Here is a 72089-nt window from a genome sequence, read left to right on the forward strand (position 1 = left end):
AGCATCATCCTTGGAGACAGTCTCTTTTGCCATGAAAGGGATCTGTTTGTTGTAAAGAGTTATGTGGCACTGAGAGCTACATGTATCAAACTTAGCTGCATTAATTAGCTGGTGCTGTGCTTGTAAACTGATCATAATAATGCTTATCACAATCTTAGTACCATTATCTCTGCTTTGCAGATAATGGAACTGAGCCACAGAATGGCAAAGCTCAAGCTCAGTGTAGGGCTCTTGAGCTGCCCATCCTGCTCTTACTCTTCCTTTGCCACTGAAAGAATAAGCAGCGTGGAGCAGGAAGTGTCCAAGCAAACTCTGGATGGGTTTGTCTGTGAATGAGAAAAGCTTTTTGGGAAGCTGGAATGATTGTCTGGAGTGCCAGGTCATGTCTTCTGGAACACAGGACTCACATGTCAGAGGCTCTTTTGCCACCTTAAGTAGTAAACTCCCCCTCGCTTGTCAGTTTACCATTTCCACTGGCCTTTATGGCTTTTTGACAATGATTTGGTGACTTGGTTACCAGTTGAGTGTCTCAGTGGATTTGCTATAAACAAAGCTTCTCACTTAGTCAAGACACATTCTTTAGCATTCAGCCTCCAAAAAGGTCACGTTCTGAGACTTCCCACAGTTAACAGATCAATTTTCAGATCAGTTAAAGGGTATTGCACCATCACACTAGTGATGACATCCTCTGAGATGATTCTTCCCATTCACAGTGTTTCACAGAAGCAGAGAAATGTAACAGCTTCATGCAGTGGAATGGAGCAGAGCAATTGATCTAAAAGTTTCAGGCACTCAGTTGAGTTTTCATTTCTTTGTTGCATTACGACTCAACCAATACCAAACAAAATCCAGATCTTACTTTTTAAATTGGCTGGATCATTAATTTTTATTATTATTAAAATGTTATATTATTATTAATTTTAATTACTTCTTGTAGAATTCACTTAAACACCAAATGCAAGAGGTGGCTGTGGTCCATGTACATTTCTTCAGAGATTTTCATGGGCTCCCTCTGATAGTCAGGTTTGAGAAAGCTGACACCTTTGTGTTTTCTTCTGCTGAGCTGTAGCTGGTGTTGTATTGATCACTCAAAATCAATTCAACCATCCCGGGCAAAAGTACTATTTGCTAGCTCTTAAAATGACAGTTTCTCCCTTCTGGTGTAGCTTCCAGTAATGTAATTGGAGCAAATAGTCTGCAGCAAACCATCATTTCGATCTAAGCTGGCTGAACAGAGCATTGTGGTCATAAAAATGCTTGAAATTATGATACCAATGGCATTCATGTAGTATTTCCTACAAGCTATTCCAGAAAGTATGACACTGTAGTTCCCTTTTATGAAAATCCCTCAGGAATACAATAATGTGATTACCTTCCAAGGGATTCATAGAGTTGTTCTCCTCCATAACCCACCACAGCTCCAAGTACTCAATCCTCCAGGACAGACTGTGCTCAAGACTCCAGATTGATTATGCTGTTAATGACGCAGGAAGCTCTGCTGTTGTTTGTTTATTCTAAGATTAGCTAAAATTAGAAGTTGACCTTATGTTCCTGAATTAATTTAAATATAAAAATTCAAGTTACTGATTCTGATTATTTATTTTCTGGAAATATGATCTTGAAAGCCAGAGCTCCTTGAGCTGTGAGTCATTTCTGAAGTGATTTTGAAATGAAAGGTGTCTGGCCCAATTGATACATAGGAGCAATAAACCCTAAGCAATCTCCAAGGCAGTGCCCTTACATGTATACTGGGCATCTACAGATATGTAAGATTTTGAAAGATCAAGAAAATGTCAAATCCTTGTTTTAAATGCTTGCAAACATCTGGATAAATTCAGTAAATAGACCTCAAACTGCTGACTGCTTGGATATACCAAAAGCACATGAAGTTGAAGAGTTACTCTTTGCATCTCTGGATGGTCTTGATATCTTAAAAAAAAAAAAAAAAAAGAGAGAATAAGAAGAGCAGGGAATACTGAATCTTTTACAGCAATAGGCTGGTAAGATACATTATTGATGCTTCAGAAAGTGTGTAAGGCTTAAAGTGCTGAACTTGAAATACTAGGAAAGGATCTGTTTTCACAGCTTTTTTCTTAATATCAGTTTTGTTTTTTTCTCAGTGGGCTCCAAAACAAAATGTACCTAAATACATCAGTCAATAGTCAGTTCTGAAAATGTAAGCTGATTTGAGAGTATTCGGATACATCTTCCTGGAAATCCTTTGGGAAAAAAGAATGTAGTTGGAATGCCCACTCTCTACATCTAATCCTGGGGGTGGGTATGGTATTATTTTGGCACAGGTGAAATCAGTGGATATGAATGTAGAGAAGATATGGCAACAGTGGTACTTTCTATGTTTGCAATACCATTCATTTCAGGCTTTCTGAGACCTTCATAAAGATTTTAGTCCAGACACCAACTGGCCAGGAGATGGTGTTAGTGATGTACTATAAACAGGCACATGTGGCACAGAAAGGCAAAGTGACTCATGAAATCTGGTGAAGACATCTCACCCTCCTCTGAATGGTGCCCATCTTTTGGACCCTTCCTTGGCCTGTTCTGATTATTTTCATTGTCTATAATAATTATTATTTAGTGTTGCTATTTCAATATGGCAAGCAAGTAAAATAGGAGAGCAAACATAATTTTCTTGTATCTTTGTCAATACATTCGTTAACTAATAATGTGGATAATTTATGAACAGATAAGTAAAAATAGAATAGATCGAAGCCTACATCACTCAGGAATAGCAGATTTGAATAAGTTCAATCATCCAGACCTTTTCAGCTTCTCTTGCAAGCCTTAATCTTGTGGCTTGTAACAAGTAGTTTGGAAAGATGCTCCTCTCTAGGACAACAAATGCTGTATGTTTCTTTCCTTCTGCACCTCCTGTCAGGAGCCAACTCAGCTGAGCTTGCCAGCCTTTCAGTCAGCGTGTGAATTCCTGTACCAGTTCATTTCTCCACTTCCCAGTCTTCATTTTCCTCATGTGATTGCAACTCTTATGATCTGCCCAATATGCCACTAAACTCACAATGTCTGAAGGTGTTACTATGTAATGTCACCTTCTGGTATTCTCACCTTCCCACCCCTTTCCATGTTTCCTGTCCCACCACCTCTCTGTGCACTACCCCTTCCACTGAGCTCAGCAAACACTGCTGCTCCATCAATCTCCTTCATTTCATGACTTTGCCCATGCTACTTAAATATGCTTGTGTGTGAAATTTTGGTTGTAAATATTTCCTTCCAACAGTCCTTTGCTTTGTGCAGGGTTTCCATGGTGGTTTCCTGCTGGCTTTTCACGTCTGCTCCTCTCACCAGCAGTATGACATTGGCCAGAAATGGCTCTGCAGGCAGGAGCTGGTGTTGGGCAGACAGTGATGGTCAGCTAACATGACTCCTTGGCAGCAGGCTGCTGCTGTGATCTCAGGTTATACATCCCTGGGTTTGCACTTTTTAAAGCTATTTCAATCATGCCTATCCAAAGAGAAGGAAAGAAAGGCTCTTGTGCTTCCTGCTTTGCTGCACAGTCACAGCCAGCCTGGACCCTTTAGTCTCAGTCTAACCAGTCTCTCTTGAAGTGAGGAGGCCAGGTACAGCCTGGCACCAGGAGCTCAAAGAATGAAGAGGGAAACTGTACCTTGGTATTTCATTTCTCTGCCTTCCTCAGGGAGGATTCTGCATCTCACTGTGCAAAGGGAACTGCCCCTGCCTTCCCTGAGGTGTGGACTGCCCTTTCCTCTCATTTTGCACACAGGAGGGGCAGTTCCTCTGATTCTCTTATCTCTTATTTGCCTGTCCATGCCAAAGTTGGGGGCATCCTGACTAGTGGGCAGTGTAGCTCAGGTGAAGGGACAAGCCCTGGTATTTGTATCTAAATGCTGTATATAGCCATCTTATCTGCAATGGATATTATCTTTTAGATGTAACATACTGGACAGAGTGTCCTGGATGGCTTGGGAAAAGAGCCATTGGGATTAAAGGTCACTGAGATCAATCATGCTGATGAGTTATTTAACTGCTTGACAATTGTGAGTTTTCTGCTTGGCAAATATGCTTTTTATAAATTTTAAATTATGTGATATTCTCTGCAAGACTTCCTGTTTATGAAAAAATATCTTAGGTCTAGGGAGCTTGGCACCTAAATACCTGTTAAAATTGATCTAAGAGATTTTAGATGACTAACTCATATTTTTAAAAAAAGTTAGTTAGGAATCTAAGTCTAGTTATTTTCAGGATTGCAAAACTGATGGACTTTTCTCCACTATTATTAGCACTGGAAAAGTGTCTTCCTCTATATTTGCCAAATAGAGCTATTGAATTTTGAGTGTCATGCACTAAAGCCTTTTAAAAATTAACTCCTATCTTTCACCAAGTACTTTTTCCAATGACTCTACTTTGTCTGAAGTGACACTTCACAACAAGGCTGCTGAGGCCACCATGTATTCTTCAGATTGGTCTTTATCCTGCAAGTACAGGAGCCTCCAGCACTGCTCAGGGCAGCTTAGAGTTATTCCCTGAGAATATTGGCAGAGAGGGCCATTTGGAAGAGCAGTGCTCACTCCGAAAAGGGTCTGTTGCCATTAAGTTACTTAAAAATGAAAACTGGTAAGGAGATAATGTTCCATCCTATCAGGAAAGTATATTTTTAGGATATATCTGTATTTCCACAGAATTCATTATTTCCATTTTTAAACCAAATTCTATAGAGAATGAATGTGGAAATATTGCAGTGCTCTTCAGGATTGAAGGTCTGGTATTTGATCAGTTGTGCTTAAAAATCTTCTTGTTTGGGAAAGCACTTCTTGTTTGGGAAAGTTTTCTCTGTCACAGAATTCTCTGAAGCAGAAACCTTTTCTCCCAAGAGTAATATAGACTAAAATTTTTACTTAGGGAAAACTCACTTATTTAGTGCGTTTCTTTTTAAAGACTGGTCTTTAAGAAATTGAAAATGCCTGAGTGTGTGCGTAAAATTGTGTTTGAATACAAAGGACTTGTTAATACAAAGTGAATACAAAATTGGAAATTTGTGTATGAGAATGTAAAAAAGCAGAAAATAGGCAAACGTGGTCAGGGTAAACACATATATGGAATCCTAAGGAAAACAGCAGTAGAATTCAGGAAATATTTAATCAGTGGTTTGACCATACCTTTGGCTCAAGCTTGGTAAATATGTGACTACTCAAGGTAAGGATGCCAGAGCAAGAACATTTTTAACAGGTCACTGACTGTTATTTTAAGTGGACTCCTAGCTTCATGGCTCTCTTAGATATAAAGTTAAGAAATTCTTTGTGTGGAATGGCATCCTGTTCTGTTGAAATATTTTATGTTTACCAGGGTGACAAATCTTTTGATTGCGATTTAATTTAATACAATTTAATTGCTACTAGTAGGACACCTGTCAGGAGTTTACTATTCTCACTCTTGCTGGAATTCCTGTTGCTGTAGTGATGATGTTTTCCAAACATTGTTTTGGAAAAAGAAATTTAGGGTTATCATTAATATATAATTATGCTAATGAATTACGATAGCTTCAGTTTGCCTTCCTGTAACACTGTGGGCATAGCTACAATAAGATAAGAGCCTTTAGTAACATTTACATTAATTATATTAATTAGAGAGTTGTTAGGGTAGTATTACTACTTTATAGCCCTTGTACTCACTATTTTGATAGCCCATGTGCAAGGGCATTGCTTCCTTTAATTTTGGTGAATAAGGACTATCACAGTTACCTGGGAAGAGGACTGTGAGTGCACCTGTGGCTGTGCAGCAGAGCACCCCATGTCCAGTCATCCAAAATGACCAGTTCCAGGGCATGGCAGCCTTTACTTTCTTCTGCAGACGTGATGAGTGTGAAATATATTTCTGAGAAACTGGAAGAAATTCAATAAATAAAAAATAATTTGCATGTATTGGCCAGAGACATTAAACTGCATAAGACCCCAAGTAAGACTGTGTTTGTGATTTGCAATTGTAACTTTTCTCATTTTTCTTTTTTTCCAGTTTATCTTTTAGTGCTCATACTTATTGAACTTGAGAGTGTTAACTGCATCTATTTAGACAGAAATTAAAATGAAGAGTTCTCTTCTTTTTCTATTATATTGATAAGTTCTTTTGGTCACTGTGATGGAGGGTACACATCTACATGCAGAATACATTATAATTTTGGAAGATGGAATTAATCCATTTTTTATTCATTTCCCTCTTACTGATAGTGTTAAAAAGACTGCAGGATTAGCACCAACAATACAGTTGATTGAATGGCCTTGGTGGGACTTCAATCACAGTTAAAACAGATTCTGTTGCAGGAAAGGCCAAGGAAAGGAAATTGCAGAGCCTGGTTTAGTGAAGGATTTAAGAGTGATACACGTATGCATGAAGGACTAGGGTGCCAAAGCAAGCTGGAGAATTCTGGAGTGGTCTGGTAAGCTCCAAGACAGAACTGAATTCAACAGCTGTGTGCAGATCCTGATAGCTCAAAAAATGCCATTTTTAAAATTATACAAAAGAAGTGTGGCTTCCTTTAATCATTATAGCAGGCTCTGAGAGGCAGAGGTAAAGGAGGAAGGAGCAGGCTGATCAGTCCAGGCATTAATTAGGGCCAAGGTCTCTTTTGGAAGTTAATGAGTTTCTAAATAGCTAACGAGCAGCTGATAGGGATCGGAAGAATACTCAGCCTCTGCATCCTGCTTTTATTTCTGCCCTAAAATGAGAGATACCTTTAGGAGGTACAGACAGAAGACTTTTGTGGTCAAAAGTCTTCTATATCTGCTTCTCAGGTGAAAATCCTTTTCTTACACAATGCAAGGGAAAATTTAAACCTTTTTTAGTCTCCTGAGATCCAGAACAATTTACAAGAGTATTTCTTGAGCTTTACTGCACTGCTCAGGATAGGACCTGAGTGATTTTAACTGTTCTGGTCTCTCTGACCCTGCCTTGTCTGTGCTTCTGAAAGTGTCTGACATAACTGCTCTTGTTTGCCCTTCTCCCTCATCCTTGTAAGGCTGATGGCTTTTGCCATCTTCCTGACCCTGCCGGGTAGGCATTGCACTGACACAGCTCTTGCACAGCATTCATTTGATTTTGAAAAACATTGAAAGGCAAAAGAAATGAGAAAAAACCAAATAAGATGGGAAGGCAAGTGAGCACAAAGCAGGGGGGGATCTGCTCTTAGGGCAGACCAGAGAGGGGGTTCAGGCACTTCTTCAGTGTGTGCATGGCTGTGCAGGCACGCTGTCCTGAGCAGAGGCAGAGGTGCAGCCTGGTGTGTGTGTGTGTTGAGCTGTGAGTGTGATCACCCTTAGCTAAGCACTCCCCTGGGATACAGGAATCAGCCATGCTGAGACAGAGGGGATTTACTCACTCCAGTTCCCAGCTTAGAAGGGTCTGGCCTTTCTGAACCACTGGCACAGCAGATCTGACTTCAGCAATTTTCCCCCCCACCCCATAAGATTCTCTGCTACTCATGTCTTAATAGGTATTTAATAACATGCATGAGTTAAGTAGAATATTATTTTATCTGTCCTAAGATTCCCTTTTATTTTCACCACCTTACCACTTGGTGGATCTGCATCAGGAAAGACCAGTGCATTTCTTTGCAGTTTGAAATACTTGTCATTCTTGTGGTGGCTCTTTTCTGAGTCACAGCTTTTCTAACCAATATAGCAGTAACATTAATATAGCAACAAGTAATTAAAAAAAAAACTGGAATCTATTTGGCTCACACTACAATTGAGTATGATTCCATAGCTGTAATTAACTAGGCAGTGTCTGGAAGTGGGTTGCGTCCACCACCTGCCTCTCCTGTGCTAAATTTCTACTCCCTGTGTTGTTCTTGCAAAGAGCAATGAAAAGCAAGGCTTGGAACAGAGACATTTCTTGATTGAATGCCATGGAGGCCAGGAATCCTCCTGTGATGTGTTGGAATGTCTTGTGCTGTTCTTGAAACGACCCACAGTGGTAGCTTAAGTCCTAGGATCTTAACACTGAGGGCATTCAGCCCTTCCAAAATAAATTGCCTGCTACCTGCTACCTACTTTTTGAAAAAAATTAATTCTCTCCCACATGTAAAACAGGTAGCTGCTAATTCACCTAAAGGTTATAGTCTGCTTTAATGTGATGACAGTTTTTCTTAGATGTAATGGCCTAAAGATAGGATTTCACTTACGCCATGCTCATCCTTCTCTGCTAACTGTTTTTGGTTAATAATCAGGACTCATGTTAGTAGACCGTACACATCACAGCCAACACCTGTATAAACTGGTTATCTGAACAGGATGTAGATGTGTGTATGGGCAGAATATAAATTTCTATATAATTCCCTTTAAATTGGCATATGAAAGGGAATTGCCAATGAGTCATGTGCTATTTGCAGATTAGTGCTATCCAGAACCTGGTGCCAAGGAAACTGACTTATTCTCTGTTATTACTTTGCTATTCATTACATTGTGCAATACATCAATTGCAAACATAAATACATTGTGTAGTCCATGGATAGGAATAAATCTTGGTATGTTCAAGTACGTACAGGCCAGGTGCTAGCCCTGCACAGGGAATCACATACATTGTGCAGTTTCCTTGGATTTTTCATATTCTATTCATAGTACTTTGATGTTTTGAGGTTTTTGGGTTTTGTTTGTTTTCTTTTTCATTTGGCTGCTTCATTTTTGATCCTAACTTTGAAGAAATGACTTGAACAAAATATTTTGGACTTTTTTCTGAAACTCACAGTGCTCACTGAGGGTCTCTCATGTATTTTCAGCCTCTGGGTACCTTTGACTGTTCCAGAAACTTTTGGGAGGACGTAATTTCCCCTTGACTTTCCCACCAAGGTTCTTTAGCTAAGGTAGGTTTGTTTGTATTGGTTTTTGTATTGGTTAAATTTTGTAAGATATGGAAGACAGACTCTGTCATATTACCTAGAACATATTTCTGTTTCTTACATCTCCTTGTGTTCAGCCTGCAAGAAATTGGGGAACTTTGGGGTAGTCCAAAGCCCCTTTCCAGATCTGTGTGTCCAGTTTAGGAAGGACTGGTGCTTTTCCTTGGATCTCTCCTGATTTCTGCAATGGTTTCTGTAAAACAGCTTTCTGATCACACTGGAGACTGCTCCAAATCCACTCCCACTGCTGGTTCCATTGGTGGTGGTGGGATCAGTCATTCAGCAGCAGATTCTGCCAGCTGAGCCCTTGCACTGATGGTGAACTTTGGCTTCATGTTAATTTAGGACAGTGAAAGACATCATTCCATGCAACACTTTTTTTCCCCTACAACCTCTAGAGGCCCTGGGCACAGGCCAGCTGTGTGACCACAGACATGGAATATCACCCTGTGCTTTTGGCTGCCCTTCAGCTTCTGCCTTATATTTTTAGCTTTCAGTCCTCTTACCAGGAAAATTGTCTCTTCTTACAATATTTGTAGCACACTGGGCGGATTAGAGTTCTGCTCACTCCTCCTCTGGTCTCTAGTAAAAAGCGAATATTCAAAAATTACTCCTTAATTTTGATTAAGGAAGAATTGTACTTCCTAACACTGCATGACAAAACCTCCTTGTTTAAAGGACTTTGTTTGAACTGGCATCTAAACTTGCATGTCTCTGTCACACAGCAGGTGCTTCAGATCACTAATCTCCTGCAGTACAAGCTGGTATTTATTCCTGTCCACTGTCAGATCCTTTTACTTGGCATAGCAAAGCATACCATGCACCCCACAAATTGTGCTGGTGAGCATATTTAATTGTACATCAGCAGGTTACCTATAATTAACTCCATCACAGTGAGAGCCTTGGATATCCTCATATGGAGGATTAATGTCTTCTCCAAGGACAGAAGCAACCCTGCAGGGAAGATGGAGCTGCAAGGCTCTGCTGGCAGAGATTTGAGCTGGTTAAAGCCTTTGATGATCACTCTGAAGTTGTTTATATTTCAAAGTCCAGGCTTGGACTTCCTTGAGCTGTAGCACTGGGTAACTACAAATATCTCAGGGTTTCCTATCACTCCTGTGCATCTAGATAAACTCTTCATTGATTTGCTCCAATACCAGACTGTCAGGGTGGTCAGCTGGGATGGGGTTTGGCATGATTAGAAGTCAATGGTTTGTCTATGTTTGGAATAGTCAACTTAAATTTTATATTCAGTGCAGAGAAACTGGTCCTTCAAAGCCTGTTATGAGTGATGCATCTGGATGCTTGAGGCATTTGCTCTGGGATCAGAAGGTCTGTGCCCTAGAAATGAATGTTTCTTCCTAGTGTGAGAGACAGATACAAACATCAAGCTTACCTGGGTGAAGCTCACCCAGTGTGTTGGTCCTTCAGTCCAGTTCAACTTTTCCTCAGCCTCTCAGTAACTCCTCAGTATTAGCAGGACTCAGCAGGACTTAGGACAATTTTTCTAGGCACAGACAAAGCAGATGAAAGAGCAAGGTGTGGCAAATCATTTATATCACTGAGACCTGTAAGTCTACTCCAGTTTTGTGTTAATAATGCTTTTTTAAAAAAACTCCATGTTATCACCCCTTCTGACTGTACCAGAGCACCACCTGTTACCTTGCAGACCTTGTAGGTCTCAGAGATGCCCAGGGAGGCAGAATCACAGCTCCTCTCAGGCTACAGCTGGGCCTACAGTTGTGGTCACAAGGTATGCAATACTGCCCCAGATGGTTAACTCCTCTGCATTAAGAACCCACAATGGTTTTCTGTGTTGCTATTTCAGACTTTCCCACTTGATTAGCACCATGTCTGTTTTCACTCATCTGAGTATCTACTAGATATATCAGCAACTGGATTTTCCTAGGTAATATGTAATTATCTAATTTCTTATAGGGATAGATTTAAGAAGACTAAATAATTAATCTTCTGATTTGGAGTGAGCTGTGTCTATCCTCCTATCTTGTCTTTTATTGCCATTGCATTTTCAATGGAAATTCAAATTATTCTTTTCAAAACGAATATCCAGGTGTTGAAATGGAAATTTCAAAGGCATGTTATGAACACTAAGATATGCAGATGTAAAAATGTGAGAAGTCCTCATAGCTTTCATTCTGCCTTGTTTCCTCTCCATGGAAAGTGCTGGTTTGAAGTATGGCACAGCAGCAGCCACCAGCTCATCCCAGTTGCTGTGGAGAGGTGTCTGCTGCAGTGCATTGCTGTTACACTGGTGCTGAGTGGCTGTAGGTTTTTGTTACCCCTTCTGCTGGAAAGCCAAAATGTGTGTGTCTGTGTGAGCCTGCAATTAGGACAGCTGAAACCACACATGCATAATGTGCTGGAAGTGGATTTCCAGCCTTGCACCATGGCTCCTGTGAGTAATGCATATGTCACAGGCTTCTTCAGCATCACTGAAATTCCTCTCCTGAGAGGGAACCATTCAGCTCAATAAGTGTTTGAGGGTCAGGACTTTAATTTGTATTAATATAATCTATTAGTGCTTTTCTGCCTCAAACTGCCCTGCATGTCCAAACTTATTGGAAATTTTGCTTTGTGTGTGTACAATGATGTCCATGTAAAGAGAACAGAGAAAAGTTTGTCTGTGATCACAGACTTGTCCACAGATTTCAAAGAGAGAAAACTGAAAATCTTTTCTATTCAGAAATATTACTGCAGAGACCTTGGGAGATGCATTTAGGTGCATGGACTCCTAGCTCAGACAAAATCTCTCAAGGTGCATTATACCAGGGCAGATGTTGCAGAGCATATGACAAAGATCCTGGCATGGAGAGGAGAATGAAGGCAGGATGCTGCCTTTGGACTGCATCTCTCCTGAAACACAATGATATTGTTGATATCAAGCTATTGCTATTGAACCGTGAGCTCATCCTCTTTCTCCATAAGTGTTGCAGAATTTCTGAGCTGACATCTTCATTTTTCAGCAAGTGATTGGGACAAAATTGCTCTTATTTTTAGATTTAAATGAGAGATGATTAACAAGAAAAGTTCCCCATAAAGATTAACTTTATGCTATAATTCTATCCATTCTTTCATGCAAAAATATCCAACCAGCTCTAGTGCAAGACACTACTAAAAACTGTTTAAAACACTTTTGATTTGGTTGGCTTCTACATCTGACTGTACCATATTAAGGTTAATGTATTAAATTAGTCTTAAAGCTCATATTGGTTACAGTGAAATAGCCAAGATATTTCAGCATGAAGATATGAAAGGTGGAAGCTTTCCAAAGTCACCTGAGTGGGTGCATTGTATGAAACTCTCCAACATTGTTGAAATCCATTCCGGTACAACCCCTCTGATTTTCATTAACCTTGAATTGTTGCCAGTAAAAGTTAAAATGTATTAAATACATGATGAAAACATCCTTCACTATATTGCTGCAATGGTCCTGCTGCAGAATTTGTCTTTGGCACATTTGGTGCTCTGGAACTTCATGGCATTTGTTCTTGCATGCTTTTTCCTTGGTACCTTTGTTGCTTTCAGGTTTTCTGTCATGAGGATTTTGTCTAGGTAGCTACAACATACCCTTGTGGCTTTAGAATCAAGAATAAAAAGATATGTTGTCTTAATGAAATTATTTTAAAAGCATTATCATGAAGTCTGAAACAAATTCATGCTGCCTAAGCTTATTGAGCATGAACTTGAACTGGCATTAGAGAATAATTCAGGTTGGAAGGGACCCACAGAGGCCATCTAGCCCAGCTTCCAAAAGACTGGCAATATAGTAATCCACTGTGTTAGAAAGATGGAACTGGATGAAAAATGCTTGGATGGGACTGTAAAAAGAGCTGTTTTAATGGAAAACATGTCAACATATGGGACACATTACTTTTCATTGACAGGTGTTATCAAACCTGTTATTAATTGAGCAATCCAGCCTTGCTTGTTTCTTGCTGTTAAGGCTGCAGAGGTGATGACATAGGTGTGTGTTAATCAAGTGTCAGTGGATCACATACTTCTCTCTCTTGCAGGACTTAACATTCATCAGTCTAAGAGCATCTCAAAATAACAGCTAATTATCCTACCCAACATCCTACCAGGTTGGTAAGTATTCTGCCATTTTACAGATAAAGATAAGTATAAAAACACCAAAAATTTCTGACTTGGAAAAATAAAAAATTGTGTAAAGAACATTTTTCCTCCACTTGTGGTAAAGCACCTGTATAGAATTTATGGGCTACTGTGTTACTCAGCCCAGCAGCATTTGGGTCCCTCTACAGGAGAAGCTACCAGGTGACATCAGTCATCAAACTCAACTTACATCACACAGAGTAGATGGTACCATGCCAGTGTCCCATGCAGAGATGTCACTGCTGGCTTCAGTAAATTAACAAGATCATATTAATATATTTATAGTTTGGGGATGGCTTCTTCATGTATGTAAACAGGGATGTTTTGCTTCCAAATCAGCTTCAGGTATAATGTAGCCTTAAAGCATGATCTGATAATCAAAATGTGAAAACCTAGAGGCATGAGTAGCTTAACAAGATCTAATTAGAATTTTATGACCACATGGACAATAGGGGAAATACAGTCTTACTCAGCACTCTGTGATTAAAATGATTGACTGGAATGGACATTTAGAAGCCTTGTTATGGAATATATTTATCTTGACAATCATAGTGGAAGAGCAGTTGTTGTGCATTGAAAGAAGTTGCTGCAAGTCATTTCAGCCGTTGGTTCATGTCCAGTCCCATTCCAAGATGGGACCTCTTGACTATTTTAGCATGAATGCTTGAGAAACAATTGGATACTTTGGGAATTAGGCTAGGTGATGATTTATATAGGAATGGTCAATAAACGCTTTCTACCCACCAAGAGCATGTGAAGCTTATGCAATGATCTCCAAGCTTCTGACCCAGGATAACCCATGTTATCTGTCCATCCCATTTGAGTGTTGTAAGAACAGCTGTATGCCCTTATATATTCTGGTATCACAGTCATGGGAGCTGTAACTGCCTCAGAAAGACAGATAAAATAGCAGAGGACAGAGATCATCCCTGGCACCTCTCCTGGGTACCTCCTCTCTATGGATGAATCATTCTTTATCCAGGCAGATTTTATGTATGTCCTTTCTCATGACCACATACATATGTGGCTGGATTGGCAGGCCATGGTAATGCACTGGTTATTTTATTTTTTGCATAAAAGAAAATACAGCGAGAGGTTCCTTACAGTGCTCAGGATACTTGCAGGTTGAAAAATAAATGCTTCTCAGGTGTCTTAGAATGGAGCAATAGGTTTAAACCAGAGCAACCAACTTCTTTCTGAATTACTGTCTGTTTTACAGTTATCTTTTTATGTGTTCCTTCTTTACTATTTTTTAATTGAACATGAGAAATCCCTGATTAAAAATAACTCTGTGGAATGATGTTTGAATGTATCTATCAGTTAAAACAATACAATTAGGATGTTGTAGATGACAGTTCTGGAATAACCAGTATAAAGAACACTTAAAAAATTAAGATATGAAGGTGAGAAGATGATACATAAATGCTTCATCGCATTTCCCAGATTTTTTTCGTACTAATAGATCCTGTAGTTTGTAAGCAGAGGTCTAACTGAGCATATAGATATAAAATGGCAGTTTGCCAATAGTAGGCAAGGAAAGAAGCCATCCTATATGGCAGCACACTGGTTTCCAAACTGTAGGTGGTAGAAACCACTTTGGAAACCTATTTCATTAAAGAAAGAATGATGCTCCTGTCAAACACAATTACAGTGTTCTCAAGCATGACTGAATTGGAGGTACCTTGTAGCAATATTTCAGGAAAACACCTTGATCAAGAAAAGAATGCTTTGGTGATTAATCCCATTGACATTACTGTTGCCTAAACGGCTCTGACAAATGCAATGCAATTTTAATTAGGGAATTAATACAAATATATTCTGATAAATTGAATTGTTGGCATGAAAACAAACCGGTTTTATTTATTTATTTTTAAACTGGGAATTTAAATGAGAGAAAAATATGTTATCAGTATTTAAGCTATTTTCCTTTTTTTATTCCCAGAAAACAAAATTAAACCCTAACCAGGATAATCATGTAAAAGATGTACTTTTAAAAGTCACAATTTGACATCATCCTCCACGAAGTCTGTTTTCGTTCTGACGCTTTTCCTCCCCCATGTTTGTGCTCTCCTTCAAAAACAGGAAACAATGCTACTCCTCACAGGCAATGGGATGTGACTGCCTGAGCACAGCTCAGACACTGCTTCCAATGGCTCTGCTACTCTGCACCGCTCCTGCCCCTCCCTCAGTTACTCCTCACACCCTCCCACTGCCACTGCAGCTGTTCCAGTGTGATGGCTGATGAGGAATTCTCTTTCAGGTGGATCATTTCCCCTCTCTAGATCACTGCACACCTCCCTGATGAGAGGGATATATTTTGTCACCAGCATGTTTTAACCAAAAAATCCCAAAGGAATGGTGTGTTTTCTTGAGAGGTGGGAATAAAATGGAAAAAGAGAACAAGGAAGCCTCAGGTCTTCTTAAACCTGGTCTTTGGGCTTTGTTGGGTAGGCTTTTCAGGGACTGAATGCATTTATTTCAGCATTTCCAAATGCTTATGTTTGGAGAGATGGAAGACTAAAACAGTATACTTGACAGGGCAAATAAACTGGTGGGTTAGAAGAAAAGTTGGATGGGTGGACTTTTATCAGGCTGTGAAAAAGGTAAACCTCAAACTTCTTTCAGCTCTCCTATCCCCCTTAGTGCTGTCCAACCCTGGCAGCCTTAGTTATCCAGTATTATTATTTTATTGCTGTTTAAATATATTTGATTCAAAAATGTCACCTCTTTATCCATTATGAACACATCGGTCAAGGAAGCAATGCCATAGACTAAAAACGCCACCTGTGTCTTATCTGAGGCCTGATGGTGTTTTAAATACTTGAGGGTTTTCTAAAGATGTCACCTAGTTAAACTGTGATGAACTACTCATCTTTCAAATAGAATTTCTGACCACAGTTATGTCTTGCCATCCATGTTCTTCTTGGCTGAGGAAAAATAATCTACTTTGTTATACCAGTGGAAATCTGGAGTAGTCCCAATCTCTCTTGATGTAAAAGGGAACAGAGTCTGTCCCATATAATACTTTGTATAGCACTTCAACTTCTGCACTTTGAAGTATCTAAAGTGGGGCTTGGAATGCTCCTTTAATTAAAAATGAAACATATTTATCAAGAAATCAGATCAACTTTAGCAAATATTCTGAAAGGAGTGCAAAGATAACAGATACCATTTCTTGAGTTTAGAATAGAGGTGTGGATAGCAGTTATAGCCATAACTGCCTGACTTTAGGCATACCCTGCAACCTAAATTAACCTCTGAGATTGAAGTATTGCCTGAATTAACAGTTTTAATTAAAGGACACTAATAAATTTTGTGCACTAAAAAATGCAGTATATTCTACCCCTGTACTAAACCTGAAGAAGTTGCAGTGCCCTGTCATCATGAAGACACACTCAGACATCAAACTCTAAGTATCTAAACAGTGAGTGAAAAATGGGACGACAGGAGGAGAGAGGCCCAAGTAACCTCAGTGCACAGAAGTATCTGTTTGCTAATGAACTGTTTGTTTTAGACCAAAAGTTTATTATTGCAGTCAGTAAAGATATGAGTTGAATTGCACACACATTTTCTGGCAGCGTTGGTCAAAGTTTGTATTAACAGGTTTTGAAGGATGAAAACTTCCCAATGAAAATCCACTTTGTGGCAGACTATTAAGGCCACCAGCAACAGAACTACAGAGCATCCCAGGAAATGGATTTAACACAAACCCCTGTTTTCTGCAGGTAGAATTTACTTTCTGGCACTGCTTTGATGATTACTCAAGATCCTGTGTGGGCCATGGATTTTCATCTGCCGGTGGTGTTTGCATTAAGTTGTGTAACTGCTCCTTAATGCCTGTTACGTAAGGATGCATAGATTGCAGCTCCCTCAGGTGTCCTGCACAAGCCACAGCTGATAGTGTCAGCCTGCTTTCAGAGGTTACTCTCGGCTGAATTAATTTCACGTTAATTAATGCTCCCTGTGGAAGTTACGTTAATACAGAAGTGTGGAATATAAGCTCAAGTAGGGCTCACAAAGTGCCTGTGGTTGTACTGTAATAGAGTATATAAATTTTGTGATATTTGTACCACACACCACTGTGATGCAGCTTTTCTGGTCAAGGGGGAGATTTGCTATTGGCTTTTGCCATGCTATGATTTTACCCCAAGGATCTCAGGCTATACAAGCTGAAATACAAATAACATGTAGATAGAGAAGAGCAGACAACATACAACATTCATACAATATTCAAAATAAGGTTGTTTTGTTTTTTTTATATACTAAGTTTACTGTTTAAGCCCTTTTTCTTGTATTTAATTTTAATTAGGCTAAGTCAGGATCTGTACTGAGGAAAAAGAGTAAAGATATCTTGGACACTGCACTAAATACAGAATGTAATGTAAAATGGAAGAAATTTAAGAGAATGCAGATGGGAAAAGAAATCTCAGTTTAGCAAAAATGAAACTTTAAATCAGAAGGATTGTAGACACAGTTTGAATTTAAAATGTTTTAGGTATAACTTACCTCCTTTCCTTCTCTATCCTTAATTTAACACCTTTCTAAATAATTCTTTTGAACTCCCATAGCAAACACAAGTTACATTTAAGGCACTTCTTCACTGGAGGGCTCCACCAGGATATATTTTCTAGTGTGGTCCTCTGAAAATGCACTCCTTATGCAGCCTCTTAAAATTCTGAACATTAAATGACTACAGGGATATCACATATATCTATGGTCAGGAAACATCTACACAGGGTCCCCAGAGGAACAGAAAAATCAGAGAAGCAAAGACACACAAAGAAGTGGATCATACTACTGACCATAAAGTTGCAAAATGGCAGACTCTTTAACTGTGCATTGTTCTGCTTCCAAATATTTTAAGTACAGAGATGGATGACTTTTTCTCCACATCTCCCTTTTTACAAGATTTAAAAATGCCTAGATTAGAAAATAAATATTATTTCAAAATATATTGGCTCTTATTTTGAGGGCTGATCAGAAGCAGATAAGGTATCCATGCCAGTCCTTGAAGTATTAGTTAAAATATAGTAACCAAGTTATTTTTAGTAGCAGGTATTGCTTGGGTAAACAAGCTATGAAATTTTGCTTCATGTTTCATCATACTGGGTAGGATTGCTGATGGTACCTCCTGGTCCTTACATACTAATGATCTACCAGAAGAGCTGAAACTGAATGAGGAATGGTCAAAAATGTCAGATGATGCCACAGTGTAGGTTGGACTTGGGGCTGATATTTGCAACATACCTCTTTTGGAAGGCTGTTCCAGAAATAACTTGCTAAGTGCACTGGAGCCTTCTCCAGTTTCTGATCTGGCTGGTGCTTCACAAGTATTTTTTATGCATTAAATTAATTAGCATGTTCTAAGCACGTGTCATATAATATATACTAAACACTAACTATTCACAAAAATGTATCTGAGCATTGTCACTGGTGAAAATGCACAGGAAGTTCTTTTGTGAAAAAAGCCGGTGGGGAAACACAACTGAGCTGGATTGGGGAAGCTTAGTTTAATCTCAGAGACACTGCAGTAGCTCAGGATGAGAAGAAAACTTTTTGCAAGGAAGAGCCATAGGCAAATGCATGCCCAATATATTTTGACCACTAAAGCAGATTTCTGAATGCACATTCAAAGTGCACTGGTCTGCTCATTACTTTTTCTATTTAATAATATAAATATAACATTTATTACTAATTATTATTATCATTATAATATTTACAAACTGAAAGAGGGGAAACTTTGGTTAGATATTAGGAAAATGTTCTACACTGGGAGGGGGATGAGATACTGGAACAGGATGCTAAGGGAGGTTGTGGATGCCCCAGTCCTGGAAGAGTTCAAGGCCAGGTGGATAAGGCCTTGAGCAATTTGGTCTACTGGGACAGGTCCCTGCCCATGGTAGGGGGGCTTGGGACTAGAAAACCTTTAAGGTTCCTTCCTAACCCTTAAGATTCTATGATTCTGTTGTACCAGTCTAATCAATCCATAGCATTAATTAAAAAGTTCCGTCACAAAATGCAGAGGTGGTTATCTGCAGTTTGCTAATGTTTTTCCTCAGAAGAAATAAGACAATGGATTCAGGAGGCTCCTTTTCTTGCTTTTCAGCATGGGTTCTATTGCCTGTTAACAGCAATTCTAGTTTACCTGAACTACTGTGACGCTTTCAGTAAATTATGCTGATAAACAGGTGCTTAAATTTGCTCAATTTTTTTATGGTGGATGGAATGTTTTTTCTTTGAAACTTTGTGTCTCTGAAAGACAGGGCTTTTAAAGCCAAAATCTGATATAATCCTCGCTTGTACCTCAGGTTAATTTGATGACATGAAGTTGATTAAAAAGGCACCAGTCACTTCTCTACCTCAAAAGACCTGGCTCAAATCCTCCCTGTCCTACAGCCTGGGGTACTTTGCTTCTGGAAATATTTAGTCTCTCTTTGTAGGTAAAGGTAAAATAAACCAGAACCCTCCAGAAACCACTCTTGCTTTATTCATCCTCTGGAAATAATGAAAGGGGAAAGTGTAGTAAGAATAAAGTCAGCATGTATGATCCTCCATTATCCTAAATCTGAAAGAGCTGTGGGGTGACTTAGCCCACAAGCAGCTTTATGCATCCAGCCTGTCATGCTGTGACCCATGCAAGTTTCCTGAAGCAATGGCTGGTCATGTGTGAAATACCAAGTTAGTAATATGTTCTGTTGTTTTATAAAGGGGAAAGATGGGACCTGCAAAAACATCATCTTCTAGAAAGAGATTATAACCTTTTCAAGGCCTCTGTCACTTCAGGTGAATATCCTGAAATAACTAGGCAATTTAAGAGTTTAGGGTATACAAATAAAAAGATTTCTGTTTTCTTGAAGGTATAAGGTACTTAGGAAAGTATTAGGTTATGCTTCAAACAGTGAAAAAAAAACTGTGTAAGATTTTATCATTATATGAGTTGAATATCTGTAATTTAGTAACTGAAAAAGTATACTTTTGCTGGGTCAGTTGGTATAGTTTTGGTCAAATGATCACCCACAGTTTTTGAAATCTATCATTGTAATACAAGTTCAATGGTTGGCTGGATCTTAGGACTTGAAGACATTTTTCTGCAGTTCCCAGATGCAAGAGACACATAAGTGGGAGTGGGAAAAATGCCTTTGTTTGGAAAACACACTGTGGGAAAATTGCTCAACATGACTTAAGTGTCAGAATTGGAATGTAACAAGTGGTGTAGCCAGATTAGTGCAGAAAGAAGGCCAGAAGCAAAAAAACGCTTTTTGTCAGGGTTCTCAGTTAATTTTGTTGTGCTGAGACAACATTTATAGTTTACTTTTTGTTGATTGTGTTCATAGATAAAATTTCTGTTACATAAAATCAGTTTTGTATATCTATGGTAAACTAAAGCCTGGAGACCTTCTGCTTTTTAGTGAAACTGACACAGGGGAAATATATCTAGACATCTATAGGGATTTTTAGTTCCTTTGTGCTTTTTGCAAAGCCAAAATCAGCAAATCTGTTTTGTTTGCTTGGATAAACTGGGGAGCAGGGAGTGTAGCCCTTTGTAGGTGTCTCTCTGTTCATCTGTATGAGATAATCACATAAGGGATTGGGAGTGAAAAGCCTGCAGTGGAATATATGGCAAACTGCATCAGGACCATTGCATCAGAGTAGAAATGATGCCCAGACACTTTCATAACTCTCCCAGGTCGTTTCAGAAGATGTCCCCAAAATTCGGTGGAAATTTCCCAACCATCAGATCTTGTGTCTTTCACTGCAAAGGGATTAAGGCTCTTCCAAGGGCCCCCCAGCAGTGCCTTGATTAAGGTCCCGAATACCTGAAAATGAGGGGAGGGGTGGGATATAATGTAATTCAACACCTGGGTCACACAATGTGTTGCAAAGCCTCTTGTGCACTGTTGTTGAAAGAGCTGTCTATGATCCCAGCTTCCAGTATCTACAGTACTTTACAAGATGTGACAAGTCCTTCTAAAGCCAGCAGCTGCACAATAGAGCAAACCTGAGCAGTGAAAAGTGCCTCCTTTTGAGATACTGATGAAACACTTGCCTAGAACCTCATATTAACTAGGGGTTGTGTTATTCTAGAAAAAAAATCACTGTTCTGTGCCTCAAGGAAAAGCCACAGCAAATTTGATAAGATCACGATTTTGTGATTTTTCTATTAAATGCCATTTTTTTCAAAATGGCCCTTACTGCCCTTAGCTCTTAGATTTCTCTGTTTTCTATTATATTCCTTGCTTTCTTTTTTGGAAGGGTAGAAAGCAGTTCTGGATTCCTGGAGAGGGAACTAGATGAGAAGAAAGGCTTTGCTTTTTGCAGAGGAATTGACAACAAGTATAAGTTTATTTGGCTTGACAATAAACTTATTAGTGAAACTTGAAGTACCTGCAAATGCAATGTATCCTTTAAACACCAGAGTCCCCCACACATATCAATTTTTAATGATTTACAAATGGATAATAATTTGGAATATCCCACAGTATTTAGGGCCTATATGCCATAAATTAGTTGTTCATCTGTTTTTTACATAAAATCAGCTCTTGGATAGAATGTCAGCTTTGTAAATACCCTCAAGAAACAAAAGTGGAAAAGTGCAACCACGCTTATAATACATCCCCCTTGCTCACAGCAGGCAGGGGAAGCCTGCATTGTTATGGCAGATAATTGCTCAAGGCACGAGTATGGGAGAATCTTGTTCCAAATTCTGCCATCCCTCATTGCTAAATTTAAAATACTGCCAAATCCCTTTGGATAGTTAGGATTTTCTGATTTGTACAAAACGCAAGTATGTGTGTAATTTCTTGATAGAAAAATGGTGCTAAGTTTGGAAGTGTAAAAGTTAGTTATCCTGGTTTTAACCCAGTTAGTTAACTGGATCTTTCTGTTAGAACAAAAGCCTTTTTTGTACTAATGTGAGTAACAAGTTCAAGGGAAAAGCTAGGAGCAGCTTGGGCTAAAATGCCCTTATCTTTTCAAAATTACAGACACACAATATATTTCATAGGAGAGAGTCACTGTAGTCCTAATGAATTTTGTATTTGTTCTCAAGATAAGGGGGATGAAATAGAAAAGAAAAAATCATTTGTCTGGAAAGGAGATATTAAGTATACCCAAAGCTTTTTTATATACGATCTTATCAGCCCATTTTGTGGCCACTTGCCACTCTCAGATGCCCTTAATATATTGTATACCAAAGGCAATAGTGCTGACACTGAGTTCTGCCACTGCCAAACTGCATATTCATTGTTGTTCATAGTCATGTGAGGTCAAGTTCGGTCACTGCAAACAAAGAACCTTTGTCTGGATCTTTACTCCCTCCTCACACAGTTTTTGGTTTCCTAACTTTTGTAATGCTCCCCAAGTTGAAAGTTTCTTTTTAAAGAGGATGCTGTGTTCTCTTTTGTAAACATGTCTCCATTACTAAAAGTGACATCATGGGAATCGCTGGGAATGAGCTCAGAGAACAGAGCCAGGGCAGAGCCGATGTAAAAAGAAGTCCCCTTGTCCCTGCTCCCTCCTCCTCTGCACAGAATTGTCCAGCAAACAGGTACTTTGTTGAACTCTGCTGGAAGCTTCATGAGGAATTTAAACATAGGAAGGACTAATCATTATTTTATAAAAAAAGAGTCCTGCCAGCTCTTTCTCCTCTGCAGGCTGCTATGCACGAATGTGGTCAGCAGCTTATTCACACAAAGCCAGGGTTCTGCTCATTTGCCATCATATGCAAATCACCTCCCCGCACTCATTGGCACAGCAAACACTTCAGTTTAAGGACTTTAAAAAGATGGATTGCAAAACTCAGGCATGCTCCTGCTCCTACTGAGATCAGTGGCAAGCCTTCCATTGGCGTCAATGGAAGCAGGAGAGAATCTCCCTTTTCTGGAAGTGAAAACCCAGCGGTATTTGGGCTTTTTGGAGCACATGCAGCTCTGAAAGTCTGTTCCTTCAGGGCATTCCAAAATTTTTCCCATTTGCTTGATTCCATGGCAACACAACATCACCATCAAGCTTTCAATACTAAAATGAGATTTTACTACTAAGCCTGAGGATTTATACAAGTGTAAAAAGATCTTGCTAAGCTGCAATTCCCATTAGACTAATTCAGGATCCTTTTCAATGAGTGACGAAATTATCTCTGGATTTATTTTACAATCAGCCAAAATTTTTTTAAGGTTAGAAAAATGGGAAAATTGCTCTACAGTCATACAAGAAACATTCTTTCATTATTACACAGAATTACTATGTTTAACTAAACCATTGTATTTATTTACTATCCTTTCCAAAACAGTTTAAAGAATAGCCTAAGCAGTTTTCTCATAAAGTATACTAAAATCAGACTCCAGAGACTGCACAAAATTACAACAAAGCCATTGAGGCTTTTCTTCTGATTTTGGTGTTACTTATATCACAGAAATAACTATTTTGCAAACAAAAAATATACCAGTGTAAAAGTGTAGAATGAAAAAACAAGCCAAAAGCTCCATGTTAGGTTTTAAATGTACTATATTTCATCTTGTATAGAGGGAAGCAAAGCAGACAAGCTGGCTCTACACTCAGTAGTTGAGAGTTTGCTGTGAGTTACACTGTAGTACACTGAAAACAAATTCCCTCTTTGATCCCCTATTTTTATGAGTGGAAGGGTAAAAAAATCAATGTGATTCCACACCTAGAGGAGGTTGTGTGTAAGCAGTATTGAGGGTCTTTTATAAACTACCTACTAAAAAGCTCACAAACAACACCACAAATGCAGTGAAACAAATTATTCAACATCAGTAAGAATTTTAAGGGCCTTATGTTTCCTGCATTTTCTTAGACTTGATATATAATTTCCATCACTGCTCAGTTTTCATGTAATCCAGCTCTTGAATCATCTCCTCCAATGTGATTTCTAAGATGATTCAAGCTCTGACTCCCCTCACTGCACAGACTCACGCTGGAAGCAGTGATCGAGATGTGGGCTGCAGCATTTCATTGGGACTTTGCTTCTGTGATCTGCTCCTTATACAAAGAGAGTTACAAAAACACAGGATGTAACACTGGATTTCACTTTTCTGATTGGAATTCAGAGCTTCCCCTTTCGATGCTTCCAACACCCCTAGGTCAAACCCTGAGTGTGGGATGTGGCCCTGCTGCCGATCACCAGATCAAAGACACAGATACTGAACTGCTTATTGCCAGAAACACAAACTATATGAGTTGTACATTTCATGTTTGTACATTTCACAGTTGTACATTTCTTGCTCATAATTGTACATTTCTCGCTCATATCTTATTGTACTTTTTTATTTGAAAAGTAGGTGTCTTTTATTCCAACAGCCACGTTACAACAAAATAAAGTATTTTTCCTTGCTAAAGGAGGAAAATTCAGACTCAAAATCCCTTCTGACCCACAAACTGCAGAGTGCTCTTCGTAAACTACCAGCTCTAATACTCCAGTGGTATTCCCTAGAGGCGCTCAGCTGTGGGAACTAGGGCAGTGCTCCTGTGCATGCAGCACTTAGGTTTCTGTCTATCACATCTTACACATTTTCTTTTATGTGTGAAAGGCAGTTGTAATTCTTACAATTCTCATTTGTAATAATTTCAAAACAACATCTAGAAGGAAGACCTCAAGGGGAAAATTAACACCTTGTGCTACTTTAAGCAGAGTATTTGCATTTGTATAAACAGTATCTTTTATTTTGTCACTTTATTCCTGTATTGCACTGCTGTGATTTGGACATTAAAGGAGAAATGTAGGCACGAGCCTTCCTGCTGAGCTGTAACTCAAGCCACAGAGAAACTGTCTTTAAATAGCCCAGGAATGCCAAAGCCAAAAAGTACTCTCGCCCTTGTCTGGTTACATGCAGCAATCTCAATCAACATTTACTTTTGCGCTCAGTAAAAGGCAAACTGGCACTGCTGCAAGGCCGGGCGGGCAGATCGATACCTGGCCCGAAATTTCTGCGATTGCTCGCAGCGGCAACTCCGAGTCGCTGCAAACGCATTTAAAGACCACTTCACATCACTTTCCCAGCGTTTTCCTGTTCAGCAGCTCAGATTTGAGAGCTAAACAGCCGTGAGTCGCTGCTCTCTCTGGGCTGGGGGAGGAGGGCGGTGGAAGCGGCTGTTGAACCACGCGGGGGCTGCACCAGGGCAGGGCTGGGCACGGCCGTGGGGCGAGCGCTGTGAGGGCGGGAGGGCAGCGCCGGGGCCCGGGGCCGGGCAGGGCCGCGCTGCGGGCCCGGCGCTCAGGAAGTCGCGTCAGGCGCGGCGCCGCCGTGGGCCCGGCGGGAGGGCTGGGGCAGCAGCGGAGCCCGCGGTGAGTGCCGGCCCGGGGCTGGCGGTGCGGAGCGGTACCGAGCAGAGCGGTGCGGCGCGGGCGGCGCGCACGGGCCGGGCAGCGGGCGGGGGCGGTGCGGGCCGGGCCGCGCGGGCGGTGCTGCCCCCGGCGGCGGGGCGGGGCAGCGCAGCGGCTGCCGCGTGGCGGGAGGGGCGGTGCGGCCGGGGCAGCGCGGGGCAGCCGGCGGAGCGGCACCGGAGGTGCGGACGGCACGGTCCGGCTGAGGAGCGGCGCGGGCCGGGCGGCGGGTGCGGGGCCAGGTGGCCGAGGGGAGCCTCGGTTGTCCCCGCGGGGCTCCGGGGGCCGGTGCCGGCGGCTCCCCGCGGCCGGCGCCCGCCCCTCGCGGCGGCCGGGGAGGCGCGGGGCGGCCCCTTGGCAGCGGCGGTGCCCGGGGCGCCGGCACCCCCACCGCGCTCAGCCCGCGGTTTTATTTATAGCAGGTCTGGTGAGCGGCGGGGCCGGAGCGCTGCTGAGGGAGCCCTGGTGAGCCCGGAGCGCTGCTGGAGCTCGCGGGGATGGCGGTGGCCGGCAGGTGAACAGCGCCAGCGCCGCAGCGGGCGCTCGGGGGGCGGGTTGGCTCGCAGGTACGTATGCGGCTGCTGCTGCTCAAACGGGCTTTTAATTGCGTGTTTTTTTAAGTTCATCTTTTGTGTATACCGGTGCAGCCAAGGTCACCTTGAGCACGAGCGGGACGCATTTCGGTTCCAGCATTTGAGATCTCCAGGCATTTTTTTTTTTTTTTTTTTTAATTGGGAGGGCTATATAGTAATTTGCCTGAGGACTAATTTAACTAAAAGGCGGATTGAATGTAACAGCCAGCAAAGATAAAGGGATGAGTTCGGTACTTGGGCTGTGCAAGGGATATGCATGGTCTGCATGGTTATAGCGGCTCGGACTCCAGGTTGTAGTGGGAGCTCGTATTACGTGCCCGTATTACGGGATGGGTTTGTGGCAACTTGGGGAGGGCACTCGGAAAGGCAATAAGGTTGCACTAAAGTTTTAGGTCTTGCTGTTGCAGATGTTAGCTTAGCATTCTGGGTGGGAGCAATCTCTTTCCTGATGGCCCACAGCTTGGCCATGATTGAAGTTTCCTTGCAGTGACAGATGTAAGAGGAGGTTTTGACTCTTTAAAATGCTGGGATTCTTATTTCAGTGGCTCTCAAAAACAAAGCAGTTTAATTTGTAGTCTTTTGCAAATACACTGTATAACACTAAGTTGTTTTAGTATGTTTGCTTTTCCTTTTTTCTTTGGCCAAGGGAGAATTATTTACTGTGCTCATTATATGAGCTACAAAGCTTCCATTTCAAAATAATTAATCAGGTTGAGATTTCCTTACTGCTCTTTAATCCCACAAGACTGAAATGTCACTTAGCAGCAGCATGTTCACATTTAGATGTGTGCTTTTTTTTGAGCACTCCTTCTTCCCAAGGAATTTGCAAAGTGGTTTTACTACAGCTAGACCAGACACATAAAATATACTGGGGGATAGGATTAGGTGAGAACATTAATGACAGTTTTTGTAGATCATAGGTGTCCTTGAGAAGCAAATTATGAAAGAGCAAGGTCAGAGTGCAAGAGAATAGTAAACTTATGAAAGTGTTTGACATGCGTATCCTTATGGCTGCAGGGTTTAAACCATGCAGTAAAGAACAGTGGAAAATTACAAGGGGACTAGAGTGACCTGTTATGGGAAGAGGAGCCGGGAGAGAAAAGCGTGCAGGAAGCTGGTTGGTGTGCTATGTTTTTGGAAGTCAAATGTGCTGGGGTTTTAGCATGTTAAAATCATGCCAATTTCTAGCTGCAAGTAGGTATCTTTAGAACTGAACTTTTACTGAAGGGTGAAAAAATACCAGTTTGCCAATTTATTGCACTGAAATTTAGGTGTGTGTTTCTGTGCATGCATATAAATATTGAATGTACAGATAAAAATAATATATATATATGCACATGTTATTATTTTGCAGTTTGTGATCTTCAGTTCAATTCCTGTGTCATGGATGAAACTGCTTTGTCCCTTGGAACAATAGATGTTTCCTATTTATCCACCTCAGCAGACTGCAGCATCAGTAGATGTAAGCATTCCACTGAAGAGTGGGTAAGTAAAAATTGGGACTGTTACTGGCCCTCTTTATCTTGTTATTTCTTCAACTTTAAGGTGGACTTCTTATTGTTAGGAAGAATGAAGATAAGGTATTATGTCTCTCATGCATGATGAAATTTGGTTTTGATTTAACTTGAAGCATGAGGGGGAACCAACAGTTCAATTCTGTGCCAAAGAATAATGTTGCTAGAAAAGAAAAATCCTGTCAAACTCTATTGGTAGTCTTACAGTGATCTGGTGTGATGTTCCTAATCATTTTATATAGCAGTAAATGTAGAGAATCCCATTCTGGAGTAGCCAAAGTCAAACAGAAAGTCAAATAGGAAGCTTGTTGCTCCTCTGGGTAATGTAATTTAAAGTGTGCAGGTGAAATGGAGCTTGATGCTGAAGTTGCACAGTCATATAGGCATTGAAGCTGGAGCAGTCCAGGAGGCAGAAAAAATTGGTGGATATAAATAAGGAGCCTATTAAAAGTCTGTGTCCTCCATTGAGTGAGTCTTGGGATTTGGAGGGGACAAAGGAGACAGCAGAGTGGTCTGGGTGGAGCCCAAAGAGCCACATGGGGACTGGGGTGGTGGTAGATGGTTTAGCAGCATAGGTCAGGAGGGATTAGACATGGATCTGGAGAGGAGGAGCTTGAACTTGATACAGAAGAAGAATTGGAAATGTGGTCAGGGTTGAGGGAAAGGGCAGATGTCTTGGCAGCTGGGATTTCTATCTAGCTACATCTAAGTTCCATGGAACAGCAAGCTGCAGTAACCAGGAGGGCTGTGAGAAAGTGGAATAAGGGCAGGCAAGTCAGAAGAGATAGAAAAGAGGTTTTGTAAGAAAATGCTGGTGAGCTATGTCAGGGGTTGGAGGCAAGCAGGAGGAAGATGACATTGTTAGAAAGTTGGTTTGTTCTGGAGTTGGCATTAAAGGAGGTGGTAGGGGAGGGATTATGGCAGGCTTAGCATCTTGATACTTGTTTATTTCAGATGGAAGAGTTAGTCTTGGAATATTTGCCAGTTTCTGCTGCTTGCCAAATATGATACATGCACAATTTAGTTTTTAAGCATCTTCAGCATTGCTTTTGACTTTCTGGGAGTTTCTCACTGGGCTGAGTATGTGATGATCTGCATTTGTGTCTTCAGTCTTGGTTCTACCCTATTGCTCTGCCAGTTAAAAGTTCTGTTTTAAATAACGTTTTAGTTTGGTTTGTTTCTGTAACTTCTCTTTTAGTACTGGAAGTAACTTTCTTCTCAATAAAATATGTGGTTTAAAAATGGCAACCCAGTTCTCATTCTCAGGCAAGCAATAATTCAGTAGACATTAATGGAAATAACCAGGGTCTTTGGAAATATACTTTACTAGAATTTTTGCATTATGTCCTAACATAGAGAATGAGTTCTGTGAATGCAGTCACTCTGGATTTTTTTTGTTCTGTAATCTTCAGATAGACAGTGTAACTTTGGAGAAGGCACAGGAGCTCCTTTTTCATATCACTCTGCTTGAAACTGCTGCAAGTGCCTACAGAGTCTATGGACTTGATATTTTTGGTGCATTGAGTCTTCTTGCAGCTTTACAGGGTGATATTCAGTTGAACTTTAAAATACATTGTTCAAATTGCAAACACCTTTACATTCTTGAGAATGTAGTGTACTGTCAATTTCTTTCAGTTTTCTCAGCTGGCAGTTCTGTTGGTGTTTCTTAATTACAGTTATCATTCCTTTTAAAATTTTGTGTGTCAACCCATGCATCAGTGCTTACATAAGTACAACACTGAGATTTTGCTTTTATTTTTTTAAATTTTAGAGAAATGTTGGAAAAAATTATACTTTACATAATTGAGGGGTAATTCTTTGTGTGTGTCTGGCAGCTCCTCTCCCTCAAATCTTTCCCATACACAGCAGAGCACACATTTCTGCATGTTTACACAGTGGTCTTTGTTCTGCAGGGAGAGTGTAACTCTCGTCCCACTCTGTTCCGATCTGCCCCTTTAAGATGGAAGGAGGCCCTGCTGAGCAGGAAAAGGCCGTTTGTGGGACGATGTTGCTATGTATGCACTCCCCAGAGCCGGGTAAGAAGATTATGGGATGGATTATGTTTGACAATAATGCATAGTTGCAGCGAAATGAAGTTGGAGTAGTTTCCTTACTTTCAGAATTAAGGTCACAATGTTTTCTACTTCATGAAGTGCTGTAGTTTTTCACTGTTGTTTTCAATCTTTTCACTGTGGTTACATTTCATTTGTAACATGTCATGGAATTAAACGATGGCACACACCTGGTTTGATGCTTGGTCTCCCACCTCTCAGTGCAGACTTACTCCTTGCATAAAACTCTCCAGCTTCTCAGAATTACTACTAGGAAATGGGATAGCAAAATTATCTGGTGTGTTAGATTAATAATGGTAATTTGGACCAAATAAAAGTGTGAAGGTTTGCTTTTAGGGCACTTTAATTCTCTATCCACAGAATAAGTACAGTTTGGAAGCTAAGCAGTATGCTTCCTTTCCCACTTGCTTAGTCCTGCACTTGAGAGAACAAGTTAATTTTCTACACCTGGCTGATTTTCTGCACCTGTCTCTTTGCCCAGCCTGGAAGCAAGGACTGCCAGTTGTGATAATGGGGATATTTGTCTCCTGGGAACAGTGTCAGGATGGTGGCTCTGGAGAGGTTGTGCAAGCTGATTTAAAATGTCAACTTTATTGAATGGCATTGGGCAGGCTTTCTGTAAGCTCAAGATGCAAAATGCTGATAAATGGCACAATACAGTTTGCAACCAGTTCATCATGTAATTTGACTGTGCGTACACCCTGAGCTTTAGATTGCACTCAGTAACACCTTCATTGGCTAGGCTAGAGGGAAAATTTGCTTCCCTCTTTGACCAAAGACAAGTTATTTCACTCTGTTCCTCTGCCAGAATAGAAAATTGCAGCAATGACATATAAATGTGATATAGAAATTCAAATGTAGTTTGAAGGCTGTGTATGATATGGCCAAAAAGACAAACAATTAGATAAACTGAGACTACTTCAAAAAGACAATTGTTTTGACTTAGAAAAAGGTGTGTGTGAATCCTCAGCTTAAAGCTTTATGCATTTAGTAATTAGCCTATTCCTCTCAAACTGGGAATTATGCTTTAAAAATAAAAATCTTGTTCTGTATTTTGCCCACTTAATAAGGGACTAATTAACTGTCCTGAGATCCCACTTAAGAAAGGAGCATGACCTGTTAAGCCCTTTGTTGCTTTCTGCTGTAAGGGAAAAAATACCATCCTTGCACAGACAGTAACAAAGATAATAATCTCATTAGATTCCAAATACTTTTTTTGGAACTGTCTTTTTCATTATTTTTCTTAAGGAAAATAAATTAATGAAGCAAATTTCCTTAAGTGTGCTGTCCATACTAACAACTTGCCAATGCTGAGAGTGGAAAGTCTTGCTTCTCCCTCTCATTTTCCTTCCTCCTCTCCTGCGGGCTGATCAAGTTCACTAACCAAGCAGAAAACTACCTGCTTTATTAATTTAGACTGTCTGTCTTAGTTTTTTGTCTTGTCTGCATGTAGTTGGGATGTTAAAGGGTGTAATGAATGCTAGAGGTGCTCTAAGTTAGGAGGTGAGACGTAGAGATCAGCAGGAAAGGCCAGGATGTGGTGGTGGGAGCTGGGCTTCTTCTTTGTGCCAGCAGGGACATCCTGCATTGGCTCAGTTGGTTTCACAGAACCACGTGCTCTGCCTGACACAGGACTGGAGAGGAGTTTAATAAGGAAAAGTTTAAGTGTAACAGTACTGCTGGAGGATGAGTTTCACAGTGAGGTTTAACCTGACACTTGGAGCACTGCTATGGACAGGTATAGACTGGCATTTGGTGGTACTGAACTTTGTTGTGATTGTTTGGGAGACCTAGAACAAGTCATCTTCTCTTTGCCAGAACACAGCTTATCACATCCACAAAAAGTCACCAGTGTGTAGTCAAAGAAATTAGCATAACATGGAAGTTTCCTCTTAAGGCCTCAGAGCAACAATTGTTTGATTGTACAGCATACTTGTACTTTAGCAGGGAGCAGAAGACTCTGCTCTCACTGTAGCTCATAACTTCTCCCTGATTTGCAAATTACATAGGACAGTCATATATTTTAATTTTGTGGTAAATGGTGTGTCCTAAACAAAATACCAACAAATGACTCTTACCTGACTTCCATTGCAGAATTGGTGGTGAGGCTGTTTTGCAGCTCTGCTGTTGCTGGTGACCATCTTTCTCTTTGCTGTCCTTTTTTTTTTTTTTTTATTTTCTTTGGCATGTACAATTCCAGTAGTTTTAGCTGTAGTTCACTGCTGGCAAGGTACCAGTTTTATCATTATATATCATTTGGGTAGAAAGAAATCAGCCTGTTGGCCAAGGTATTCACTTGGACTATGGAAGAGTAGAATTTAGGTCTTCCTGCTGAGGAATATTTGTTGTGGAAGTGCTTCTAAACTCATCCCATTTAATATGTGGAGTCTGTAACAAGGTTCTGCAAGGCTGGACTGAGTTTGTTGTTCAGGCAGAGCAGGAATGTGGAGTTTTGCCACCTAACCATGGATGGATATCCTGATCCTTGGGCTGTTGTTCTGCTGGCAAACTGGATGCTACAGACTGAGCATCAAATGCTCGTGGTTACAGTAATGCCCAATGTGACTCAATAAAGTTCTGTCTCAAAGATGAGTTCTGTATTATGACAAGTCCTGGTTTATATTACATCAGAATCCTCTGAAATGTTGTGGCTTGAAGAGTGTAACCAGTGCAACCACACAGTAAAGCCTTGAGAATGCTTTGAAAGTATTGGACTTGGGAATAGTGATTAGAATTCCATTTTCATTTTAGGAGTTTTTGTACTGTATAGGCAGGTCCAACACTTCTCTGGCTTTGGCTTGGCTTAGTGCAAATGAAAAGCATTGCATTATCTTAAATGTTATGATGAATGTAACAGACAAAGCTATTTATATGAAATAGTCCATCAATCTTTTTTTTTTTTCTTGGTTTTACAGGATAACTTCTTCAATTCTAGTATTCCTTCTTTGGGTCTACGTAATGTCATATATATCAATGAGACACATACCAGGTACTGTAACAAGTGTTTCTTTTACTTTTAAAATTCAGTGTGCTCTGATTTTATGACAGGGAAATGTTTATTATGATCTGGACTGAGTTGATATGTATTGTGGTCCTGAAATGCAGAGATTTGGTGCTGACTTCAGTAACATGCTTGTTAAATCTGGCTGTGTGTATTTGGGAACTGGGCAAAGTCCTTTGGGGTTATAGACAAGGAGTGTAGGGGTCAAACCTGTTTCACAAAAAACCCAGAATTTTTTCACAAAACAGATTCTTCCTCCTTTCATGCAAGTGGCAACAGCATCTGTGGCATAATATTGAGGGCACCTGTTTTATTCCCTTATGCAGAATGACTTCAGGCTGCCCTTTAATTTACTGAGCAGATCTGGCTCACAAGTTAGGTGTTGACTATTACCACTTATGGCAATTAACCTGATTATGTCTTATGAATCTGTCTCTTCTCTGTCTCAGTGGCAGAGTGCAGCTTCTGAAAAGTGTGGTATAAATGAAAAAAGTCTAAAAAATGAAGATGGGTCTTTGTGCTGTTGGAATCATTTGTGTTCTGGGATGAAGATACTGGAAATTGCACAAAAATATTCTGTTCTTTGGAAAGTTAATAATGCTTGCTAAGTTTTTCTTACAGCAATCATTAGCATAAGTAGGTCCTGCAGTGTTTGTTGTAGAGTCAGAGCAAACAAAGAGAGGCCAGCAGCCTGAAAGAAATGAGCCAAAGTGTCTGAGGGAAAGAAAAGCAGCATTGTGTGTGCTTGAGAGGGAGAAAGCTAATGTTAGAAGCTGTTCTTTATTAAATTTGTATTAATTATGGGTTTTTTAAGAGTTCAGCTTGTAGTTTAGAATGCAGAAAAATAACAGAAATACTGTTTAACTTTTTAAAAATCGTTTTCGAAAGTCTAAGGCTTGAATGGTTTTGAATGGTCAAAGTTACTTGAATTAGAAATATTAGAAGAAAAAAACATGGGTTAATGAATTATTCTGAAATAAACACATCTAGCTCAGAATAGTGAGAAACATAGTGTCATTATAGTGTGAAAATGTACAATTTTAATGATCTTCTGATGTCTCATGGGGCCACACAGTCACAGTTTCCTGGCTTTAGAAAGCAAGAGGGGTTCTCTTTAACTGCCAGCATGCTGTAACTGTACTGACAGCCTTTATCTGAGGTACAACTGCCAGTTTTAAATGTCTCTTGACTGGTCCATTCTATGTCATTTTTGTCTTTTCTTATTGCTACATGATCAGAACCCAGATCTTTCCAATTAAACTACATTATGTCTAAGCTGTAAAATGAATGTAGAAGCTTTCGTACCTTGACAGGTCCCTGCAATAGCTGTGTGCTGTTCTGATATGTTCATAGTTACCAAAAAATATTGTTGTCAGAAAGCATATCCTTTCCTTTTCTTTCTAGAAAAATCAGTAAGGCTCTCAAACTTTAAAGAGAAGAGGGATAAAAGAAAAAAGCAATTAAAAAAGGGTTACCAGTCTTCTTCTGTGACAGCACGAATAGCTGGTCTAAAAATTTGTGTGATCATTCCATGCCACTCTGTGCCCATGGCTCATGCATGAGCACCCATCTTAATTACAGTTCACTCTAGGGCTTTGGCCTTTTGCAGTGTAAAAGTTCTGTCTCATCTTTCCTTGCTGTTTTGAACACATGTATAAATTTACTGAAGTGTGGCAGGGAGGTTTAACAGCCAAGATCAGTAACTCGAGTGATGACAGCGGGTGAGACATTGGCGGGGCTCCAGCATGGAAACCACCATGAGCTTTGTCACCCACGGTTCAGCCTGGGACACTCCCTGGAGCAGCAGCCAGGCATTGCACCAGCAGACCTCAGGACAGGAGTTTTGCATAATGCATACTGCTCTGGACTTGGAAATTGCCAGAATTTAATTTTTCATCCAGCTGTTAATTCTGCCCCATCACATCAGCTCTGCTGTTTGGGGGTCCCAGGTGTTGGGTTTGTGTAAGTGGTGGCTTGTCCACTGCTGGCCTGGTAAATGAGGGAGGTGAGGAGAGAAATAGTGATGAATATCCCCTGTGGGGAAAGGGTGTAAGCCATTCCTGTGTCACAGGCATCTTCTGTGATGTTTGAATTCCAAATAACATTTTCTCAGGTGATTTCTGCTTGTATGATTGAGAGAGTAGAGGACAGGGTTAATTAAAAAAATGGGACTGTCTCCATAAGTTACCTTAAATCCTTGAATTTGTAGTGAGATTAACTAATAATTTTGTGGTTATACACTTGCTAAAACTTTACTAGGAGAAGGAATGGAGAAGACACATAGGACTGGGTGTTTGGAGACACTGTAAAGGAAGAAAAGCTAACTAAAAAAGTGGATTTAGTTTTGATGGCTAATGCAAACATATTTTCAAAAGTGTTTGTGAGAGTTTACCCTGTGCTGACGTGAGCAGCTTTCCCAAGAGGACTTGGTGTTCCTTGAAGAAGTTGACAAACCTCTTAGCTGGGCATTTACTTTCCTTGGTGGAAAGGGGCAAAAAATTGGAAATTCACACTATCGCTTCTTTTGGCCTCTCTGAGCTGGCGAGTTGGTTCCAGGGGACAGACAAAATGTATATGTTGGTTTGATCACTGTACTCCTGTGATTCTGTGGGTGTTTCAAGGCCAGTGTCACCCTGAATTGAAGGGGTGCAGATGTTGGCTCTGATGTTTTGTGCTATTCATCAGTTGTTTTGTCTATAACATGAAGATATTGGCAATTTACTGGATGATGCGGAAGCTTTTAGACAGCCATTTATAAAATTTTACATACTTTTGCTTCTTAATTGTATTTTTAGTTGTTTTTAATGCTGTTGTTTTTGGAAGCAAAATATTTTGAGGATCACACTGAAATACCATTCATATTTTTGTAGGTACAGAGGGTGGCTTGCGAGACGCTTTTGCTACGTGCTTTTTGTGCAAGAGAGGGATGTTCATAAGGGTATGTTTGCCAAGAATCTGACAGAAAATGTGCTGAATAGCAGCAGGTAAGATAACACAAAATTAATTATTTTAAAAATTTCTACTACATTAAAATATGCCTTAATTTAGAAACTGAAAATTTTTAAAATCAGACTAATTAAAATACTAGTAGATGGAGTATCTTTAGCACAGCTTTCAATTTATGTTGGAATAGTAAAAGAGGGGAGTTTAAGGTTTACAATCTCTAAATGAATGGTGTGTGGTGGGGGAGCAGCAGACAGTACACAGAAAAATAAATTGATACAAGAGAGCTCTTCAAACTTCTGTTTATCTAATTCATGCAAGTCATTACCACTGAAGTCATATTGCAGTCATCAGAAATTGTCAGTATTTCAGATAATAGGAAAGCAGCATTTTGGAGTTTGCTGAGTGTACACCTGGAGAGTGCAGCAAAAAATGGAAAAAGGCTGTAAAATGGAGTACCCAGTCTTAGTTTTGTGGAGCTTGTTTTCTGTTTCATATGCCTCACTTTAAATGGCATCTTGAGCCCCTGATCAGCTGTTCAGGTGTCAGTTTTCTTTGGACACAAAGAAATTCAACCACCTGCTTGCCCCTTCAGGCCACTTTTGTCAGAGGGCACACACTGCCTACATTAGCATTCCTAATTCTCCTGAATTTTTAAAGCTTGAGTCACATCTGAAGATGATAGTGTTGCTTTTGAAAAGTAAAGCAGACTGTGTTGTGCTACAGTCAGGGTGTGTTAAAGCCACTTAGTGTCTCTTGGGTATATTTTAAAGGGGGAAAATAGCCCTTATAAAATTTTGTTAGACTTGGTAAAACTGAGAATTCAAGGGCAAAAATAGAAGTTCAAAATAGCAACTGCATAAATCTGTCTAATGAGGTATGTGAAATTGCTGTGGCAGGAAAAAGAAGGCATTAACAAAAACGAGACTGCACCTGTTCCCCCTGAATTTTATCTTTATTAAGCATGTCAGAAAATTATCAGTCACTTAATGTTTTAATATTAGTACCTGTGAATTGTGTATGTAGTGTTTCATGTAGTCACCTTTGAGCCCATTCAGTCATCACCTGCCTCTTAAATTAGAGCTTATAAAACTGAATCAAGTTTAATGCATTTGGAGTACACAATAGTTTAGTGTGGATGCTTTTTATGTTTGCAAGTTATTCCTGTAATAATATGTAGCTCATTCCTAGCTGTCGTTGTCTGTGTTTTGGACTCTTCTGTTGTGGGACTGTCTTATAATCTTTACTTTTTAATGTCAGAGTCCAGAAGGCCATTGTAGATGAAGCTTCTGAGCCAAGTACTCCAGGCACTTTTGTTCAGGCAGATCCTAAAGCTGTCAACAAAGTGAAGAAAAAAGCTAGGAAAATTCTCCAGGAGATGGTAGCAAATGTGTCACCTGCTTTAATCAGGTAAGAAAAATGTCTCATCAATATTACCAGTGAGTGGAAGAATGGACAAGCTCTTTCTGCGTAATACCAGCCAAAATAGTAGTTGTTCTTCATTTTCAGATGCAGCAGAAGTCCTCTGCCTTTAGAAGGAATATATTTTATGCTAAGATTAAATACAAACTTTTCCTTTTCTCACAAACCTAGTTTTGGTGCTAGGGCTTGGACCAGTATTGGCATCATTTGTTATTTCAGGCTCATATGGGCAAGAACAGCTATCTGCAGCATAACAGACCAAAAGATAATTTTTCCATTAGCCTATTCAATGCTATAATTTGTAGATATAAATATCCAAGGGAGAGTCTTATATTAGATAAAATCTTCTGCTGTGGTGTCTACATTTACTACTAAGGATGATTTTTGTCTCTGTCATGTTCCTAGTTCACAGCCTTCACTGGGGTTGATACAAGATTTGTGTCATAACTGCAGGAGGCTGAAATGTGGCTACTAACCATAGGCAAAACCTTGTTTAGCAATTGGATTTTATAGTAATTTTGTTTGAATATAAGTTATCAGATTAACTGCTTTGCCTTTAGTCATACAGAAGCAATATAAAACAGAGGCAGAAATAAATGAAGTTTTTTGAGTTGTGTTTGTTTTCCCTTAGGTTGACTGGCTGGGTGTTACTGAAGTTGTTTAACAGCTTCTTCTGGAATATCCAGATCCACAGAGGTCAAATAGAAATGGTCAAAGCAGCAACAGAGGTAAGGGAGGGTGGGAAAATCCAGTAAGGTAGATTTTTGAAGTAGTTTCTAATATTTACAGCACTTCTCTTCTTGTGAGAGTTCTGCTAAGTCAGTATGAAAAGCAATTGCAGGTAGAACTGTATTGTATCTGAAGTACAATAAGAGCACTGTGAAATAGTGTTCTTGATTAAATATATGCTCCTAGAGTTGTGTAACCTAAAATACTATGTGAACTCTGAGTTTACCTTTGATTCAGGATCAAATTTTAACTATTAGGCTGAATGATTAGCTCAGATGACCTTGCATCCAACATCATTTCCGCTTTTTGAGCTGAGGCAGCCTGCAATAAATTAGTGGATCTAGTCAGAATTTTTTACTTTTACTTGATTTGGAATAAAAACTTTTAAGAAAAATCTTTTCCCATTTCTTACTAGCAATCTGTTTCCAGTTTCTCAGTATTTATTGAAATTGGTCAACCAACCTCCTGAATGCTACCATTTTCTTTATACTCAAATGAGTTAACTTGTCTTGCAGGATTTACCTTAGCAATATTGATTAGATAAATAAAACAAATAAAAAAGTTCCTGTTCTTTTCTGTTTTTTTTTTTTTTTTTAATATTGTGTTTGGGAAACCCACTATTCATAAATCTTTGCTAATATCTAATAGAAATACCAGTACTTTGGTGTCAGTGGGGATTTTCCACATCACTTTGTTTGATTAGTGTCTCAGCACTGTGAGTCTGAAGAAACTGAGAGTATTTGTATCCATTATATTAACAATGATTACATTGTTAATGTAATGGATACAGTTGAAAACTACAGTCCATGAAAACTAATACTAAAGACAAGTTGACTAAAATGTTCTCATTGTCCCAGCTGAAGGAAAACCAGAAGTATGCAAACTCTATTATGGTAACTGGAAAATAACATCAGTTTAGGTAAGATGATGCTAGCAATCTCAACAGTGGATTTAAGAAAAGGAGTAATATTCCATGTTTCTTACCAACTGATTTGTTTACTGTTTCCTCTCCCCACCATAGATGAATTTGCCTCTCATCTTTTTGCCTGTTCACAAATCCCACATTGACTATCTGCTGCTTACATTCATTCTTTTCTGCCATAACATCAAAGCACCCTACATTGCTGCAGGAAACAATCTCAACATCCCCATCTTCAGGTAATAACCTCTCCTTGTTTGAAATAAGACTGAGGTGGTGGGATCTGATCTATTGCACAAAATGTCTTAAGTGTAAAATTATCTGACTTATTGGGCCATCATGTAGAACTTCTTTGGTTCCTATGACATGTTCAGAGAGGGAGCATCACAACATCCTTCTGAGAAGCTCTGTTACAGCCTTAGGGTAAGGAGAAAGGATATTCCTTTTTTGGAGTTTTAAAGTGGTTAGATGACAAAGGAAAGATGATATGGGAGAAGGAGTTGTGAATGGACAGCTCTTGATGCAGTTTAGTGAGCTGGCTAACGAGCAGCAACAGTACTAGTTGAATAATACTTTGTGGAAAATTATTCCACTTGAGTCCGTGTTTAAATTATATTTCTGGTGGCTCAAAAGCCTGAGGTATTTTAGGTAATATTTTGCCACTGAGACAGAATTTGGGCATATTTGGTATCTAAAGAATGACTGAATATTATAGGAAATTATGAGGAAAGAAAGGTAATTCCTTGACTTCAAGGGTGTTTTAGACCCTGTAGGTGCTGGTCTGTAATAATCCCAGTGAAAAAGGCATTCATATAAATGAGCAATTGAAATGCTAGTTCTTAGTGCCAACAGAATAAAGAAAGGTTAGCATAGATAATCTAACATTACTTTAGGCACTGGGCACCCTGAGTTCTGCAGCATTCAGCAGGCCCATGATCCACACATAGCATCCTGTCTGCAGAAAGGTGTACTACTCCTCTTTGGTCTTTTGAGCCAGTATAGGATTTTTTTTCAAGAAAACAGCCCTATTCATCATTGCTTCTGTCAAGCAGAAGGGATGTCCTCATGGGGACTTCTTGCTACACTGTGAGATAAATGCAGGACCATGCACGTGGTGTAATTGCTGGTGCCAAGTGGGAGCTGCCTGCAGATTGCTCTGTTAAAATCAGCTGGCTGAGCTGATTCTGCAGCTGAGGGGAGTGTGTGTCACACCACAGGCATGCAGGCTGTGCAGTCTGTGCAGCACAGTGTGGACTGGGGCCAGCTCAGGTGAACTCTTACATGGGTCACCAACATCTCAGTGTGCAAGAATCTCCTGGTCAGTGACCTGTCAGGGCAGTGAAGCAAGACAGTGCAAAGAAGCCAGTTCATAAGTAAAATAGAGAAATATTTGTGTAGTCCCATCATGTGCAAGTAGTGCAGTACACTTCAGTCTTTAAGAATTTTAGTTATTTGAATCCCTGTTGTGTGCAAGAAGTTGTTTGTTGGAGATGTAGTAGTTTCCTGCAAGCTGAAATCAATGAGTGTAATCCTTCTTTGGTGTGCAGCACATTGATCCGCAAACTGGGAGGATTTTTCATTCGTCGGAAGTTGGATCAGAACCCTGACGGTCGTAAGGATTTCCTGTACAGAGCTTTGCTCTATGTGGTGTGTATTTCTTGTCTTTTTTTCTGTAGGTAGCATTTCACTTGGGTAGCAAGTGGGAAAAGTGGGTTCCATCACTCTGGAGATGTATTTATTGCTTTAAATTTGTCTTAAGTTTTATGCTGTAAAAGGGGATTCATTTTTGTATGAAGGTTTGAATTTATAGAATAAAGAAAACTGCATGCTCAGCTCTTTTGAGGATGAGCAGATATCCACCTTGCATAATCCTTATTAAAGAATGTGGAATTAATGCTGAGTTAACTTATGCTTGTTTCACTGATGTCTTTTGTTGTGAAGCATCTCTACACTGATTCACTTAGCGCAATGGAAGTCTGTTTGTGATGGGCTGATGTAATCCTTTGTGCCATTCAGTGTAGTAGCTGTATTTGCATCTTGGAAGATGGGATGTGCTGGGGAACCAGAAGGAAAGATGAATGTGAATCAACTGCATCAACCATTGCTAGAAATGCTGTTTGAACAAATGTCATTATACTGCTTGTATATTCATGCAAATTCAGTTGCACATAGGTCTGGGCTTGTGTAAGGCATAAATTACTGGGGTTTTTTTCCACATGTTATTATATATATGTATACCAATATCATATTGGATATGATACCTATTTTTTCTCTTTTCCAATCTTTTTGTGTTCAGCACATAGAAGAACTGTTGAGACAGCAGCAGTTTCTAGAAATATTCTTGGAAGGGACGCGGTCTCGAAGTGGAAAGACATCTGGAGCTAGAGCGGGGCTGCTGTCAGTGGTGGTGGATGCTCTCTTCTCAAATGCTACCCCTGATGTCCTCATTATACCTGTGGGAATCTCCTATGATCGCATCATTGAGGGTCACTATAACAGTGAGCAGCTGGTAAGAGCAATCAAACAACTTGCTTTGCCTAGGGGATTTTCTGCTTATGTGCAGGAAAACGTGTTACACAGTTTAAGTGTAGTGTGCTAGTCCTCTGTTCATGGACTCAGGGTTTGTGTTCAGCCATGAATCACAAAATGGCTCTGACAGGGAGTGCTGAGGTACAGGTGATACACTTCTAAATGCAAATTCATGACATGACAAGTAATATGTTCAAGGGGATATCCGCAGAGAAAAATAGTTCTCTAGATGTACTTGAAGTTATAAGGTGTGTCAAAAGCTTTGGGCTTGCTTTGTCTGCTGTTGCATGCATTTTAATTTTAAACATGACCTTTTAATTGCAAAGTGGAAGAAAAGCAAAACAACCACCTATGTTTTCTAGGGCAAGCCTAAGAAGAATGAAAGTCTTTGGAGTATAGCTAGAGGAGTCTTCAGAATGCTGCGGAAGAACTATGGATGTGTCAGAGTAGATTTTGCACAACCATTTTCCTTAAGAGTAAGTTTGATATCTTGAAGTTCTTCTTGAATATTTGACATTTTTGGTATTTCAGTAGTGGGACACATTTATTTTGATTTCCTCATTGTGAGTTATCATCACTAGCATTATCTGCTGCAGTCCATTCTGGCAGGACAAAAGTATCCCAGTTTTGATGAGTGTTTGGACTTAATGCATCTGTATTAAGCTGAAATAGTCTCAGTGTTGATATATTAGTTTTGAAACAGTCTAAGTATTCTTACTGGTGGGGTTATTTGTTTGCTTAACAAGTGATCTGTAAAATGTTCCTTGTACTATCTAGTAATTCTTCACATCTGGAGTTGAACAACATTTGGAGTTGAAGGAAGCTGAATACTGTTTTCCAGTGTAATTTAATGACATCTGCAATGGTTGAGGAAGGGCATTTATCTCACTGGAGTTTTAAAACTGCTAAGCAAATTAGTAGCTATAAAAGTGTCATGGGTAATATATCATGAAAATATGTATATTCTTTGAAAGTCATCAATCATTATTACTTCACAACTGTTATGTACAGCACTTCACTGTAGCTGTTCTGTAGTTTCTCAGGTAATGGGGTATTGTGGCAGTATCTGCCTTTACTCTAAATTTTCTCAGATCTCTTTGCAGAATCTGCTGGTACTAATCTCTATTTCACTAATCTGTATTCTGCCACAGTATACCTTATTTTTAGTGTGACTTTAATAAGATTAAGCACTGCAACAGCAACTTACTAGGACATTATTCAAATTAATTAGGTGTTCTTCTTTCTGCCCTACTTCTCTCAGAAAAAGCAGTAGGGTTGGAGAGCTTTGGAGGGTTCAGTTACCACAGCATGAAATTATTGTGGCTGGCTGCACTGAATTATAATTAGTGTAGTAGGGAAAGATACTAATTCACTTCCAAAGGAGAAGGCTTGGGCTATTCTTGGTAGGGAGTTAACAACTCTTCTTGGATCAGTGTAAGGAAAAGAGGGTTATCTGCCCTCTTAATCTAGTGAAATGCTAATCACTCTGGACCTTCCCAGCAGCCTCTGTCAGGTCTCATTTGTACCTGTGTTCCTTATTGTGCTGTAGAATGGTGATAAATGACATAAATCCTTAAAGTGTGCCTTAGCTCACATTTGCAGTAGTGTAACTGTAGTTGTCTCACTGCAGGTTTTTCTAAAGCACTTGAGCTTTGGGGGTTAATTTTGGGCATCTGCAGTTCTATGAGCACAGGCTTGGAAGCAGAAGAGTGTGTGAAAGAGGCTGTGGAAGTCTTTTAAGCAGCCTTCCTGGGAGGGAACTGTTTTCCTGACCAGCAGGTTAAGTGGCTCTTTAGTTTCCCATTCTTTACAGAAACTGAGGGAACACAGTGTCCTGAAAACAGAATAGTGTAAATTTTAACCTATAAGGAGAGGCGTTTGGCTTTTGAGAAATTTGGAATTCAGGAATTCCAAGCATGCAGTACCCTGCCTGCTTCCTGGGGGCTTTAGTTTGTGTCTTGCAACTGGAGTTTTGTACAGCAGTGTTTCTCCTTAGAAGTTCTCTCTCATGGTGTGTGAGGAAGGCAGGAGTAAGCAATAATTACAGTCTCCATGCTGGTTCTAAATGGGTGCTAGGTTTTGTTCTCATTCATGTTAATGAGGCAGTTCTCATTAATTTAATCGTGGAACTCATCTCAAAGGAGTTGTTAACAGCAGGGTGCTGACAGAGGTTATGTGTTGTTTTCATTGCAAGTTTTTTTATGAAGTACAGATTCCTTGCTGTGGGAAGTCTACTTTTTGCATAAAATAAAGTAAAAAGTGAATAAGCTGTTGAAAACTTCTAATATCCCTGACCTTATTACTGCTTTCTTAGTGTGAGCTATTTTTAATCAGTTGCATTTTTGAATAATTGCCTTTTTCCTGTAATAGCGGTATCAGTTGAATGCATGAATAAGGTGGAAAAAGTACAAAAAATAATGAGCCTTTTTTTAACAGGAATATGTAAACAGCCAAAGCCAAAAACCTGTGCCTGCTCCTTTTTCTTTGGAACAAGCTTTGTTACCGGCTATACTTCCATCAAGGTAGAGATTTGTTTGGGGTGTTGTTGAAAGGGAGGACAGATTGGGATTTGTTTGTTTGTTTATCTTTTTAGTGTTCTGCATTACATTCCAAGCTGTGCTTGAACTCCCCATGGGTAATCTAATTGTTTATAGAAAAGTGCAAAACTTAGGCAATTCTGACTGCAATTTATTATAAGAGTTACATTCTTCCTGATGAGCTCTGTTCAAATAAATTCAGGTAGACTTTTTCCCTTTTTTTGATTTTTTTTTTTAGTAACCTCTGTTGATTTGTTTATAAATTTTATGGAATCATTTAGAGGGGAAAATGCCATGCTTAGGGAAAAGTAAAGGATTTGTTTTTTAACCTCACAAACATTTCACAAGGTTTTGGAATAATTCCAAAGCAAATAGGACCTATGAGTGAGTGCTCCTTGTTTTCAAGGAGGTAACTCTCAGAACTGCAGCACTGCTCAGGGGTTAGTTCTGCATTTGTTAGATAGACATTTTAGCTGTTTTTTTCAGGAGTTATGCAAACCTGTGTGGTCCTGGTGGGGGCAAAGTCAGTTCTGTACCTTTAAAGAGTTGTAAGTCCATACAAAGGACCATTTCTAGTTTGTAGAGAAGCTGGGCTCTGTCTTTCAGGCAAATTTGTTTTTTCTACTGTTCTCCATATTTGTTGAAGGAAAAAGAGCAATTGGTGTTACAGCAAAGTCATGAGTAGTCATAGAAAAAGCTTGCAACTTGCAACTTTTCTTCTGGTAGTCTTATCATGGATTGTTGTTCAGTGCAAAGAAATAATCAGGAAAAGCTGGTACAGCTTTTTGCTGATAACATTTTCTGCCCTCACCAGACTGTAGTGGTATTTTGTGCTGTAGTTAATGTTAAGCGTACATTAAAAAAATCGGTTTATATTGTTTTTCATTTTGATCAGAATCCAAATGTCATCATGTTAATTTTTATTGTGTATCCAGACCTAATGATACTGTGGATGAAGGGGCAGAAACCTCGCTGCCCAACTCCAGGGATATCACCAGTGAACCCTTCAGAAGAGAGCTGATATCCAACTTGGCTGAGCACATTCTGTTCAGTAAGTGTTGAAGAGGATCACAGAATCATAGGGTGATGAGGATAGGAAGGAACCTTAAAGATCATCTCATTTCAACCCCCCCTGCCATGGGCAGTGACACCTTCCACTGGAGCAGGTTGCTGTCAGATGCTTGTTTGGTTTTGCTGAGAGCATGAATTTTGTGTTGTAGTGTCACACTTCCTTATTGTCTCCATCCAGGTGATCATTTCATGACTTACATAATCTTGACAGTTGTCCATCCTTTGTCTCCCTCCATTCTCTTCAAAGTTTAATAAATTTTATTTATTTATTTATTTATTTTTATTAATAAATAACTCTTTTTCTGATCAAATAGAAGATTTTTATTCAGTTTGTTGGACTAGTAGACTAACCTTTCTGTACTTTGAAGTGCTTGATTGTCATATTGATGCACTCATTGCTTGTCTCTTCCTATAAAAAGCTATTGGAGTATCTTAATGGCATTATTTAAGATCATACATGAGCTCATCTAGCTGCATGGACCAGTGTTGCCAGGTTTTGTAGATGATGTGATGAATGCTTCAGCCAGTAGGTCTGTGGTTTGTGGTACCAGAGGTACACAGGAAGCAGTACTTACCTTAGTAAATATTTAAGCTTTATTTGGCCATCTTAGTCCAAGTTACTTTGATTATTTTAAAGTTGTTTCTAGACGTACATAATACACTTTGTGTTTTATTCAGTGGGTACAGTTCTGTGCCTACATCAATGTGACTATTTTTTAAATAGTGGGTACTGTGTAATGGTGTTCGGAATGTCTCAGATGCTCAGCAAGTTTATCTTGTTCACCTCTAGCTGCTGACAAGTCCTGTGCTGTGATGTCTACCCACATTGTTGCCTGTTTGTTGCTGTACAGACACAGGCAGGTAAGGCTTCTGTGTTGCTTAAATAGCCAAACATGGCTTTGGCCTTGTTCACTTATTAGAAAAAAATAGTATGGATTTTACTATTACATGATACTGATTAAAAAGGAAAGATGCATTTAAATTAAAGTGGATTTCAGGTAGTCTGAGTGCTGATATTTTAGTTAGCAGTGGGTGCTTGAACACAAGCCATTATTGATGGGATGATAATAAATGCTCATGTGGAAATAGATTTTTGTAATTCAAAATGTTATCAATTTTTTAAAGATTACATGGCTTTCATTTATTGTATTAGGGTTGTTTTTTAGATCTCAAAACACACTCACTACTGAATATTCTAGAAACTGTTCCATTAATTTCCAAATTGATTTTACTGTTCCTCAGTACTAAAATACTATATCACAATGGCAGAATGATACTAATGTTTACCTGAAGTCTTGTGCATGAAAGTTGGCTGAATTTTTTTTCATCCTACAAGTTTGTTTCGTATTTTTTCTAAAAGTCCTTCAAATCTGAAGCTTTTATTGTACATAAACTGAGAACAAATGGAAAAATATTGGTCACTTGTATAATCCTGCTTGTGGAGGAAGTGTTACCATTCTCATCAGTCCAGTCTTTCCAATTTCCTAAAATAGTGGAATCGAATAAGCGTTTTATAATGTGATCTGACTCCATCTTGGGAGAAAACAAGAAAAGGAGGTGCCCGAGGAAAGATTTTTCCTCACGTTCCACATCAGTTGTTCCATTCTGTTAAGTGCAATATTCCCAGCTAACTGATCATTCACTTAAAAGCATAGGTAATGGAATCATGGTGCTTCTGACATGGTCTTGAGGTATCTTGAGGTATTCAGGTCTCTGCAGGCTGTGAAATAAACCATGAAGCAAAGAAAAACCTTGTATTCCCAAATAGTTCCATGGCTGTAAAATATAATTGCATGTAATTCAAAATATGTCGAACTACTTCATCAAAACCTCACTGAAAATCAGTTTTTCTGATACGACTGTTGTGCTTTGGATTATTAGTTAGTGTATTGTGTTTGATATATACCTGATTATGTGGTTTACTGATAGATTCCTGTGCAGAAATATTGTTTAACTCTCTGATTCTGTGTTTATTTGTAGGGAACTGATCTTTCCAGACTGGTTGAAGACTTCTTCTCTATGAAGGAGGAGGTCCTAGCCCGTGACTTTGACTTGGGATTTTCAGGGAACTCAGATGATGTTGTCATGCATGCCATCCACTTGTTGGGGAACTGTGTAAATATCACAAACACGAGCAGAAACAATGAGTTCTTCGTCACTCCCAGCATCACAATACCTGCTGTCTTTGAGCTCAACTTCTACAGCAATGGAATACTTCATGTATTCATTAAAGAGGCTGTTATTGGTATGTTTTGGGGTTTTTCAGGGAAAGACTTTCGTGTAACCCTTGAAGTCAGGGAATCTGCACAAAAATCCCTATCAGTTCCTCGTGTTATTTCCTTTAATACAAATTTTCACTTCCTGTTTCAACTCACGTTTACCTTAACAAACAGTTTTAAAGCAAACTTGTATTGTGTTTGAGGAACGTTCCCATTCTTTTTTCCCCTCATCCTTTATCTTTCTTGGAAGTATTTGTGTATGGGCCACTGCTATAGGCAAGGCACTATCAGAGTGCTGAGCCAACATGGCAAAACCTCTGTTTTGGTGAGCAGTATTTTAATGAGATTTTGTTTTGATCTGACGTTACTGGACGAAACAGAGTTGTTAAGTCTGTCTTTATTCCTGAATGGCATGTGTAATATTTGACTGCTTTTAGCCCCAGAAATGAATGAAACAGAAGTTTGATGATGTTTCCTTTGCCATAAAGCTCTTTGGAAAATTAAACTTTGCCTGTGTTTCTTTCTTCTCCAGCCTGCAGTCTTCATGCGATTCAGAGCAGGAGGTACAGAAATGGTACCAGTGGTGCTTCTCCCAGTTTAATCAGCCAAGAGCACCTGGTCAGAAAAGCTGCCAGCTTGTGCTACTTGCTTTCCAATGAATTCTCTGTGTCTTTGGTAAGTAATTGCATTAAGTGTCCAGTTTTTGTTCTGATTGCTACTTTTAAATTACATGATGCTTTCTACAAGTGTCACAGCTCTGATCTGTTCACTGTCAGTGCAGTGTGATGGTGATGGGTATCAGTGACTGTCACACTGAGTGCCACCTGCTGCTCCTGCCAGTGCTGAAGTGGGTGATGCTGGGCTGGGCCTGGGACATTTCTGCTGTGCTTTAGGCCTTTCCTGAGCAAGGCAGCATTGAGAAGCCCACCTCGAGTTGTGGGAAGCTGAGAGAGCATCTCTAACTTATTTTGTATCGTTCCTGTCATTAGCTCATCACAGCTGTATTTGCATTCTGCCCAAAATATTAATTTATTTTTTTACCTAAAGAAACAAAAGTCTTTGTGAGTACCCAGCTCCTGTGAGTTTGCAGAGGTGGTTGAAATTGTGTTGGGAAGTAAGGCTCCATATTCTAAAGATATCCCTTATTTGCATAGGAGTGCAGTTCTCATGTTGTGCCACACCTGGTACTTAGTGGAAATTTTAAACATGGCCTGACTTCAGTTTTTGTTGTTACAAAACACTGACGAGAGTTGATATTATCTCACTTTTCAGACACTGCATACTTCCAATTTTAGGTGCTAGATGTTATTTTTTCTTATGTGTAGAAGTTACTTAAAATTCTAGATATTCTTCAATTAGCTCTTACATTTGTACTCATATTTGACTTGTGCATTTTTACAGGAGCATAAGCCAAATTTAGTATTTTTGTCTGGGTAGTAATGTTAGCTCATATGCTAGAGTTCTTTAGTAATATTATCCTTCTGCTTTCAGAGTTAATAATTGATTATTATTTTTTTAACTAAGAAAATATTTCCTAAATTATTATGAATAATGTAAAAGAAGTTGGATTTTTTTATTCCGTTTCAAAACACATGAGAGAATTTCTTGGAAGTGTAGTTTCCTTTAAATTCCAAATAGATCACTGCTATGAGTTTTCAATAATTTTAATATTATGATGATTTTATTCCAGAACTGTTAACAAACTAAGATTTGGTTAGAAGCTGTTAAAAAGGGAGAATATTTAATGTGGCTTTCTACCAGTGGTAATGCATTTTGGAAAAATCTTGGACATATTTTAAATATGCTATTTCACTATAATTTTTTTAATGTCTGCCAGGATAAACACAAGAGTGGTGCAGTGGGATTATGCTGATAAAAGTTTAAAAGCTTGTGTAAAATAAATAATACTGCTATATCTAAAATATTTATACTGAACGGAGAATGATATTGTTATAATGGGTGTAATGAGTGTGACTTTTTCACTACATTCCTTTTATGTTGTGCAGCCTTGCCAGGTGATCTATCAAGTTTGCCACGAGTCTGTGGAAAGGCTGATCCAGTATGGCATTCTCCTGGTGGCTGAGGTAAAGTGGCAGAGATGCTGTACTGTACTATGGGTGGTTTATGCTCCTTAGTTGTGAGACTTGTTCTGAGTATATGTTGTTACTGAAAGCTTGTACAACGTGCCCAGGACTGAGACTGCTTCACTCTCTGTTCCTAAGTGTCAGGGAGTTGGGTACAGTCAGCCTGTGATGCTTCATGACTCTGTGTAATTTCATTTTACCAGTAAGGCTATTAAGGAAGACACCTATTTTTGTACTGTCTTGAAACTTGGGATTTATTTTATTATTGGAGCCCTTTCAAATGTAGCATAGCTACATGGATTTTTTTACTTTGTACTGTACACGAGTCAGGAGTCCAGACCTTTTGTCATTCTTTAATTCCTTTGTATTGATCTCAGAATTACTGTAAACCTCCTCAGCTTGCGGTTCCAGGGCTGTAGGGTGCAGTTTGCCAGAGGTGCACAGTGCAAAGAAAACCTGAGGAGTGGAGGCAGCTGATTCAGCATATATTTGCTTCATAAACTTCTTTTTGTGCACAGTAAACAAACCTTGGCACCCAGGAGGAAGCAAGAAAAAAACCTAGTCTTTTTCACCAAATGTCTCTTCTCTCTCCTTTTCTCAGTGCTGCCTATAATTGAGTCTCACCTGCATCCATTAAATGGTGGTTAATAAATGCATTAAGTCAGATGAGATTATAAAAGAAACCTATTGCTTGCCTGGATTTGGAGTTTTACTTATTGTTTTACCACCTTGTTTTTGAAATTTAAGCAGGATGATCAGGAGGATGTTAGCCCCAGTCTTACAGAGCAGCAGTGGAATAAAAAACTCCCTGAGCCATTATCTTGGAGAAGTGATGAGGAAGATGAAGACAGTGATTTTGGAGAGGAGCAGAGAGATTGCTACCTGAAGGTAATATTTTCCTTGTAATGTTGAACCTTCTTGTGAGAGTTATAAATTACTTTGCTTATTCAGGACCGGTACTGATACTTTTTTTTGGTGGGGGGTTTTTGTTGGTTTTCAATGTTAGTATTTTTGTACAGTCCCATTTGTCTCCTTCACATGAGGAAAATAGCTAAAGAAACATGAACAGTTTTTACAGGGAGGTGGAGGAGAAATGGTTTAGAGTCCTGAAAACTGATAAAGACTCAAGTACCTTGGCTTTATTCTTTACATGCAGTCTACAAGGGGCACATCCAGCTGGTGTTTATATTCAGCCTGTGTTTCACTTCATAGATTGCTTATGTTGATTTTAGATACATTACTAGTTTTCTCAGAGCTGACACAAACACTTCAGAATATTTTGTTAACACATGAAAACTCCTGTCTGTCTCTATGAATGTAGGGCAGCCCTTCTGCTGGCTGCAGAACAGCATGATGTCTTTAATTTTATCTTGGGAAAATAGTAATACCCTGGAGGAGGAAAAAATAGCCTTGGTCTGTGATGTTCAGTGCCTGCTTTGTCCCTTGTGATAAGCTGCTTTTTTCTGCTATGCTCCCATTTTGTGCTGTGCCCTCACACTTGTTTTTGTACAAGTTTTTGTGCTTTTGTTTTTATTTTGGTTGCTGTTTCAACATGTTATGCCTTGCAGGTCATTTCTGGTTTCCACTGCTCTCTGTCACTGAACCTTTTGTTGCCTTTCCTTAGGTGAGCCAGTCTCAGGAGCACCAGCAGTACATCACTTTCCTGCAGAGGTTACTGGGACCATTACTGGAGGCATACAGCTCTGCTGTCATCTTTGTGCACAATTTTAGTGGTCCTGTTTTAGAGTCTGAATATATTCAGAAGCTACACAGGCACTTAATAAGCAGGACAGAGAGGAATGTTGCTGTGTATGGTATGTTAAACTGGTTTTGGAACTGGCTTTGATTCATTCTGTTCTTTCTACCACAAGGTAGCCCAAATTGAATTTCGGTTTGTTTACCTCTGGGTTTTCTCTCTTGCAGCTGAGAGTGCAACCTACAGTCATGTGAAAAATGCAGTGAAAGTCTTCAAGGAAATTGGAGTAAGTGTTTGGTGCTCAGAGCTGGGGACTGTTGAGTTTCATTTCAATAATGAGCACAATTTGGACATTTCATGGAATCTGTTCAGTGTCATTTTAAAATCAGTGATTATATCTGTGGAAATGTATTTGGGTCTGGAGCATTTTGGTTTCCTTTAGGCTGAGGGCTGTAACAGAGACCACAAGCTGCAGAACAGGGCATTTCTTGCCTCTGAGAAGGCAAGAATCCTCTGGATGGATGGACGGGTGACTAGACGTTTTTATTCACAGCAAATGAAGTTCCTCTCTTCTACTCTGTGTCCCTATTGAACAATATTGAAAGGCTGAGAGCGTGTTCTGTGCTCAGTAACAGCTAAATTTAATTTTGAAGTCTACTTAAATCTTTAAAAAAGCATTAGTTATTGAATTTTGGCTTAGCAGTGATGGATGTTCCAGAACCATCCTTACACACCTTCAGTGTTCTCCATGAGGATACAGGTCTTCTTTAAGATACATATTCAGTATTGTACTTTACCACTAGTATTTCAAATCATAAATCACCCATCTAGATTTTGCAAGTGAAGTGTTTTTCTTTCATCAGACTGGCATGGATTCCTGTATGCCACATAAGATACAGCATTATAATTTGGAAAGTATTGACATTTAGGCAAAATGTTGCTGGGTATGGGTTTTGAAATTTTTGCCTTTAAATTCTAAGGTATTGAATAATCCACAATAGTTGGCCAAGTAAAGCTGTCTTTCTGTAGACTAAATAGCTGTGAGGAAAGCACATAGTGAATCCATCATTTTCCAACAGCAGGATAAACTAGAATGAAAAATGGAACTAGATAATGTTTGCTGAGCATCTTTTATAACATAGCATCTGAATTCTTTTTTTTACAGTGCTTACACTTTCAGTTGAATGCCTTTGATTGGTTGTTTTGTCCCTCACTGTTGAGATTTGGCTGTTTATCACACACTGTACTTATTTCTCAATTTCTTTTCTTCCATAACCCCTGAAGGGCTTCAACCTTGAGTGAATTCTAATAATACCTCAAGGCATTGCCATCTAAGCCTTCAAGAAATGAAAAGAAAGAAGTCTTGTAAATGAGGGAAATCTTAGTATAGACCATAACATTTTAATCTCAGAAAAAAAGATTCCTTTAACAGGGTGATGCTTACATGTGTTCCTGCTGTGCTTCAGGTTTTCAAGCAGACTCAGCAGAGGAAAGACACCATTTTGGAACTTGGCACTACGTTCCTACCTCAGAGCAACAGGCAGAAACTGCTGGAATTTGTCATGAGCTTCATGGTGTTATAGACCACACACAGCACCTTCGTCCAGGGACACGAGGACATGTTTTGAGACTGTGGCAGAGCCTGAGGACATTTGCTAATCCTTCAAACTGTAAGGTGCCACTGTCTGGGTAAGGCCTTCTCTGACTTGAACTACTGGAAGACAAGTGCCTTCTTACGTGTGCATTTATGGGTTTCTTACAGTCCCAGTCCTGTTGTATTACAGCGATACTCAGATGACACTTTCGATACAAGCAATTTAACATGTTGCAAAAAATAAGATAAATTATTAGACTTAGATGTAAAAAGAAAAAAATTATCAGTGTTACATTTTAAATAAACTTTTAAAGACTGTAACAGATGCACAAGTACACATATTGGTGTTCGGTAGCTAACCCTGAGATCTTGAGTTTAGTGGCAACACAGCTTATGGCTTAACCAAGTAACTCATTCCAATTCAGTTTTATTGTTTTAATAAATGGCTCAAAAATTTTGCTTAGGCAAGCTATATACTTCATGGATAAAGCCATAGTTTTTCATAAGTGTTAACATAAATGCCAACATTCTAATGAAAATTACAGGTACAGACATCTGAGAATAATGATCATGTAGCAGGTGATTGTGAGAAATGTCAGCAGGCACACCTTGCACTATTAAAACTGTGTAGTGCAGTGGTAAATTGCACTAATCACTGCTGTCAGGAAGAATGTGAGTAGTGTTCTTGCTTTTATTATGGCATCTGTCGTTCAGTCAGATGAGTCAGGAGACAGTTGCCTGAATGTGAATATCTTGTAAAATCTTAGATTATTATTTAATTAAAAAAAAAACCTAATAAGTTCAGGGTTTATTTTTTGTTTTGTTTTGGTTTGGTTTTTTTTAATTATTAGGATGTCAGATTTTTTTAAGTAAAGTCTTGATTTGGTGAAATAAATTTTAATTTTGACCCTAAAAATTTCAGCAATAATTTTGTCAATTCTTTGGAAACAAGTGTTCATATTATATTCTGTTGTTGAGCAGACCTAAATTGGTATGAAGTAGTACCTCTAGAAACACAGAAATATAAACAATGTACTTTAGACTGTGATCTGACTTACAAATAAAATTAATTCACAGGCAAAACTGAATGATGAATGAATTCTGTCCTATGGAACAGGACTCTGGTGTTGCAATTTGATCCTTTTTCATGGAGGACTTGCACTGTAGATTTCATCTTCCCTTCATGTGAGAGCAGATTAGATTGCAGCTTGTAGTTCTGTATTTTAGTACAGCTGATTTAACTGAAGCAATAACTTGGTGGTATGTGAAGCTGGTTTGCTTGTGAAATGTGTTTTCCCTCCTTTATGCCTTCTAGATGAGGGAAATTAAACATTTCCTTTGCTGCATTGCTTTGCTTGATTCTCACATCCTGGCCTTGTGAGCAGAAAATCCCCCAAACTTCATCATGTAATCTCTGTTGCTTAACATAAACATGGAAAATCATACTTGAATCCCAGCACTTGCACTGTTATGCCAGCACAAAACTGATACACACAATTAGAGTTTGTGGCCAAGGAGCTTGCATTTGTACTGCACATTTGTCAACAAGAATATTTCTGTAAATTTTTTTATTAAATGCTATTCATATTTGAAAGCTGCAGTTTATGGTTTATTAGCATTATACTGTTAGCACTGTGAGATGCATGTGTTTTGTCACTAAACCAGGTGCTCTACAACACTTAAAGAATTTCTGAACCAAAGCTACATTAATATGGATAAACACTGACCCTTGAGTCACTTGTGTTCTTATGTCCTTCTGCTGTCTCAGCAGGACTGACTACATCACTCATAATTTGTTTTGTGAAGGCTACCAGGTGTTTAGAAAACAGTTTCATCTCATACTCACTGATGTGCACTGTTCATCCACCTGATGAATTCTCCATACAATGTTTGTTGCTGATGGCATCCATTTAATATCAAAGAGAGTCTAGGTGCTTCTGAATAACGAGCTCTCATAGTTTACTGCACTTCAGCAGATCTGAAGTGTACTAACAGCAATGTTTGTACATAAAATTTTTTTTAAAAAATGAAGCAATATGAAGCAAACAAAACTTGAGTCATTTTATTAAGAATGTTTTGCCAACGGAGGTATTAGTTACCATAAAACCCAGGAGTACTGTGGTCACTGGAGTGTTCTGGCTAGGTGTTGCAAACAAAATAATTTATAGCTTACATTAAAAAAAATTAAATAAATCTGGTTAACATAAATCAATGAGTTGGTAATAATGCATGTGAATACACATTAATGGATACTTATATATGCAGGGGGAGGGCCACCTCCAAAACTGTTTTGGTTTTGTATGGAAAAAAACCTGCATGTGATAGATTGGTACTATGAATCATATGCCACTGGAAGCCCTTGCATTCTGCAGCAAGTGTGTATGATGTATACATGTATATATGCTAGTATGTATGTTCTGACACAACATCTATGCTTTTCCCTAAAATTAAAGCACAGAATGTAAAATTATCAGGCTGTAACAGTCAAAAAGACTAAAACCAACACTTGCACTGTATTTACACCCTCAGTGTCTTCTGATTTTATTAACTTTTCATGTTTGCTTTGCTGTTCAAATTCCAGGTCGAGTTGATTTCAGTAAAGTTAACCAGTAAAAGAGAAAGGACTGGCCCTGAATTACCACAGCTGTATTTTAAGACTTTATAAAGACTTACATGAATCTTGTCATTCTTATGAACATAATACTCAGGTGTGCAAACCTTTTTGGGCCAGTGTGTTTTCATGCTATGAGAAATTTAACCTCTCCACGCCCATCCTGTAGCTGTCCCATTTCTAGAGAGATGGAACTGTGGGATGGCACTCCCTGTGTTCCATGGGTTCACTGCCTGTGGCCCGGGCAGGGCCTTGGCTCTGTGCTCTGGGCAGCACAGGGCTGCGCTCGCCACCTCTGATCAGGAAACACAGACACACACTTGCCTTCAGCTGCCTGCCTGCTCCTCAGAGAAGTGCCCCAAGCACCACGTGGCAGAAGGTTGAGCTGGGAGGTGATGTAAGATACTGTGGATTTTGTGTTTCTGTGCTGAGAGCCGGGAACTGCTGACTGGAGAATGTTATTACTGTGTTTTACCCGTTATGTGTAATGCGTGTTTGTTGTAGAAGCACAGAGGTGTACTGGAGTCATTTTAATAAATTAAACTGTTTGCTAATATGACATTTAACAAGCTCCTCTAGTGTTTTTTTTATTTTTTGTTGTGGTTTTTTTAAAATAACTTGCTGAGATAATTCATTCAATAACTTTGTTACAGTGCAGGTAGTTTCTGAAATTAAACCATTAAAATCCCTCAGTGTAGATGTATCTCTACCAGTGTATGAGCTGCTGCAGAGACACTAAAAAAGCAGGTTGAAGTGACATCCCAACTCCTGAGCCACTGTTTTGTTGCAAAGTGGGGGTGCCATTTTGCCTCTCTGTTCCCCCATCCCCGCAAGGTTGTTGCACATGGAGTTCTTGTGCAGTTCCCTTCTCCTCATGGGGGTGTTTGTGTGTCATTCAGCAGCCTGGGATGGCTCTGATGCTGCAGACTTCCCTTCTTATGGTGATTTCAAGCTGACCTGGAGTGTAATAAACACCTGTCAGCAATTGTGACAGCATCAGGCAAATGTGAATTAATTGGAATGGGGGGCTTTAATAGAATAAAATCTGCATAGATGATCATTACCTAAATTGAGAAGGAGGGATGCTGCTTCACTCTTCATTGAAAAAAAAAGTTCTAATCAGCTGATTCTGTAAGAGGCCTCTAGCAATGTTCACATGCAAGCAAGGCTCAATTAATTGACAACTCTAGGCTGAACCAGGAAACTTAGAATTCAATTATTGTTAGTATCTTGAATTAAACCCAATTCTTGGTGGTGATGACCTTATGTTATTTCTGTAAATGTCTTCCTATTTCTCAGTCTTTTGAAATCCCAAATGTCAGATAAAGCACTTATCTTTAGTTTTTGTTTAATTCAGTTTTTATATAATAAAAGCTTGTCAGGCTTATTTAGAAGGATCATTGCTTTGAGCTCTCTGCTTTGTTCTCTTATGGTACATCGTGTTTTGAATAGCCCTGTGTTTTCAAAGTAAGATCCACATTGATCTGAGCTGCTGCTTGAAAGATTTTCTTTTCAGTCTTTATTTATAGATGTTCCTTGTGTTTTGCACTGCTGGGCAAGAATTATTGTCCTTATTTATTCTCCTGTAAGTCGGCCAACCTGTTAATGTAATTATCCAGAAGGTATTATCATAGTTGATGCTTTCTTTAGAATAAAGGACTTTCTGTCTTTTCTAAAGAAACACAGAAAATGTTCATCACTGTGTGTTGTGCCAGAGTTCAGGCCTGAGAGACCATAAACCCCAAAAAGATTTTCAGCTTTCATCTGTCATAAAGCATTGGCAGTTAGAGAAACAAAAGCTATTTAATTCATTGCCTAGTAACTATTAGCTATATAAATATATGTGCATGTAATTATGCAGTGCAAAATTACAGTAAAAGACACATTGCATAATTGCTGTGTGTAATTTGCATGAAAAGGTTGTTCTCCAGCGCAGTAATTATGTTGGTTGTTAAGCTGATAGTATTTACAATGCCTTGGTCTTAAATGTTTTCCAGAGTCCCTGGGATGTGAGGAAACCCAGATATGGAGATCAGATGATGTAAATTAGGCTCAAATATTCACTGAACCCATGCATGGCCTCAGACATGTCACTTCTGATGTGGTTTTCTATTTTCATTAGGAAGTAATTTGAGGTACAGGTATGAAGTAGATTTTTTCCTCTCCTTGAAGTACAAGTCACAGCCAGAATGAAAGAATTTTGGAATTGAAGGATTACTATTAGGAGTGGACACGATTTTAGATCTGTTCTTATCTGTTCAGTATCTTCATTAATGACCTTGGGAATGGAGGAGAATTTGCTCTTTACATTTGTAGGCAATAACATCTGGGAGAGCCAGGTATTCCTGTGGAGAACATCATGATCCCAGGGGTAATGATATGTTTTGGAAAGATCTGAAGGCAAAAAGAAAGCCATTCCAGCCAGGGAAGTACAGTGCATTACATCTGAGAGAGGACCAGCTGATGTACACGAGAGGAAATAAACCAGCTGTGTAGCAATTCTTTGGAGAAAACTCCAATTTACTGGCAGACCACAAACAGAAAGTGGCTTAGAAGGGTCCTGCTGCCATGGAAAGGGCAGGTGTCATTTCATGATACCCTTACTCCTGCACATGAATGACAAACACAAGGCAAAACTTGGCAGGCCATAAGGTCTCAGCAGGGATACCATGTTCTGCTTGAGGAGTTCTGTTTGAAGGATGCTACAGGCAAGATGGAAGGGGAGATAAAGGTTTTCCCTTTCAGCCCCCTATACAGAGAAAAAAAGAATCTGAATTACACCCTGGCTATTGGATAAAAGTAGTGAATTTAGTCTTCAGTTGCACTGAAAAGAACCAAGATAGAAAATTTAAATTTTTTTTACTGTGAGCAAAGAGAACTGCTGAGACAAATGCCTTCCTGGTCTGGGCATCTTTCCTGGGCAAAGTAGAAATGGATTTGTACAGAAGCAGTTTGGTCTGGCTGCTTTGGCTGGTGCTCTGGCTGATTCTTTGTGTTTGAGATCAGGAGCAGCTGTAATATGAATTATACCTCTTGTCCCTGTAATCTTTGAGGAGTGAGATATATGAGGGTTTTATTAAGGTTGTTCTGTAAAAATGTTTTCTTAATGTTTTTGCTGGTCAAAAAAGAGATGGAGTGCCAGCAGGGAGCAGGCAAGGACTGGGGAAGAAATCAGACATCACATTGTCTTACTGTAGGAGTCTCCTGCCTCAGCCAGCACTGAAATCCCTGGTGACTGGAAAAGGGGTGAGGAATCCTGCCCCTGGCATTTCATCTTCTAGAGTGTTCCTGGCAGATAACAATGATAAATTACAAATTAACCCTGTAATCTGTTAACAGTTTACAGTTTAACTCTGGCACTGCTTTGGAAACACTGAAAGCCAAGTGATATTTCCTGAGTTTTGGGCTTACTGCTGGCTTGACTATTGCATTATCTCAGGCGTTCAGGCTCTGGTGATTGTATCTACACAAAGAAAACAACATTTATAAATGCCACAGAATTGACAGTGGCACTCTTTTAATGCATTTTCACTGGAAGAGTTTCCAGGATCCCCCAAAAGTACTGAAGCAGCCTCTTTGAGAGCCCTGTGCTGTGTGACTGGTACCTGGGATGGTTTGTTGGCTGCTCACTGTAGCATGTCTCTAAAACCAGTGTCACACCTTTGATTTGGTGTCCCTCTTCAGATGAGGCTGAGGAAGGGCTGAGGTTTTGTTCCCAGTTAAACATTTTGTGTATCTGTGGATGATTTCAGGGGCTCACCTTACAGCTGTGTAATTGTGCAGGTTTTTTTAGATTTAGCTAAACTCTAATTTTAACCACAGTGTTCAGCTTTTTAAAAATCAGATTTCCTCTTGTCTCTGCAGGATAGAGAAGGCCAATTAAGCTACTACCTGTCAGTAGGCAGTAAAAGCCCTTTTCTGTGTTTGTATTTCCCCTTCATTTAACTAAATTACCATAGTTCACCACCTTTGCTTGCAAATCTCTCACTTTGTCTTGCTTGCTGGCTGGCCATTTATAGCCTCCAGTTTCCTTAGTGTATCCTTGAAAAAATGTTTAATAATCCCCCAAAATAAATCATTGTGTGTAATGAAATGAATGTTCCCGTTCCTAGGAGATGAGGAAGTTTAAATATGTTTTGTGTTTACATTTTTGTAGTTGTTAGATGTAATGTGAATTAATTTTGGTACCGGGCTTTAGAACTCCTGCTTTCTTTCCTCAAACCTGCAGATTCTGTCCCTTTTACCCCAAAATGTTTCTTCTTGTCCAAGAGTTTAGGAAAGCTGGTTTAGACATTAGGAGAATTCCATCCCTTTACCAGCTGTAATCATTAACCCAGGTTGTAGTTTACAGAAGTCTGAAGCAAAGAAGCATGAAAATATTAGAAGCTGGTATTTCTGGGTATACTCCAGAGAGCTGGGAGAGCAAACCAGGGCAGGAGGTTGTGTGTGTGTCTTTGTCTTTTAGCTGGTTTATAAGAAGGTATCTCTTTGTCAATGCAGATGGCAGTAAAAATGAAAAATGTTGGAATCAGTGACACATGTAGTTAATTTCCTGAACTAAGTAAATTAAGTACAAATTGGTTATTAATAATTCAAAGGAAAATGCTAGATAAGAAACTGGAGCAGCTTTTCTATCACTTTCAACTAAAAGATTAGTCTGAGCACAGCAGTCCAGAGCTCCCTTATCTCTTATTAAAGCCCCAATTCTTCATCTATTAAAGAATCAGATCTAAATGATGCAGCAGGCCCAAGATGTTGCTGCTGGAATTGCCTGGTGTGTTGAGCTGGGCTGCAGGTTCAGCTAAGCTTAAGGAGGGTTTGTGCAGGAAATTTTGGGTGTGCAGTACCTCCTGGAGGTAACAGTGGCACAGTGAGACTCCTGGTCCAACTAGCTCAGGATGATTTTCTTCTTCAATGCAGTCACTCTCTTTCTTCAGTCCTCCCTGTTGCTCCTGTGTGACTGCAGCAATGTCCTCTGTTCCCTCTGGTACACTGATTTCTTTCTCCCAGCTCATTCTCACACAAGGGGTTAACCCAGAGTCTGGCTGCTCACTGCTGTGTAAACAACATAAGGGGGTTCTCTTTAAATTATCTAAAAACCACTCTTTCCCTGCTGTTTGCCTGCTTTAACATTCAGGATGTACTTTTACAAACTGTGTCTCAGATCTAGAACAGCTACCATAAAATTAAATAAAACCAGGCTTTCCAAAGGAGATACGTGGTTGCCTCTTATGTCTATGAGTACAAAAAATCCCTGATGGCTGTAAAACAGGATTAAGGACTTGGCATTTTAAACTTTTTTCTTTAGAGAAGTATTGTCATTTTGCTCATAGCAAAGCACGGATGAGCCCAGCTCCATCCCCGGAGTGTCCAGCAGATGGTGGTGGAGCTTCATCTACAGCTGCGGTTCCCTCGGAGGGACCGAGCACCACATTCCCAAACCTCGGTCCCCGGGCTGTCCCTTGGAAACAAAACATCATTTCACTGGCAGCCAGCTGCAGTGTTTGCTGGACATAGGAAGCACTTCATTAGGAGCTGGTTTTGTCTGTGGCTGTGATTGATTTTTTACAGTCTCAGGAGTTGGGCTGTGTTTGACGCCTGGCACAAACACCACCTTGAAAGACCATGTGCAGTTTACTTGTCTTCAAGTGAAAATGTGCATTAGGAGAGAAGCTCTTCACCCATCTTCTGCCCTCTCTGGTGCAGACAGACATTTTAAAGGAATAAACTATCACTCCAAGACCAGAGCTGAGCATGGCTCAGGTTTGGAACTATCCCAAGTGCAAGAGCAGCATTCTGGGTTGAAGATCTCTATCAGACCCCCTCCCCTTGCAATGCTCCTTACAGCTGTGGGAGGCAGAGATCTTATGCAAGGCAGGGGGAAAGGAGAGGGCCTGGCAGGGCTGCCAGCTCAGCTTACCCCCTTTCAGATGTAAACCTTCCTCTGATGCTGCAGGGCAGCTCCAAGACTTTGTCCGAGCATGGGTACAAGGTGTTATCACAGTATCTCAGCATCTTCATAATTATTCTGCAAAGCATTACAAGCCCTAATTTAATTTTAAAGTATTCTACAGGCTTTTCCTTGTGAAGATAACCTTCTTGATCTCAAGCATCCCAGAAAGAAGTCATTAAAACCCCAGTGAGCATGGTAATTCATCAGCACACAGAGGTGTTTTACCTTAAAAACCTCCTGATGGCCCCTCTAGTGCAAAGCAGATTTGAACCTGCCCTCAATAAAAACAGAGTCCACTGAGTTTAAGAAATCCTCCAGGTCGGGGGACAGTGCTGCACAGCTCTCAGATGTAGGGCTGGACAGGGAGATGGCTGAGGCCCTGCTGAGCATCTTTGTCCCAGTGTCCAGGTGGCTTTGTGCATCTCAGGAGATGTCACTCACGTGCATATCTTGGCAAGACTGCTGATCCAAACAAATCCTGATCCTTCCCTCTCCCTCCTTAGTTCCCCCCAGTGCTGTGTCCCCTGTTCCTGGCAGCTGGCTTGGGGCTTCACTAGGAGCACAGCTGGATGAAATTCTGCACCTTCACCCTCTCCATCCCTTTTTCTTATGGATTATTTTTCAGGCACATCAAGGTCCCAGCTCAGCTCCCTGCACAGCACCTCTGGTCACTGTCAGCATGTTTCTGGACCAGAAACATGGAGCTGGCACCAGGGGAGGAAGGTGAAGGCAAGATGGGCCCACATGTGTCCCACACTTCAATCAGAGTGTGCTGCCAAGGCACTGTGGTTTGGGAGCTTGGACCACTGATCCCTTACTTGATACAGAGCAGGGACAAGATCATTCAAATGTCTGCAGGAATCAGCTGAGGGCACTGTATGTAAGAAATAAACCAAATTCCACCTTTCCATCTTAGAAGCAGCTCATGCACCCCTCATCTCCTCACTAGGGGTGGGAGCAGCACTGGGATCACACAAGAGCAGGAGGCTGTGGGGACAGGCAGACACATCCCAAGGAGCCTGAGGAGCTCAGGAAGCCTTTCCTGAGGGGCTGGAGGATGTCAGCTCTGCCTATGGGGGCAGAAAGCCCCAGGTTACTTGCTGAATTATGCCACATTGAATTATCCCACATCAGACAAATCCACGGGCTTGATGATTTCCCTTTTCCATCGCAGCTGAGTGGAGATACAAACACACACACACAACTCACTCTCTATAATTTTCCTCTGCATGGTGGATGTGACCTGAAAAATAAACACATTTCCCTGTGGGCTGTGATGTTTCTCTGACTGGTGCTTGTGTTTGCCAGCTGTAGCACATCTCTTCCAGTCTGGTGCCTTTGCTGCATCTCTCTGGTGGTGCCCTGCAGCAGGGTGGGACTGTTTCCACTCTGCTCCTCACTTAAACAGTGCTTTATTTCTCTGCTGGCACCAGGAGCAAGTGAGGCAGAGGTAGAAGCCTGGCATCACTGAGAGGCCTCAAGAGCCTCAGTCTGGTCTGGTCTGCTTGTGGCAATTTTAAGGAATGAGGTTCTTCAGACAGCTGGGATGTCTGTCTTCTTTTCCAGACAATTTCCAACCAACTGGGTGCTTGCAGGTGTTCTAAGGAGCTCTGCTGCCACCACAGTGCAGTTCAGCCCTCTCTGGATGCAGCAGGCAGAGAACTGCCCACCCTGAGCATCCCCCCAGTGCCCTTGGATCAGCTCCTGCCTGAAGCACCCTGTGGCACGATGGCAAAGGGCTGGGGGAACATGTCTGGTGGGGTGGTTAGAGGAGACAGAACGTGGATTCACAGAAACAACATTTCATTGGTTGTGCTGTTTGTGCCCTGCCATGCTTTACAAGTATAAATAGGTTATCCACTTTTTAAAACTCCCTGTGTTACTGGCTTCTGGGCATTGCCTGTTTCCACACAACCCATAGGGGACACAATTGCTGCTGGAAAATGAAAGGGAAAAACGAGTCTTTAATTTGACCTGCAACATCAGAGAATTTGAAAAATTGTGAGTGTTTTTATAGAGCTTTTATATCATCACCCTTTTCAACTGAGCATCCTGAATGCTTTATAAATATTAATTAAGTCTCATGTGGCTCCTCTGAATTACGTAAAGACAGAATTGCCTCATCCATCAGAAGAGAGGATTCAGAAACTGCTTAACAATTTGAGACACCATTAAGTGACACCAGTTCAGTGAGTAAGAACCTAACACCCACTTGAAACTTCTGGGTAGGAGAAAATGTGAGGCAAGTGGACTATATCCTTCCACTCTTGCAAAAGTGTGTTGGAGTGTTGGAGCATGAAGAGCTTTCTCTTTTCGTTTCTCTCTTCTCTTCTCTTCTCTTCTCTTCTCTTCTCTTCTCTTCTCTTCTCTTCTCTTCTCTTCTCTTCTCTTCTCTTCTCTTCTCTTCTCTTCTCTTCTCTTCTCTTCTCTTCTCTTCTCTTCTCTTCTCTTCTCTTCTCTTCTCTTCTCTTCTCTTCTCTTCTCTTCTCTTCTCTTCTCTTCTCTTCTCTTCTCTTCCTCTCTCCCCTTGCTTTGTGGAAAACCTTGCCTCCCTGGGTAAGCTTCATCTAAGGGTAGGGTTTCAGAAAAGAACCCAAAGGGAAAATGCTCATAAAATCTTCATCCCTCCTCTCTCTCCTGGATGCTATTGAGGGCTGGCTGCTCCAGGAGGGTGGAGGTGCTGGGCAGTGCAGGAGTTGAGGGAACTCCATGGAGCAGTGTGGAGCTGGGAGCAGGATGGTGAGGCCAGGCTTGATGTGTGAACCTCTCAGAGAGCAGAACAGGGGGGTTTAAAGAGCTGCCAGTCCTGATATCAGTGTGCTCCTTTGGGAAGGAGTTTCAAGATTATTCCTCAGAATCACTGAGGTGAGCTAAGAGCAAACTGCAGGCCAATCACATTCCATGTGTTAGATCAGTCATTACCACAGCCGGCTGAAGAACTTGGGCTTGAACTCTGGGTAATTAAAACACTTAACTCATGGTACAGACTGGCATTTAATGAATTCAGAGAGGCATCAGATTTTTCTCAACTTTCTTATATCCTACTGTAACTATTCTTGTTTTCTTTCTCAAATGCCTGAGAAAGGTATTGGATTGTTTCCTCAGCTGGACATCTCCGGCCTTGTCTCCCAAAGCTACTCTGGATAAATGGTTTCTAAGAAGACAACAACAGACCAGGATAAAAGTGAAGTACAGAGTAAAATATTGTATTGGAAAATATTTTTTTTTTGTAGTATACCAGATACACCAAGGCAATCTTGAAAAGTTCTAAAATTTCAGTGAGTACAGAGGCAACAGACATGAGCTGCAGGGACAGCAGGGAAAACAGCCCCAGTGAGGGCAGTGAAATGCTGCAGCAAGGCCACAAGAGAATCTCTGCCTGTGAAGGGCTCAAACACCAGATTGGACAAGGCTGAGCAGCCAACCTTGACAGCCAAGCTGTCCCTCTGTCAAGGAAGGTGGGGGATGCTGAACCATCTCTCACCCTAAATGGTTCCATTATTTTGCTTCTGTTGGGAGCTGGAACCTCTGTTTTAGAATCTCCAGGCCATCCTTAGACAAATTAAGAGACACAGGCAGCCTTTGATACACTTAATTTTGTGTTGCTGTGAGAATTATGATCACTGTAAGATCGTGATTTCTCTGCTTTTTTAAAAATGTAAAAGTGAAATCACTTTTCTTATTGTATTTCATTTCTTCACCACATATGAATTCACCCCTGCTGAGTTTTAATCTACTGTGAATTTTCTAGCTTTGTTTCCTGCAGAACTTCTTTTGAAGAGCCCTTGTAAAGAATTGCATGGACTTTGAATGGAAATGAGAAGTAATTCAAGGCATAGATCTGTTAATCCTGAAAGCCTCAGTGCTGCTTCTTCATACACATCAGGGAAATATGCAAAGTTACAGCAATCAGTTACAGCATGGCTGCAATGAATCTGGCATTAGTCAGGCAAAGCACAATACATGAAGGCTGATGCAGCAGGAAGGTGGTGAAAGTGATTTTTTTTTTTATTTAAATGGTCCCAGTTCAATCAATTTTGTCTTCTCAGCATGATAACCCAATCATGATTGTCTCTGTGAAACAAGAGGATTGACACCACTTTAATGTGTAATTTCATTTTACAGTAGTTGTTTTCCTACTGCCTACACATAATATTTGTGAAGGAAAACTAACAAAATCTAAGTAAATCAAAATAAAGTTAATTATAAGGTAGATTTCTCTGTCTTCTTCCTCTATAGAATTTGTATGTCTTTTCTGGTTTTTTGGTTTAAAAAAAATTACTTTTTAAAGAAATGCTGCATAAATAACATCTAATAAACACCAAAGTCTTGCCTTTCCAGCAGGAACAAAACTGAGTATGTCAGTACATTGCAAAGAAACAAATGGTAACAAAAGAGTGCTGGGAGCAGCTCAGTCAGGTTATAACTTTGCCCACATCCAAAGGAGTTTGTGAAGAGCACTATAAATTTCCAGTGACATGAAGGAGGATTTTAGCAGTGACTTACCATTTGTCTTTGTTTCAATTAATGGTTTGGCTCCCAGGTAAAATAACAGAAAGCACAGACCTACTCAGAAATTCTTTCATTTCTTTCCCCTCTCAGGTTTTCATATTTTGAGCATCATGCATAGTAAACAATGTGTCAGCACTGCCATTAAAAACCTCTGGTTCTGGTTTTATACATGTGAACTGTAAAAAAATTTGCTTCAGGCTCCAAATTTGCAGGGTGTTGTTCATGAGATCCTGTAAAACATTTTATGAGTTCATAAAAATGTGTTAGATTCTGCTCCAGCTCCTGGATTCAGTCTCTTGAATCTCTACCACAAAAATTGAATAATGTGTTTTCAATACACTTTTATTAGTGAATTTCTTAGAGAGCCAATTATAAAATTGTGATCAGAGTTTCCTTATAGCTTTGTTTCTTCTTATCACAAACTGGAAAGCAAGCTTGCTTTTTCTGCTGTGTTAGAAATTGATTCTTGACTCAGGTAATCACCACACCATTTTTCTCTCAGGTTATCACATACTTGCACAACTCTCACATTTCCCTCACTTCAGCCTCTCCACTCTGCTTGTTTTAAATAGCTCTGGAAGGATTTTGGATGGCATGGGCAGCCTGGCAGCAATCTTTAAACAGTGTTACTGTACCTACAGAATCCCCCTGGGGAGGACTTTGATTCAGCAGAGTGCCTTTCCAAGGTGGTTGAGGGAATTGAGATTCCAGAAGGGAAGAACCCAGGATTGTGATTTGCTCAGCAGAGCTGAATTATCAGTGATATTGTAAAGTTAATAAGCACAACCCTTAACATGACTCTTTAGTTTCTGTGGAGTATCAAAATGCAGGATTTGTCCTGCTGTGAGAAAACCACATCTGTGTCATCCTGCCCCTGACAGCAGCTTGGGCATGGGCTAAGACACAAGTCAAAGAGCCCTCCCAGTTAAATAACTTACCTTAAAAATTAATTTCCAGATCTGCAAGCTCATGGCTGGGAGCCCAGGCTGAAATGCAGGGTAGGTTTTGTTGTGTGATGTCCTGTGTCCCTCAGTGGGGCAGCATCAAGGGGTCTCAAAGGCTCCTCAGTGTTTTCATGAATTGCTCCTGCACACAGACAGGCATTTCCTCTGACCAGCTTCCAAAGGGTTTCCAATTCACATTAACCAGATTATCTCTTTCCTTTCATGAGGAGATGTGCAGGAGAGCTCTATTTCTATATCCCATTGATATTTTACAACTGTATCTCCCCTTCTTCTCTTAAAACTGCCATTCCTGCTCTGTAGCTGATCATTTGGATCAGATTTTGGGGTGTCAGTGTATGAGAAAGAGATATTCAGTATGGAATAGGCCTTTTGGTGGTCTATATGAATGTGAAATTTATAGTTTATTGTTTCTGATACCGAATTATATTGTTAAGTTTATTTTTCCTGATGGTCAATTCTGCTCACGGGCTGCCTTTTAGCTGGGGGGCACTGCATCACACTCTGTAACAGGATAATTTTTCCTGCTGTGGGATATTTTTTAAGCAAATGTCAGTATTATCCCTCACTTCTACAACAGAGATGGATGGTAGTAGTGGTAGGGAGTGAGACCTAGCCAATCAAGGAAAACATAGCAGGAATCAGCTCCTGCTCCCTGGTGAGATTTGGGTGGTGTGGATGTGCCCTGCCTGTGGTGCCTGTGTGTGTGCAGGAGCACAGAGTCCCTCCTAACCCCTCCTTGGCAGGGTGTGCTCTGACCCTGTGAACTCAGCCTGTGTCACACTTTTGATTTCATAAAGCTGCTGCCAGACTTGGGGAAGAAATTAGGGCTTTCAAAATTAGGACTTTTCCTTCAAAAATAACAGCTAAAATTCAGAAACGGGTTGCTATTTCTTCCTTTTGTTTCCCCCTGCCCTAGCAGGCTCCCCCTTCCCAAGGGCAGGCTGTCAGTGTGGGTTGCAGGTCCCATCTCTGCCACAGCTCTGTGAGTGCCTCCCTCCTGCTGATCTCAGCACTGCCCTAAAAGCCTAGCAGAGATTTTTCTCCCCATCATTCAGGAATTAGGCTCTTGAGTTACTTCATGGCCTTACCACTGAACTGATATGGTCAATGACTGCAATTTCTCATGCAGAGAACTCTGAAAAGCACCCAGGACACTGAAGGTACTTTGAACGTTTTTCCTGAAAAAGAGCTCGTGTGGCAGAAAAATGGAGTTTTCTTGTTACTTTGTAAGAAAGGAGTTTTACTTTTTTTTCTTTCAATACTGCCCATGTATGAAACTGTCTGAAAGCAGCAAGAAAAATGGCCCTGAAGGGAAAGACGTGGGAGCAGATTTCTTGTCACCTGGACAAGGAAGGGGACAGGAGGAGGTTACTGCCCTTCCAATACCTGTCTGCTAAGGTTAACAAATGCTTCAAACCACATCCCAAGTTTGGTCTCCTGTAGAATATTAAAAACCACTAAACTGAACCCTGCAGAAGCAATGTTCTTTAGCAAGCTGCTGTGATCACTGGCACCAAAAGTGTCCTCTGTCCCTGCAGGCAGAGGGAAGATTACCCTGGAGAGGGACACAGGGTTGGAAGGGAGGCACAACACTGCTGAACAGAGCTTTGTATTTCAGACTTCTTTGTGCAGAGCTGTAGTGCAGGAGCTCTCCAGTGAGTCTCTGTAGTGTGCCAGGCTGCACAGCAATTCAGAAAAACCTGCTTTGTGTAGGAGTCACCTCTGCATCTGCAGTGGGACAGACAAAGGTATCACAGTCTGACTAAATTCCTGTGAAATCTCCTATGGCTGACCCAGCAAATGATGCTTACCTGGCTAATCCCCATCTTTAGAACAAGCTGAAATAAAATCTGAGGCTTGAATGTTTGTGTTCCTTGACTCATCAGGATAAACATCTGAAGGTTGTGGTAGTGCCTTGGGTCCATCAGTAATAAAATATGAGTGTGAGCTTGTGCTGTCATTTGTTTCATTTCTAGTAGCACTTTACCTGGTAGAAGCAAGCAGAGAGTCTTGAATGGCCAGGAGTGATGAACTGCTGTGTCAGAGAGTCAGTAAACCTTAGCCACAGAGTCCTTCTGCTTGTCATGAGCAGGTGATTTAAAACTTTTATGTGTTAGCTTCTGCCAGCACATTTTGCACAGATCGTCTTTCTTCACTCCACCTTGCAGCTGTCACCTCCAGCAGAGAGCTCAGAAATGATAAAAAAAAAATCACTCCCGCAATCAGGACTAAGAAATCACAAAGAAAACTCATTAACTCATTGCTTGTTGTAATCAGTTCAGCAAGAGCTGCAAATGAGAGCTTTCCCCATGGAATCCCTTACCAAAAGCTTTTCTTTAAAGGAAAGCTTAGGCATGAAAACTAGGGTAAAATGCTTGATGGTCCCTAAGGTTTTGGAGCATTCAGTTCCTTCTACAATTAATGGAATTTGGGCCTGTAAATGCCTTATGTGGCTTTGAACATCCTGCTTGACTGATATTGGAGCTGCCAGAGCTCATCACGAGCTCCCAGGGGTGGGAACTGTCAGGGCCTCCCGGGAGCAGAGAATTCCTGCAGCCACAAAGGAGGAGGATGTGCTCCTCCACGTGGGTATGAACTGCTCTGCTTTCACAGCTGCAAAGCCACAGTGCCTACAGATCTTCAGTGGGCACCTTCAAGTCTTCCATTTCATGTCTTCATATGTTCCAGAAGTCTTCAATTAATTAATTGGGCAATTATCTGTTAATAACTCTTCTCTGCTGCTCTGGGCTACACGTGTCCCTTTGGCTGGCTGCTATGTGACTTTATTCAGGGATCAAACATTTTATTTCCAACTTTAGCAGAGCTCAGAGGCCTCCTTCAGCACGAGACCACCTGATCTGCATTGCTGGCTGTGTCTACCCTGAGCAAAAAGTGGAGTTTGTGGTAATGACTGTGACCTGCCAGGTCTGGCTCCAGCTGGGGGATCAGAGGGCACCTCTGCCATAGCAAGCTGTGGGGCAATTATTGGGGTCACATTTCAGGTAAGCTTTGGAATGAGAACTCAAATTGAGGGTATTTGGTGGCAACTCTCTTGTAGCTCTTGTGAAATTTACTTACATGCCCACAACAATGGTCAATATAAATGCTCCAGCTGGTTCCATGTGAGGTGGGAATGTTGCAGGTTTAAGATGTGACTGAACAGATTGTGTCTTGTCTGGTTCCCACTGCTGGGGGCTGCTGCAACGAGAAATGTGATGCTCAGGATCACTCCTTGCACAATGCAAACTGCAGAATCAATCCTGGGAAAATTTGGCAAAAATCATGGACTTTAATCTCCAAGCTGAAGGGTGTTTGTTTTAATATCTGCTTTGGGAAGTGCACTTTGAACTCCTTCTTAAAAAAAGGCTTGTTTTAAAATTGTGAAAGAATGTACTTCTGCAGATTTCATATTGATCTTCTGTCATTTGAGGGTTTTAAAATAGAATTGTTTCTTTTTGCTAGTTCTAAAATATAAAGATTTTCTACTTCCAGAAATCCAGGAGCAGAAAAATTCAATAGTCCTGGGACAGACCATGCCACCAATGGCAGTCTCAAAACAGGATGTCTAAAAAAGTGAGTTTGCATGAAATTTATCTACTCATACCACAGAGAATTTTCTTTGGTGCAGCTCTCTTTTAGGAAATCTTACCGTATTAATCCCACAGTGATAGCCAGAAATTTTCTCCATCCAAACACTGATGAACAATTTGAAAAAAACAGACTGTGATGAACTGTACAAAATCATTCCTCCAACTGACAACTTTGTGATCTGCAGTAGAAAAGGACATTAGAACTGAATAATAATATTCCCCTTTCATTTGTGTACCTCATGTTAGGTTTGAAATATGTTCTATAGGATTGTCATGTCCTTGCAAAATGTTGATAAATATCTTTTTATGGGATGGGAAATGAAGGTGAGTGGCAGATGGCACCTCATGGGACTGGCAAATGAAGTCAGGGGTTTGAGAGATGCTAGAGAGGCCTGAGGAAGCCTGGAAAGTCAGAGGCAAAGAATGAAATCCATCTTCTAACCCCTGGCTCATACAGCTCTGCCAACTCTCAGGAAATATTTGTAAATCTTAAAGAAGTTTTTGGCTAAGAACCCTGATGTAGGAAAAGGAAAAAGAAAATCAGCATAGTTTGGCTTGACCTTCCAGTTCTGAGAGAAAACTTTTAAGGTGTCAGGGATCTAATTGTGCCTTATTTACCTGTGTGATGGGACACAGTTAATTTGGAATATGCATTTCAGTCGAGCTCAGGGTTGTAAGAAGCCATGTAAATTATGCAAACTGTATAAAATAGGGTTGAATAAAGCATTTCTGTAGGTCCAACTCTCTGATGTTTTATGATTTAAGATCAAGAAATTGATGTACAATGATTCAAACAGCTCAAAATACTGCACAAGATATAACCCATCCAAAAGTACTTACAGGCAATAATTCAGTCAGCTGGTGGACTGAGTGCTAATGATGAGCAAGGAAGAATTCCAGCATTTGAGAGTTGTTAGCTGGATCACCTAATCTGCTACTGAAGATAATTGCCAAGCAATATCTATGAAAAAAACAAACTGAAAAAAGAGTTTAATCCCAGCAAGTGTTCATGTAGTTGTAGGAGAGCCCAGAAAGCTGCTGAGATCATAAAATGGAATTTTATTTTTTGTTGGTTTTTATGCTGGAGCTAACATTTGCAAATGTAATCCTTCCCATGCAGGATGGGTCAGCCCTGGAGGGTGTTCATGGCCCTGTGTGTCCCTGCCCAGCCCTAGTCCAGGAGAGCCACACCAGCCCAGCAGGGCTGTGACTGACCCTGGACCTGCTCTGTGAGCAGCCCTTGCCCCAGGTTAATCCCTTGGACACATCTCATAGCTTTATCTCCAGTCCAGTCTCTGAAATGCCCTTTGCTGCCATATCCCAGATGTAGAAGTCACCCACTAAACAGTTTCTCCAGTGTTTTCTTGGATGGTTGACTGCTTCTGCCCATTCTTCACTTTTTGGGCTACAGTGCTGTGGAGCAAATGCTCCTGAGTTCTGTGCAAGGAAAGGCAGCAACCAACACTCAGACCACAAACCTGCTGGTTTGTTATGGAATGGGAAACAGTGAATCAGCTGAGAATCAGGATTAAAGAAAAAGGATATTCTCAAGGTTTACAAACTCTGGGGAAATAAATCAGTTGCTGAACATTCTTAGCCAAAGAAGAATCCACCTGGCCACCTCCTGCACCCCTCAGGGGAAATCCTGACACCCCACAGCATTACTTGCTCTGACCAAGTAATTTGTGTTCTCCTGTTCTTGTGTGGGGTGAAATGTGGGTGCTTTGATGAGCTACTTCTGTGTGGGATCTTACCAAATGTTTGGCAGTGTTTGAATTTCCAGCTGGGCTCTGGGAAGCTGCTTTGGGCCAGTGGAGAACTCTTCAATTACAGGGACTGGAAAGTCAGGCAAATGCTTCTTTACTGGAGACACCTACAGTACCTGGGAAGAATAAAGTATCTTAGGGAAAGAAAAGGAAATAATCAAACAAGCATTTTAGTGATGAACCAGAGGAGTAGCAAGCTAGTTAAAGAGTTCCACACCAAAAAACCCCAAACAAACAAATGGAAAAAACACCCCAAAACAACAACAACAAAACCCACCCAAACAACAACAACAACAACAACAACAAACCAAACCCAAAACCCCCCTCCAAAACTGGACAAAAGACAGAGGAAGGGAAATATATTTGGGATTTTTGTTTATTTGCTTGTTTTTCACACTAAAACTCAATTTAATT

The 72089-nt window shown here is 40.2% G+C and overlaps 1 protein-coding gene across 2 annotated transcripts; it reads left to right on the forward strand.

The window, feature by feature from the left end:
* The first annotated feature begins 12969 nt into the window (after positions 1 to 12969).
* GPAM (glycerol-3-phosphate acyltransferase, mitochondrial) lies at positions 12970 to 55458 on the forward strand. Of its 2 annotated transcripts, none has more exons than XM_059476577.1 (22): positions 12970 to 12988; positions 25775 to 25921; positions 27303 to 27433; positions 29376 to 29498; positions 32450 to 32523; positions 35406 to 35519; positions 36739 to 36888; positions 37532 to 37628; positions 38651 to 38787; positions 40096 to 40195; positions 40845 to 41057; positions 41440 to 41553; positions 43514 to 43599; positions 44550 to 44665; positions 45476 to 45546; positions 46666 to 46930; positions 47437 to 47579; positions 48911 to 48988; positions 49739 to 49876; positions 50613 to 50802; positions 50912 to 50970; positions 52151 to 55458. In XM_059476577.1, exons 3-22 carry the CDS (start codon positions 27332 to 27334, stop codon positions 52265 to 52267), a joined length of 2487 nt encoding a protein of 828 aa, XP_059332560.1. In that variant the 5' UTR covers positions 12970 to 12988; positions 25775 to 25921; positions 27303 to 27331; the 3' UTR covers positions 52268 to 55458. The 2 variants fall into 2 exon arrangements, with proteins under 2 accessions (XP_059332560.1, XP_059332559.1); XM_059476576.1 differs by lacking the exon at positions 12970 to 12988 and adding an exon at positions 25481 to 25537 and having other exon boundaries at positions 49736 to 49876.
* Positions 55459 to 72089: the final 16631 nt, after the last annotated feature.

Source organism: Ammospiza nelsoni, chromosome 8 (assembly GCF_027579445.1).
Source record: "Ammospiza nelsoni isolate bAmmNel1 chromosome 8, bAmmNel1.pri, whole genome shotgun sequence".
Classification (NCBI taxonomy): domain Eukaryota; kingdom Metazoa; phylum Chordata; class Aves; order Passeriformes; family Passerellidae; genus Ammospiza; species Ammospiza nelsoni.

Excerpts from the sequence above, each read along its gene's own strand:
- GPAM (XM_059476576.1), top strand. The coding sequence starts at position 27,332 with ATGGATGAAACTGCTTTGTCCCTTGGAACAATAGATGTTTCCTATTTA. Across the intron at positions 35,520-36,738 it reads AATGTGCTGAATAGCAGCAG|AGTCCAGAAGGCCATTGTAG; the intron begins GTAAGATAACAC and ends TTTTAATGTCAG. Across the intron at positions 38,788-40,095 it reads CTCAACATCCCCATCTTCAG|CACATTGATCCGCAAACTGG; the intron begins GTAATAACCTCT and ends TTTGGTGTGCAG.